Source organism: Tinamus guttatus, unplaced genomic scaffold (genome assembly GCF_059628265.1).
Source record: "Tinamus guttatus ecotype Peru unplaced genomic scaffold, ASM5962826v1 Tinamus_guttatus_pri_ptg000090l, whole genome shotgun sequence".
NCBI classification, from domain to species: Eukaryota; Metazoa; Chordata; class Aves; order Tinamiformes; family Tinamidae; genus Tinamus; species Tinamus guttatus.
The window spans coordinates 2,986,798-3,043,246 of record NW_028288624.1 but is presented as its reverse complement, the minus strand read 5'-3'; the positions used below and the strand labels follow the sequence as shown (position 1 = coordinate 3,043,246).

Here is a 56,449-nt window from a genome sequence, read left to right as displayed (position 1 = left end):
ATGAAAATCTCATTTGCTCCAAATCTGTCAGCTCTGTCCTTTAGCACTTAAGGTTACCACATCCTATTCACAAACACCCTAATTATTACAGAACCTGACTACCCATAACTATACCTAAAATCAAACTAAACTTTTTATCTCTGAAGAATACTCTGTGGCCAAATATCAGCCAAACTGTCCCTAACCAGCAAAGCCAAGAGAAGCATGCCTGAAAACCAGGTTAGCTGATACCCCAGCCTGTGTTCACAGACATTTAGGCCAATTGAGAGCTGTGACAGGCAGCGCAGCTGGCATGGTTCTAGTTTCTTTGAATCACACCCATTCTTCTCGTGTTTGTTGACAGGAACTTTCTGCCTTCCCCCTTCACCACTTCCACAGCAAAGTACAGCAACAGCTGCTCCATTCAGTACAGCCAGCAGCAACATGTAACTAATACACCAGTCTGACTCCAGAGGACAGCTTCATCTACCACGCTTCCGAGAAGTGGTGATAGTTATTTTTCTTTTAACCCTTTGTAAAATTCCAACCCTGTGGAGGCCATAGATAGCAGCTGAATGTCAGCACCAAGTCACTCTAACAGTACTTAGAGTTGTCCTACCTTCTCCAGGTGTGTCCTCACAGCACGGAATACTGGTTCTGCTGATGGCAATGCCCACTGCTTATATATGGTATATATGTTACCTCTTCCTGTGTGTGCATTTGTGTGTGTACATATATCTTGTCTACGTAATCCAGAGAGCTAGTCCTCACCTATCAAATACTGTGATAGAAGAAGGTGGGGAAAAAATAGATGTTGTGCAACAGGAGAAAATTTCTGGAAAGCTCAATGAAAACTGTCCCACAGAAGGCATGAAAGAACAGGTCAGCCCATCAAACAAACCAAATTTGACTCACCCAGTGGAAGGCAGCTTCCTTGTTTTGTTAGCCATTACGTTATTCAAGGCACATAAAAAGGCCAGCTCTCTATATGTCACTGGCAAGGCAGAATGCGTGGATGCAGTTTGACTGTGTCTTGATCCATTTTAACCAAACTTCTGCTTTCAGCTAAGAAAGAAATCACAAAACAAACACTGTCAAACCCCTCTCCAAACATCCACATACAATCAGAGCATGTGGGAGCACAGCCTCTTTGCCTTGTCAATCAGTAAACTTAAAATTTCTAAAAATGCATATATATGCTTGATGGAAGTACATTTCCTATCATTGAGACATCCAAGAGTTATAGGAAAAACCTCCAATCTTTTGCACTGTAAGGATCGATGAAGTCTCAGGTGATTTTTCTTTCTGGCACAATTACAGACATCACGTGGGATCATATGCCCCACGTGTGCAATACAACATTCTTTCTTTGATTTATAAATTTAATATGCAAGCTCTCTGGATGTAAAGACACTTCTCACTCACTGTATATACATTATCCAACCCATTCCGGGTACACTTCTGGGTACCAGCACCTCGTTCTACCCCAAGTAACAAAAGGACATGAGCAATATGGAGCACCAGGGACAAGGACAGTGTATGAGAACCAAGTTTCCCGAGAACAAAGATAAGGGAAACATTGGGAAATATTTCAGAGGAATACAAAGGAGCAAAGGGAGGCAGGACAGCAAAACAGCAGCTTTCCAAATTGTAAAGGCAAAGCAACAAGTGAGGGAAGGGACAGACTATCCTGGAAACAATTCTATTCCCAGGCCTCATGGCAGCGGAAGATGGTTGAGAAGTTTGATCTAATGAAGTAAGCGAAGCTCTCCTTCCTTTATTTATCAAATTAGTGTATTTGGTTTGATTCTGGGGGCCTGCTTCACCTTCCTCTCCCCCTGTCCCCAATGCAGAAACCCTGATATTCCCTGTTGGACCCATCAGTACCTGAACTTTTGACACTTGGTGCCTATTTGAGTTTCTTATTTTCCAATGAACAAGCAGTAACCATCATTTACCAGCAGGAAATTAGTTTCCTAAGCTATATTGTTTCCCCAAACTTCTTGAAAGTGTCAGATTTCTATGGTACTGATTGAGTCACCACATCTTTTCAGAACTCAGTGATCTGTTCATGTCCCCATTCTCTGATGACCTTGTAGGCAGAAAACCTCTCCAATTTAAGGCAGAGAGATAAGCAAACACATGTGTCACAGTCATTTGATTTCGCACAAAACCAGTTTCAGTTATTACAATGTTGTGTTCCACCTCCAAAATTCACGTTTCGTTTTTAACACAAATACTGTGTGACTTGAGTGCAGCCTCTTCTCTAGCAAAATCTCTCTCTCAGACTGATCGCCCAGCAAAGTGACTGTCCGCAATCTCACTAAGAATAAGGACAGGGCTCAGAAATATGGAGCTGAAAGTTTAATCTGCCATAACTTGAGCAAAGAAGACAAACTTCAGAATAAAGGACTAGAGCAGACCTACCTCCTCCTATCAGTATCAGAAACATGTATGTTATGGTCACAGCAATACATTCATTTCTGGGCAGGGCATTCAAGAAATAGCTTTTCTCTTTGAACTACTCAGAAACTTTCAACAAAAACAGCCCTCTTCCAGCATTGACTTTTCACAAAAAATCACTGTTTGGAAAATGTTTCTTTGCTTTAGTTCTTTTGCTGCTTACAAAATAGACCACTTTCAGAAATATTTAAAATTTTAAAGGAATTTTTTTCCTGATGCCTGCACTGTGGGACCAATCTCACCAACAGAAAACTATTTGTCAAAACATCTTCGATGAAGAAATGAAAAGGAACAAATAATAAAAACAGATTTAAACTTTAATTCAAAGTTTGCAAACATATATTTATATTCTAAACTTCTTTTCTTAATTTTACTTTTTTGTGTGTGTATGTGGCCGGCTATATATTTCCATGGTAGGTAGAGTCCCCGAAGAAGTCAGTCTTCCAGAAAAAAAAAGGATTGAGAAACAGATTGAAAAAAGAGATAAGGGCGTGTAATATTTGGAAGTTGACTACGGAAGATCCACAAAAATTACAAGAATCGGTTGCAATTGCCACAGAAATAAAGAAATTAAAAAAAGAAAGGACTCTCTTCAGAAACTGAGAGGGTTTTTTTTTGGCCATTTGGCCATTATCAAGCATAAATATTTATGACTAGTACAAGTTAATTGCTCATACCTATCACTGTCATGTATACGTAGGACAACCATATCACTGCCTACTTGAATCAGTTAGTTCCCATAATCTGCACAGCAGAAATCTTTGTCACTCTTCTCTCCCATTCATTGCATTCAGGAAGAGCATCAAGGTGTTCTAGGGAGATTTATAATCAAAGACTTCCTGGCCTGACCTTTATTCTGCTCTGAGAAAAAGAATATCACAGGAAAACACTGAGGAGCAATAGAGTCCATATATAGTTGTAGAAATAACCAGAACAGCATCTAAGAACACAAACCTTAAGTGGCAGAACTATCTGGAAGATGAAAGTCATTTTTTTTCTTACAAAATGAGGAATTCTTGTGAAACTTGTTGACTTCCACTGGGCCTTTCATTTTCAGAAATTTTCACTGGAAACAATTCATCAAATTTTTCACATCAGAATCTCAGTCTATTTTAAAAGATTTAAAAACATTCATTTCACTTTCAAAATAGTTTTAGATACTGGCAGCAAAACAGAGAAGCTTGACCTTCAGAAAATATCAACCGCTTACTATTTTATTTCAGAAAAAAATAAGAAAAAAAGAAAAAAAAATGGTCCCTGGAGTGATCAGTATGACCTCATGGGTCAGGCTCACAGAAAAGCTGTCTGTGTAAACGCATCACACCACAGCATGAGAACCACCTGGAAAATACAATAGTCAAATGCATCGAAAGAGACCCTAAAAGCACGCACAATTTTTTTAGCATTCCTAGGTCTGTCCTTGGGATGGAGACAGCTAGAAAACAGATGTATGTTTAGTGATAACAACCTTATTACCCTTGATCACTCAAATGTAATGATCAATTCCTGCTTGTGTGCCCTATTCCGGACACACAGCGTCAAATGCATTGTGCTGTTTCCCTGTCAAAAATCAACTGCATTTGATGCAAATGTACATGTTTGTGCCAAGCAGCCTGACTTATTCCCATCCTGAAGTAGAGTTGGACACAAGAGGCTGGGAAAGGGCAAAGTCTATGACATGACAGGCCCTTTTCCAAAGCTTTCTCTTGCCACATTTCTTGGACTTGGTGAAGAAACTCAAGTTTAAAAAAAAAAAAAAAAAAAAAAAGCTATGTAGAGATATTTCAGGAAAAGTCCCCACTCACAGCGCCTTGTCCCAACAGCTCAGACATACTTAGGGCTGCCTGGCTGTGTTGCATTAGAGCTGATGGCCAACCTTGAAGATGTATTGAGCCATGGAGCAAGGCTGGAAAATCTGTGCAATGGGAGCAGGTTTCAGTCCCAGTGCTGTAGCATTCACTCTTCAGCTGTCCAGTCACCCTCATCACTGCAAAAATAAAATAGTGAAGCCAGCCATTAATTTGTCTATCTTGTTTGCTTAAAGGATGAACTCTTCTGTGCATGAACCTCCTCTCCCATGTGCTTTCTGTGAGCCCAGCACGACTTAGGAGAAGCCATGAACTGGGGCAGTAAGAGTTATTTAGGGGCATTCGGCGCTGTTAAAAATCACCTCTGGGCAGATCTCTTCACACAGACATGCATACGCTCTTGTGCACAGCAAAGGCCCCTGTTCCTAGAAGCACTGCTGCTTTCTGCCTTTGAAAACCCTCGTGGGAGAGCAGCCATTCACAGCATTCCTATTCTTGGGAGCCTAGCAAGTGTGGCAGTCCTGGCCCCTGGGAGGGAACAAACTCCTAAAAATCAGCACTTCGTCCGACCAGCCCGCACATGGGCCGCCACGACGTCGGGAAACACCCGTTAAAGCTGCACACCCGTTAAAGCTGCACACGCTTATTTAAACAAGGCCAGTATTTATCCCAAAGCGAGGCGAAAAGCGCGAACAAAATGGCGGCGGGCGCCTCGAGCCGCGTGGGGATGTAGCGCCCCCTCACGGCGGCCGCCCGCTCCGCCTCAACATGGCGCCGCCCAGCGCGGCTTCAGCCGTCGCGGAGAACGGGCGGCGCCTGCCAGGAGCCGCCGGCTTCCGGCGCCGGCCCCTTTCCTGCAGGGCCGCCCTTAAACACCGCCCGCGGCGGTCGCAGGGCGCTGCCGCTGCCCGCCCCTCCACGGCATGAGCACGCCGGGAGCCGTGCAGCAGCAGCAGCAGCGGCGGGAGGCAGCAGCGGCGGCCCCGTGCTCGCGAGCAGCCGAGGCGCGCTCTGCGTGAGCTACCCAACGGCCGCTTTCGGCGGCGGGAGCCGCAGCCCCGCGAGGGCCGTTGTGCTGCCCGGCCAGGGGCCATGCGCGGGTAGCCCGAGCCGCCACCATGTTCAGCTGGCTGGGCACCGACGACCGGCGCCGCAAGGACCCCGAGGTCTTCCAGACGGTGAGCGAGGGTCTCAAGAAGCTCTACAAGACCAAGCTGCTGCCGCTGGAGGAGCACTACAAGTTCCACGAGTTCCACTCGCCCGCCCTCGAGGATGCCGACTTCGACAACAAGCCCATGGTGCTGCTCGTGGGCCAGTACTCCACGGGCAAGACCACCTTCATCAGGTACGGCCCTGGGAGTCCCTGCATCCCCTGCCGCCTCCCGCCCGGCTGCCAGGGAGCCCTCGGCCAAGCCCCGGCCTCCCCCGGTGGGGGCCGCGCGGCCACAGGGCACCAACGTGGCGCGGAGGCGCCTGGGCGCCATCCCCTGCGCGAGCTCAAAGGGCGGGAGGCGCCTGAGGCCTCGCGTGGGCCCTGCCCCACGCCCGTGGGGCGGCCCGGGCAGCGTTGGCTGTGCGGCCGTCTCTGTCTCGCGCCCTCCGTGCGCCGAGGCGGCGCGGCTTGACAAGCGCGTGTGCCCAGGGGTGTGTGTGTGTGCGCGCAAGACCTGCCCTTCTGCGGGGCTCTTAGGTCATTTTAACCGTGTCCTGCCCCGCTGAGAGGCAGGGAGCAGCGAGTCGCGCCCCCTTGTACAGCTAGCGCCGTGCCTCTTGCAGGGTTGGTGTGGAGCTGTCAGAGAAAGGGTTAAACTCTCTCTTTTTTTTTTTTTTCCTTTTTTTCCCCTCTAGCTGGGCTCAGTCACAGGGATCTTGGTGCAGACACGCTGCTTGTTCAGCCTGCAGCAGCCTTTCTCTTGGGATCACGGCTGAAGCTGCACTGTCTGCATTTCCTATGTGATTCATAAGCTTGGTGTTAAACTCCCGCCTAACTCTGGCGTGGCTCTGTCGAAATCCATGGAATTACCCAGATGCAAGCCCAGATGCGGCCGTTGTCCTTTGTTGTGCGGGTGTTTCTTGGTGGTGGAGGGGGCTGGGAGAGGTCAATCAAACTGGCTGTGCCTCTCCAGGAGTCACCTTGAGGAATGCAGGTATTTTTATGTGCCATGCTATTGTACTGTTTAGTGCCCTAACCAGGAGCCCCCAGCAGAAAGCATTTCCGCTACCTTGTCAGCCACGAGTGTGGCAAACAACATTTAACACTCCCAGGAGCGGGTCAGGTAGATGGTGAAGGGGCATACTGTGACCCTCAAACGCTTCTTTTTAAAGAAGTGTGCGGTTGGAAGGGGAGGATGGGCCTACTCCTCTGAAAATGAAAGAGTTTGACGGAGGCAGCTTATTTGTCTGCTTCCACCCCAAATCTGTGTTCTGTGACTTGGTACCAAACCTGTTTGAAATGCTTTTTCTTACCTCTGGGATAGCAGCATCTCAGTGTTAAAGCAACCCTGAGGCTGTGTGCTCTATAAGTAGAGCATCCCTTCCACATGCTCCTTTCTGGACTGCCAACATCAGCTTTCACCTGCAGTTTCACCTCTGTACAGATGTTGGCTGAGTCTTCCTGCCTTGGCCCCATCTGTTCAGTGAGGTCCTCTTTTATGGCACGCAAAGCTCCTGCAGCAAGAAGTCAGGCTGCCTAAAACACATCCCAGGCAAAAAGCAAAGGCGAGCCTTTGCTCGTGTGGAAGGCAGCAGCCTCGAGCTGAGGCGCTCTTCAACCAGCAAACTTCAGTCTTCTGCCAGTCCGTTGGTGTGCAGGGCTGGCGTGAGTCAACCCAGGATTAGCGTTAAGCAGAAGGGGCCAGGAGCTCTTTCCTCACAGGATTGCAAAATGCAGCATGAGAAGGTCTTCCAGAAAGGGAGAGGTTTCTCTGTATAAAGCACTAAATGAGAAAGTGAAAGCTGGGGAGTGCAGAAGTGTATGTAGGTCTCCTGCAGTGGGAGAAGTACAAGGGTATAGAACTGCAGTGTAATCCTGAGCACACAGAGGCAGGAGGTGCCAAAGGTGTCCCTTGTGATGGGCATCCAGCTTGAGCTGCAGGCCCTGGTCGATCAAGAGCCAGGATAAGGAGAAGATTAGCATCCAGAGTTAGTGTGGGAAGGCGAGTGGAAGCTAAAACCAAGAGCAGGGAGGAGTTAAAGAAAAGGGGTGGGGGGAGATGGGAGGGGAAGCAACCATTATGTCTTTGTATTGGAATGAAACAAGAAATGGCTTGAGGACATCTCTTCCACAATCCTGTCAGCACAGGGGACAACTGATTTTATTCCCAAATATCCATCCCACTTCACTCACCATTCTGCTGGTGATGGGATGTGAAAAGGGGATGTGGCACTAAACACTCAGCTGGCGTGAGCTCAGTGCCAGTTCATCCCTAGGTCCCAGAGCACCAATGTAAAGAACGTGACCTTAGTCACCTACCCTAGAGCTGGGTCTGACTCCCAGACCCCCTTCCCTTGCTCCCAGGGAATCTGAACTGAAATGAGGTGGGGGAGGGGGTTGGGCAGGAAGCAAGACTCGGGAAATAAATAGTTAGAGCCTTAGAGCCTCTCTGGAGAAAGTAGGCAAGCTGCAACCTCTTGCAGTGAGACTGCTCTCTCAGGGGGTAATGAGGGAAGCAAGACAGTTAAGGTCAGCTGTGAGAAACATTTCTAGAGGCCGAGGAAAGTGAGTTGGGCAGGCTGAAGTGACAGTAAAGCATAGGTTTCTTTTCTGTGCAGCTGGTCAGTTCTCTCTCCTACTTTCAGAAACCCAAAGGGCTGAGCCCTGTTTTACTGTGTGAAAGATGTAGATTCGCAAACTGCAGCTTCCCCATTCCTACTGCATCTGCTCTCCTCGCTTACCACTCTATCCCCAGCATCAACCTGGGGCAGACCCCAGTCCTGCACAGGGGCCTTAGAGGCCTGGTTGGAGGGGGCAATGGTGCTTTTACCTGGGATGCTGAGCCCTGCGGGTACTCTCCAGAGCAGCAGGCTGCCTACCTTCTGTAATGTTACTGCTGTTGATCCTTCCTGTAGGAGGATGGAAAGGCAGGACACAACGCTACTCTCCTAATTAACTTAGGTTCTGTGGTCTTCTCTAAAAATAATCTTGGCTTCTGTCCAGCCATCCTGTTAATAAAATAAACAAGCCAGATAGAGACCTAGTAACTGGCAAACTGGCTTGCTTTTTTTTTCTCTCCATGCAGCCACCCTTTCCTCTTGCAGCTAATCATTTACATGTCCTGGCCCCTCCGCACTCTTTGTCACACTCTACACCGAGCAGTTCTGGTCTGACCTCCCCAGTGGCCCTGAACCTTTCATCTCTGCCTCTGGCTACTTCCTCCTGCTCCTCCCCACCGCCCTCCTTCCCTTTTCCCATCCTCTCCACCCTGCTGCATCACCTCTCCTGCGCACGGCATCCTGCACGGCTCCTGCATGACTCACCGCCAACAGAAGCGGGCTCCCTCCCCCACATCCTGCGGCATTCCTGCCTGGAGAGCCTGGAATCTCATCCTGGCAGGGGCAGGCTGGACTCTGTTCCCTGTTCGGACTCTGCTCCCAGCCTAAACTCCTTGGAAAAAAGGATGCCGTAGGCTGGCCCCAGTGCTGCTTTCCTGCATTCTCCTGGGAGCTGGAAGTGCTCTGGCTGGGGCCAACGTCACACTGCTCCCAGCTTAATGCCTACTGCAGGCATTTAGTTACTGGCGGTAGGTGGGTGTTTGCCTCTCTGCTGGCAGCCTCTGCAGTGTGGCTGGAGGTGACAGGGATTGCTGGTGGGGGTCATTCCTCACCGCCGTGTAGTGTTCAGCTTGCAGGGAGGCATCCCACACTGGTGCAGGAAGTGCCCTACAGCTGCTGGTCACTGTTACAAGCACCTTCCACAAGCCCTGAGTTTGCAGTTTCTTCCCAGAAATCACCCCAAACTGTAACAACTGCTTGTTCTTGACTGTTTCTCTGTTAGCAGAGGCAGCCTGCATCAGTGCCCAGCCTAAGTGCCTTCCTGCCATCAGACAAGTGTCAATAGGTCCCCTTGTATTTGTCCTGGGCACAAGGGGATCCTTGTGCTTCAGCCACCCTGCTGTACAGGGCACCCAGGGAAGTTCCACTTGAAGATTCCTCCTGCCTGGTAGTGTAGCAGCTATTTTTTTTTTCCTCAGATTTCTTACCACTTGTTGCAGATAAGGTCAATTAGCACCATCTTAAAGCTTCCTCTGTGGAACAGTACTGGAGTTGCTGTTTCACTTTTTAAGTCTTACATAAAGATAAACACAGAAACACTTTGAAACAGTAGGTGAGTGGAGCTCTGATAAAATCCTTTTGAACAGCCTGGCTGGAGGAGTGTTGTTATTTTATAGCAGGCTTTTGCTTAGGCTTTCTTAGAAATCTCATCTATAAATGACAAGCAAAACCCACAGGCTTTTGTTCTCTTGCCCAAGAGCTATCATGTTGCTTGTGGGTTTTTGTTACGATAAGGCTGAGACCTAGTGAGCAAAGTGCTCAAAAGTACCTCGCTTATCTGTTGCATTTGATAATGATTGTCATTACCTGTTCCTTTTTTTCTATAATACCTGCAAGAAGGAAGACCTAAAGATTTAACTGCATATGTTTCATAAATGGTCATCTTTGGGCATTTTGAGTCAGACCTAAAGGAATGTACAAACCAAAGAGCAGAGAAAAGCTTCCATTACAGACATGTCCATCTGGGGGCTAAGGCCTAAGATGAGTTTCCAGATTCTGTCCAAGCGGATGGCAACCCAGCAAATGGTTGTTTCAGTGCAGAGACTGTTGCAGGAAGGGAAGCGGGAGTGATCACGTGATGGGCTACAGATCCTCAGTGGGAGGAGAGCAGCTCATTCTGTTCCCAGCATCTTCAGGCTGCTGTAGCTACCAGGAAGGTGTATTGGGATCACCGGCCTGGGAGGTGGCACACACAAGCATTTGCTTAGCAGAACCAGCCTGAGGCTGTGACCCAAATCTGCAGGAAAGTTTGAGGAATCCCTGCATAGCCTTTAGGTGGATAGGACATATCCACCCATGAGAGGGCGGTTTCTTTTCTTTCCTGGGTTGTTTTACACTGTTGGGAGCAGTTAAACAGCTTCTGTTTTATCCCATCCCCGACTTGTTCCCATTAAGAGAAGTTGGTACGTGCAAGAGTTGGAAATTACTTTGGCTGAAAGTTGCATGAAAATACATAAGATTATCTGTGATGGACCAGGGGAAAGCAGCTCTCAGGGGAATCCTGGAAGTCCTTGCTGGAGTTATTCTTGCCACAGCTGCATTTGTCATTAATGACTACTCAGCCAGTTGCCTTGTGTTGTATATCCTGGCCTTGTAGCTGCTCATTTTGCATTAGATCATGTTATTACTTGGAGCATGGCTTGGCCTTGCCCACTGGAAAGTGAAGAGGCATTTACAGGCACAGTGTCAGTAAACCCTCCTGCTGTTTCTTTTGTTTTTCTTAAGACACTGAATTGTCTGTTAAAATTGTAAAGGTGGAAACTCCAAATATCAGAAGCTTTCCTGTGTATACCCTTACACGGGGAATTATCCTTCCTGATAAGACTTACCTGAGGGAGCCAGTACTGATTGCTAAGCACACTGATCTAAAAATCATGAAAAATCCCTTGCCCTTCCTTCTCCTTTTCCCATATCCACTGTGTGTATTTGTAACGTCAATGTAATTCTGTATTTCCTACTTCATGACAACAAGCAGGTTAAAGGAAGGAAAGTACCAGCTATCAATAAGCAACAATCCAATATTGAATCAACCTCTCCATAGCCTGGCAGTCACATGCCCCTCACGTAGCAATCCAGAGCTCATCTCTAGTCTAGATAGTCCAACGTCATCCCACACCAGGGCTGGACCATTCTAGTTCCCTTTCAGAAGCCACGTCTGGCAGGATGAGTCAGGATGTGCTTCTAGTGCCCTCCTTAGAGTCCCACAGCCCTATGGGCAATGATCTGTCCTTGAAATTTAGCACTGTCCCTTCAGAGAGGCTGCCAAAGGCTTAGAAAACAAGAAGGAATTCTGTGCTTACTGTGCCATTTAGCTTGATAACAAATATTGGGATATACTCTGCCACCCACATGCTTAATTCTCAATCTGCTTGAGCAGTTTGTATTGAAAGCCTCTAACTGCATTGGAGAAGCACCAGGAAGGGACACTTAAGACTTTGAGGTGCTGGCATTTGAGCGGCTGATTCGGCCTGGGGGCTAAGCTTATTAGCTGGATGAGTCTGCTGAAATGAGTGGCAGTGAAGCAATTAATATTGGCACCAAAGGCCACAAAGGTTTCAAGATTAACTCCTTGATTGCAGTGAACTGCTGCAATGCTAAGTCTGTTCAAAAGGTCTTAGGGATTAAAATATACAAAATGATGAAACAGGATAAGAATCTTTTCCCAGTAGTTATAATCTTCTCAGTTTCTTAATCCACCAAAATGAGATGGCTTTAAACATCGAGATACCAAGTAGAAAAACTACCATAAGATTTATCAAATGATTCAGTGGCAATGATAAAAATACTCTTTTAAGGAAGCACACTCTTGAGCTTCTTGATTGCACCTGGATCCTTCAGTATTTTGGGACTTACACAGCTCACATCTCATGCCCGCACCCTTGTTTTTTTTTTATTCCCTGCAGGTACCTGCTAGAGCAGGATTTTCCAGGGATGAGGATTGGACCAGAGCCTACAACTGACTCCTTCATTGCAGTTATGCAAGGAGATGTGGAAGGAATTGTTCCTGGAAATGCGTTGGTGGTGGATCCCAAGAAACCGTTCAGGAAACTCAACGCCTTTGGCAATGCCTTTTTGAACAGGTCAGTGCTCAGAAACTTAGTTGCTTTGGAGCATGAAGCTAGAACCTAAGAGGCAGTGTAGCTAGCAATTTGAAGGAACAAGCATTATGCTCTTTTCCTTTACCCCACATGCATGTGGCTGGTACAAAGCCATTCCAGCACTGCTGGGTGCACATCTGTCAGGCACTGCAGGCTACACTAACAGAGTGAGCCAATCCATAACTTTTCTTGCACAAACAAAATAAGGACAAAGCACACAGGCCTGTCAGACTCATCCTCTAGACATCTAGGGTTGAAACATCTTCATGACCCCTTACACATTACTTCACTCCTTTTAAATTCCTAGCTCCTCCTTCTCCGTAGTCAATTCAGCTCCTCAAAGCTATATAGACTAATCAGATGTAGCCACTGAAGACAGTAAAGAACTGACTTGATTTACATTTGTTTTCTTGCATTTTAATATTGCTTGGATGCTCCTTGTAGCAAACTCGGCCCCTCTCCCTTCTCCATAAATAACGTTGGATACAAACTGATTACAGCTCTAACATCTTTCCCGTAAGGAGCTGTATGGCAGGGCATTCCGATAGCAGCCCCATGACTTCAAGAGCACAACCTCTTCACTCCCTAGACCTATTCCAGCCATACTGATTTTTGGATTTAGGCCCTACAGGAAGCCAGCAGCACACACCCATATCCTAGATGAGCCCAAACTGCAATACAACAGACAGAGGGGAAAAAACTGTCTGACTGTGCCTGCTGTTGCCATCCTTGCTAACACAGCATGTGGGAGACTTTGCAGCACAGCAGCTGCTCAACTAAACAGCCAGGAAACCTGGGCTTTGACTCCCTTTCTAACTTCCTGGTTTCAGAGTGTCCATCCAGGAAGTGCAGCATCTCCTACCCACGCTGCCCACAGGAGTGCTGGTTTGGGCTGGGGCAAGACAAGGAAAGGAAGGAGCATGCAGAGAGGCCTGGGGAGAAGCCTGATGGGAGGAGAGGCAGTTAGCTGGGGTCATAACTATGAAAAGAGTTTCAGAGTGCTTTAGGGTGACCCTGGAAGCAATAGCTGTCTGCACTGGAAGCTCATCATTCAAATGCAGCAAGGGTAATCCTAGAGCAGACAGACCTTGAGATGTTTTCAACATTTGCATCCAGCCAACGGTCAGGTTGCCTCACAGGCCATGCTCTACTCTAGGGGAAGGTGATGATTTAGACTCTGGAAATAACATGCCCCCTGCCTGGAGCAGAGAGATGGAAAATCAAGAAAACCTCATTCAGAGCAGTTCTGCTGATAGTCAGGGACAGCCACAGCTGGCAGATACTTTGGCACACAAGAGATTATATGATTTGAGGAATAACAAAGCAAAATACGGAGGACAAGAAGTAGACACCTGAGTTGGAGTGGCCAATACATGTTAAACACAATTTGTTCCTAGCAGAGGCAGGCATCTTTGTGCTGTTGCTAGGTGTCCATTAGCTTAGCTCACCATATCATGCTGTGCCTTGGTACTGCTTTCTCCTCCTGTGAGGTAGGAGCCAGGCGTGTGCCTGTGAGGACAGGAGGACAGAGAGGCAGAGCAGTGATTCAGCAGCAGAAGGGTAGTCCTGCTCGCAATGCAGCAAGGGAGTAGCCAGGACAGCTAACTACTAACCCCTTTTTACAGCTGACAGATGAAGAGGAGTAATAATTTTTCAACTGGCAGAAGAAGACATACTGAGGTCAGCAGCATAAGCATTACAGTGCTTGAGATGCAGATGGTAGTGCCCAGCCGATTAGGAAATTAAGCACATGCAAGAACTGACTCTCAGAGGGCCAGAAATTCAATTGCAAGTCAGAGTACTGCCACGGAACCAGATCCAGCAACCCCCATTTACTCCTGTTAATGGGCCGGATTTATTGGCAAGAGAGTCCGGAGATGTCTCTGCCTTGGGACTGAAGGGGAAATCGTGGGTCTGCAGTGCCAGGCTCAAGGCCCATTTCTTGTCTTCCCTCTCTGTGTCACAGATGCTTCTTGGGTACTGAGAGAAGGACTTTTTTTTCCACTCCAGATCTGCTGCCTCTACTCCAACTCTGGAGGGATCCCAGCAGAGAAATTACAGGTTGCACCTTGTATCAGGAGGACTTGTTTGCATCAAAGATCTGGAGCAAAGCCAGGAATTTCAGCCATTACTCTTGTATCATGTTGTCTTGGTTGATGTTTGCAAGATTCCTCCTACCTACAAAGTCTTCCTATCTTGGGAGGCTAGGGTGGAGTCTCTTCTGCCTCTGTGTTGTCAACAGCAGGAGAGATTGTGGATAACAGATTCCTCCATCACCCACCTGCTCTGCCTGGCACTGAAAGTCTAATTTGGCACCATGTTCTTCCCGTATGGTCCAGAACAGAATTAGGTCATGCTCCCTGAGGAACTGCAGTTCTGCTGGGACAGCAGGAAGGCAGCAACCTTAGAGACCTAGTCAACAGAGCCAGAAAGCATTTACTCCCACTGCCTTCTGACCTTGTATCGGAATCTTGGGAATACTTTCTCTAGGATGGGGTAGAAAATCCCCTTGCCCAGACCACTTAGTATTAGACACAAGGACTCCGCAGGAAAATGGAGCGCTAACCCAGTCTGGTAGGAGCAGGAGTAATGTGACCTACTGAGCTTTTGTTCTCTGCTGATAGGCCTGGTAGCCACAGGGAAACCAGCCAGACACCGTCTTCCCTGTGAGGTGTCACACACTCTGAAATGCTCTGATTGCTACCTGCTAAGCTGCACATAGGGGAGAGAAAGGCAGAAGATCTGGACTGAAATAGCTGATAGCTTAGGAGAGAAGACACTCGCTAACCCATGAGGATTCATTCCTGTCAAAATCATCCCAGAGTCCTACAGCTAGAAGAGTTGGGGTGAGATGTAGCATAGCCTGGAAGAGTTTATAGCTGCAGGGACTTTGTGAGCTCCAACTGTGGCACTGCAGGGCACTGCCTGCCTTGACTGCATCCAGCAGCCTCTGTGCCAAGCCTGCTCCTTTCTGCGATTCTGCTGCCTCCCACAGGAGCACATGTTTTTATGCCTGGATATCGCACCACATGATTAAAATATCTTTCATATATATATATATATTTATATATATATATATATATTTACACACACAGAAATAAAACTGCCCAAAATACCTCCACAGAAAGACTAACCATGCAGTGCTACGTAAGCCACGTAACCAGATATGCTTCCACTGTCCTGTGAATGTTACCAGCAACTGAAATAGATGAGCTGCAGCTAGCTAAGCAGCAGTTACATGGAATGGAGCTGCAGAGGGGGAGGAGTGAGGTACGAATTGAATGCAAGTCAACAGTGTCAGACCATTGTGAAAAGAAAGCAAACATCTCACGGAGATAAACAAACAGGACTGTCATAGGTAAGAGACAATGAGCAATCCACCCACTCTGCTCAGCACTGACAAGGTCACAGCTGGAGTGCCACATCAGGCTGAGGCATCATGCCTGAAGAAATATATGGAGCAGTTTGAGGGTATCCAAAGGAAAGCTGCAGAAGTCTCCAGGGATTTAGGGAACACAAACTAAAAAGGGAGCTTGAGAGAAGTGAAAGGGAAAAAAGTTGTTTCCTTTAGAGGAAAGACCTCACTATGACAGTACTTGACATACGCACCCATTGCTACAACAGGGAAAAAATGGAGCTCTTTTCCATATTTACTGTTTTCAAGAATAAAAAGAGTTGTTGCAGGGAGATGTAGATGACATGTTACCTGTAAGAACTGTAAGAACAGTTAAGTAAGTGATAGATTAGACTCCCAAGGTGCCAGTTCTTCATTGTTAGAGGTCTGAAGAATGCTCTAGACAAACAGCAGTTTGATCCTGCCTTGAGGCAGAGGAATGGACTAGAAAGCCTCTTGAGATCTCATGCTGCCCAGGCTTTAGGATTTCCATGATGTCAGAATAGCCCACTTTGTTGAAATAATGATTTTAAAAAAATGTGTACAACATTGACTTTTTTAATTAAAAAAAAAGACATGTAATTATGGTTCATTTGACTTCAGGACCCTGCAGGGGAACGCTTACATTAAGAAAAAAAATAAAAACACTTCTTGCTAAAAATCTAAACAACAAATGGAAACACTTGGATTATTCCACATTGTTTTTCATTAATAATTCCCATTTTAGGGCTAGTGAGGTCATTACCTTTGATAGGTCTTGTAAGATCAGTGATACAGAAGAACCAAAGTAAAGCTTGTAGAGCTTGTATCTTAGCTTTTTTCATGTCTTTAATCAAGAGTACTCCAAGCTCAAACTAGAGACCTAGTTATAAGTGAGATCAAAATCTCAACTGTCTCATACTGCCTGTTATGTTCAGCAATTTGTAAATCCTTTTTGCTTTTATTTTAAATGCATATATTTTTATGCAGGTTCGTTTGTGCCCAGTTACCTAATCCTGTACTAGAAAGCATCAGTGTCATTGATACACCAGGAATCCTTTCTGGAGAAAAGCAGAGAATTAGCAGAGGTAAGTCCTGGATTCAATCCCATTTCCAGTGATGGGGTTGGAAACTAAATGGACCACGTGAGAGTTTCCCCTCAAGCTATACACATTGACAACAAACACTAGTGGGGGCCTCTAAGAACTACAGCGCAATGTTACCAATGTCTCTTTGGACTTGCTTTGCAATGTGCTGTAGAGGGCTTCAAATGTTCGCAGAGAAAGTAGCTAACAGGAACAGCAGTGCCTGGATTAGAATAGGTCCTATATTCCCCAGTGAAATAGATTTGGATCAGAAAAATCAAACTCTATATGCTTTGTAAGAACCTTGGCCTAGTGATGAATACAGGCGGTGGCAATCAGCCTGTTTTCCTACGACTTGACCCAAGACATTGTACAGGCTTCCTAAATCTGCTGCAGGATTGGGCTGGGTCTAAGAAGCACTGCCACCCAGGTGGAAAATGTGGAAATCCAGAGAACAATAGACAGGTCTCATGAATAGTACAAACTCTCTCACTGAATATGCATTTGGATTCAATAGACTGGGGAGAATAATTCAAAAGAGTGGAAGGTAATGAGTAGGTCTACAGTTTTGGAGCCCTTTATGCTAATCCTGTCTCCACTTGCCTTCTGCAGTATTGGGGAAAAATTGTTCAGAACAAACATTTCAGGCGTGGCTGTGATACATCCTTCAATTAATACAAGGGCATCAACTCAAATGAGTGTCTCAGGCTGGACTCCAAAAGAAGGCAACAGTCTTGATGTTTTGCCCTAACATTTCTAGTCATTTTCTTCCTATGTAAGGTGGTGGCAGCAGCAGAGCTCTCCTTTGGCAGACGTGCATCATTTAATTCAATGAAAGCAGTATTCAAGTGCCAAGAGTTGTTATCATATTTTAATGACAGGCATAGATTCATGTTTGCAATATACAATTAATTCTCAGCAGCACAGGCCCAACCTGAAATGCTATGGCCTTTCCCAATGTTATAACTCACCCTTGTATTGAAAAGACTCTTGGAAAATTTTAACTGAGTAACCACCTTGCACAGAGACAAATCCTGTTCATTTTACCAAAATCTTCAGGACAGGATCTCAGCTAAAAGCTGAGTAAAGCTATAAGGGACAATCAGTAAAGCTATAAGGGACAATTACAGTTAATTGAAAGCCACAGATTCAAACTAAACTGTTCCAACATCAGTCTTTGCGCTGCTAAGGGATCATGAATTCTTTCCAGGCAGTCTACAAAAGCTAACCAAAATGTTGAGACCTTCATCAGAAGGCCTAAAACAAGCTGCACAAGCATCCCTACCTCCTGCAAAGCATCCTTAAGAGTCTGGAGTGAAACAAAAATTGAAATTAAATGGTGTAAAGCTTTTTTTCAGTCAAAAAATAATACCAAGAGTCATTATTTTCTTGTGGAACTGTTGTTGTGATGAAATTTTGCTTAGAAGAAAACTATGTTGTTGTTTAAGTGTATAAATGAGTCAAAATTGACTCTTTTCAAGCCTGAAAGAAGTTTCCCTATTCCTCCTCCAAAATCTCCCCACAATTCAAATCCTGCCTCACATTACAAGAGAGAAAAATCAAATTTCCAAATATTTCCAGTACTAAAAATATCCTCTTGCAAAATGCACTGTCCCTTCCTTCTCCTCCTTTTGCAAAGTTTCTCCATCGGCCTCCCAGGGGGCCATGGTGCCCATTCCTACGGGACACTCGTAAATGCCAGCAGTGCCAGTGCGTGCCCACGGGCAGCTGTGCACTGTTGAGCAAGTCTCTGGTACACTTTGGCCCGAGCCTGTTAACACCTCCCCAGACATTTGGGCATAGCTGAAGGAATGCCACAGGCTGGGAAATGTTCCCTGGGAGCAGAGGTGGCCAAAGGGGGCCCCGTTTCTCTAAGCACTTGCATTCTGACCCTATTTTGGGGACTGTAGGCCTGTCTTGGCACTCGAGGCTGATGCTTCGCAGACCATTCTGCTGCCCCGAGTGCTGTGAGGTAGAGGCACGCTGGCCCTGCGGAGGGCGGCCTATTAGGTCACTTTTGACAGGAAAAGAGAATTGGAGCTGGCGATAGCTACTCCTGCTCATCCTGCAGCCTAAGGAGCTTTCTGTTACAGTGCCAAGCAGCCAAGGGGCCATTGCATAGCTGAGTGACCCGATCACTGCAGTTAGAATCACACCGGAGGTGAGACCTCATGGCATCCCTGTGTATATCCAGCATAGCCTGAAGCTGTCACATGGGCCAGGTCAAATGGCTTTTCAAAAGCCCCCAGGAGCAGCTCCTCTTCTGGTTCAGATCAGCACAGTTTTGTTGAAGCTGGCAGAGCTGCAGTGATTTCTGTCTGCAGGGGATCTAGCCCAGGGAACTGCAAGTCAGGGGAGAGCCGAGGTGCTTTTGTTTAGGAAGGGCTGCTGCCAGGCATTGGCTTCAGCTTATCTCCAGGAAGCTGGTGTTTGAAGGGGAGCAGGAGCGGAGGAAAGGGAAAAAGTGGGATGGCTGGCTCTTTTTCCACCAAGCTTGCAAGTCAGCTGCCCCCATTAGTAAGCTGGTTTTGGAGACATATAGAGAAATGATGCGGTTTCGAGGCAGAGAACAAGGCAATGCCAAGAAGTGCTGACGCCACAAAACACTCCCGTCGCTCCATACCTTGTCAGCCGGCTCAGATTTCCCTTGGGAATGAAACAAGCCCTGAGGGAATCTTACAGAAGTTTGCCAGGACACACTTTGAAGTTTCTTTACAGCTCAGAGTAGGGGGTGAATGGAGATTTTTCCCCATTCCACGAACTCTTCATAACCCCATTATTCACTGCTAACAGTTTTTAAGACTCTCAGACAGAGGTACCTACAGCACAAGGTCAGGGAAGGGAGTGGGCAGCAGAGCAGCTTCTTTTTGTCATAAATTTGAAGGGGAAATTACCAATACAGAAGAGGTGGCAGGCCTTCCTCACCTTCCCATCCCATGTGAACCAACGGCATTTCTAATGGGAACACCAGAAGTCTAATGGGCTCCTTTCCCATGAAGGCAGCAGGAGCGCTAGCTGATCTGTACAGTGCCAGCTGGGCAGGATACTGTGGAGCTAAAGCACAGTCGCCCTTCAGGGCTCACTTCGAATCCCAGGACCATAGTGGTTCCTGCTACTGCATCCATGTTTCAGGGAATCTGACTTCCCAGGAATAGCTCAAGGGCCAAGAGCGGGTTTTGAGGCTTCTCACCGGTCTCAGCTCAGTTCTGATTTACATTCACTGCCTCGTAGCTGTTGGTCAGCCCAGAGTGACAGAGAACACAGTCTCTTCCCTGAGGGGATGGCAGCATGCAGAAGCACCAGTGTTCCTGCGTTAGCACTCATGGCAAGCAGCCTAGTACAGCCAGCAGCAGAGCAGCAAGGCCAAGTATTCCTCCAAGGAATGCCCGCTATTCCCTGAGAAACAGCACTGCGTACTGGCCCTCCTCCAGGGACCTCGACATGAACATAACAGTCCCCTTCTCCCCAAAGAGCAGTGCGTGGAGCTTCCCCAGGAGCGGACAGGCAGGTTGAGGCTCGCAGCAGGCGGTGACTGTGCAGTTTGTCACAGCTGACACCCACATGCCCTGGGTGCGCAGCGGGATCCCTGGCCTGGACACAGCTGCTGCTGCACTCAGCAATTGCTACAGGGAAAGAGCTTAGCCAAGGAGCTGCCTGCAGCCATCTGTCCTGCTGCACTCCCATGGCCTGGTGTGCTCCTTCGCCATGGGCACCTGCGGTGTCAGGGGTGGAAGCTATGGAGTCCTAGCACACAAGGAGGGACACCAGGGCACAAAGCATCCTGCCCTTCACTGCATCTGTGCTTCCTTGCCTAGAGAACAGCTATTGCTCCTCAAGGCCTTTTCCACATACTGAGGTGCAGATCTGGGTCCACATACAGAGAACTAGTCATTTGATTGCCCTCTTACTCCAGTTCCTTCTCCTTTCTTATATTGTGCCCAGCTGAGTATAGGGTGAGAGCAGGTTGCATAGATGCCTGTAGGAGGGGAGGCATTTGTGTCAAAGCAGCACAGTTCGGCTTCCTGACCATTTGAGAGCAATGCAGATGGTATCCATTTGCAAAGCACTGTTCTCGTGTCACATAATGAGCCCTCAGCATCCTGCTGGGAGAGAAGACAGGAAAGGGAGGTCTGCCCTAGAATAAATGAGGAGGGACAGAGTGTGGGACCTCAGGTCAGGTCATGCAGCACAGCAGGGCTGGGACAGGAGGTAGGACTCGGTCCTAATTCATCACACACTGTGCCCAGCTCAGGAGCAGCTCACGGAGGGCTGAGCCTGACAGACGCTGCTATCAGCTTCCTGCTGTGCTAAGCAGATAGATAGTGCCAGGGCCAAGCTGTATTTGACCCTTGTTTTATGGTAGTACTTGAACACATCCTGACCGCATACTTTATCTTCATCCTGTGTATTTTGTGACCTCCTTTTTTCGCCTTTTAGCAAGGATGAGGTCCCAGTCTGCTAAGGACTGGCAGCAGTGTTCCCCATTAGCTTTCTTTCCAGTAAACTCCATTACAGCTTTCTTCCAGCCTTCCACACATTTCCATTCTGCTTGCTGCAATGCAGCCCAGGCTTCCCATAGCCAAGGAAAAATTCCTGCTAGCCATGCTCTTTCTGCTGGAAAGGAAAAATTCAGTGACCGGCAGCTTCAGCACCAGGAATATTTAGTCACTAGCCAGTCTGCCAGGAAAACAAGCAAATACTAACAGTTAATCCTGGGAAACTCTCACCCTGACAGTGTCTCAAGCAGCCATGCTTGGAAGAAAAAGGCACCCAGAGAAATATTGTTTCTCCACTTCATGAAGAGCTGTGTAGGGTACAGTGGCAACGAGAAAATATTTTTTCCAAGAGTTTTGTCACGTGTGCTAGCAACAGCCTAATTGGAAGCATCTAAGTGGCAGGCATTTCAAATATTTGCCATAATGTTCCCCACTGATAGCACTTGTTTATATTTTGCATTTCACTCAGCCTGGGAGGATGAAAGTGTACTGGTTAGTTTTGGCTTCCCAGTTTACCTCTGTTACTACAGTGCATAAACCACTCTGCCAGTTTGCCCAGTTTTATCAAACCCACAAACGTGCACTGTCTCTGCAGGCTCACTGCAGCAAAGACCAAGTTCCGCCAGCCATGGACTGTGCTTTATTCAGCAGCAAAATAAAAATGAGCAGAAAACCTGCACAATTCTGCCTCTTCTTATTCTTAAAATATTTAAGTACATCAGCCTGGCTGAAACCCTCCTGACCTGCACAGCAGAATGCAAAACCTGAAGATTATATTTTACCGTCTCATGATTCTTTAAACCTGTCTCATGACTATTTCTGAATACCATGCCATGGTTTTGTTTGGGTGGTGGTGGAGAAGGGGCAGTCCCCATGATTTGGGCTAGAAATACAGCTTTCAGCAGTTTCAGGTTCTCAGAACTGGAAGAGAAAACACTGAAAGAAAAAGCTGTGTTTTTCAGGGTTTTTTTTTTTCCTCTTTTGTCTTTTTTTTTTACTCTATTAGCATACAGCAAGCCCTTGATTTTTGTTACTAAACTAGTCTGACTTCAGAACTGCTGATTTTGTTAATTTTATTGTCCACTGTGCACTCAGAAATTTCCTAGGTTTCTCCTTCATCAGGGAGAGGCAGTCACGTCCATCAGCAGCTAATCAATGTGCATTATTTCTGTGCATCATAGATTTTTCAGTGTCCTGAGTAATAACAGGGTAAGTCTATGTTTTGTAGTTACAGGTAGCAGAGATCAGTTACTGAAGACTTTTAGTCCAGATAGCCATTTCAGGTTAGGTTTTCAAACATGACCTCTCCCCAGATTCCAAGTATGTTTTCTGGAAGAACAGTGTTTGCTTTTGGACACGAAAATAAAAAGCCTCTTTGAAAATCTGGCTGTGCATCAGTGCTGCTGTGCACTAACTGCTCTGGAAAACTCAGCATTTATTTAGATACTCTGTGAGATTTCAAAATCCGACCATGAACTGTTCTGAGGATTGGGCAAAGTATCCAAAAAACGCTCAGCCTATTTATCACAAATGACAAAGATGCAAATGGGAAGAGAAGAGGGGACAGGCTCCGCTGTGCCTGCTCAGAAGCTAAGCAGGTTGTTGTAAGGAAACTGCTGCTGACAGCACTCTGGTCAGCTTAATGCCATCGGATTCAAACAAGTCCCGGGAGGATTCTCCTGGTTTCTACCAACATGAACCAAGAGCCCCTTCAGGGCACCCAGCCCTTCCCAATCCTGAGAACATTCAGCAGATTGCTTGCATAGTGCTGAGTCCCCTTACCTCTGCTCTGGAAACCTTTAAGTCTCCAAGATAAATGTAACATTTTCAATAGATCTTTGCAAGGGTGGAAATGTCATTCTTCATGTGCTCCTAGGGTGTGAATCACCAGCTCCAGGACAGGTTATTTCCTTAAGCACGGGGAAAGGCAAAAGCAATCAGCAAGCTGAGACCTGCTCTAGAAGTTATGGTGGCAGCATTGGCACGAGTGTCTACATCCTGCAGTGTTTCTGCCTACCTCCCAGTACACCTATAGTTACATATTACAAGAATCTCTGTTTCCTTAGAAGGCTGCCACTTCCAGAAGGGAGTGCATCAGCTTTTTACAAGAATGTTTTAGGAGGAGTTGCAGTGAGGTATTCCCAGTACTTATCTCCACTTTTCAGCTTCCCTTCTGCCCTCTTCCTGCTGATCCCCCCAGCTCCTTACCCTGCAAGAAGCTTGTCCCTCCTCTAGCTGTTGTCTCTCCCATGCTCTTCCCCTGATTCCTCCTCCCCACCTCCCCTCCCCAGGCCTCCCCTTGATCTCTTCCTCCTCACAGCCACCCACTTCCGTGCCATCCCTTCCCGTGTTTCACAGCAGCCACCTTCAGCCAGCCTGTCTTTCTTGCAGCCATCTGTCATGCTCAGGTGACACCGACACCCCCTGGCAGGGACTGCCGGCGCCTCTTGCCGTCGCAGTCTTCCTGCCCAGACTTCAGAGTGCTTTCATGCAGGACATCACTGTAGCCAGCAAGACACTGCCTCCAACCCATATTTTTCAATTTAAAATCCTCAGACCAACTTATTAACTTTCAAGGAATAGGAACTCATTCATTTCTAAGATCTAGTCCTTCTAAGCACTCAGTGTTTGCTATTCCAGCCAACCCATTTTTCTCCAGTTGCTGCCCTCAGGAATCTGGCCCTAACACATATGACGGCCTTGAGCAACTTACTGAAACCTGCAGTTACTGGACAGGCTCAAAAGGGTACAGCACAACAAAACTGCCCTCTTGAGGGCTGTGATCCAGGGGCTCTTCAATCTCTGGATAACACCAACTTTAGAAGGGTGGTAAGAAGGGAGACAAATTGCAAAGAGGAACAGCACAGTTGAAAGGAGTAGTGGCAGCAAGCTATGAGAGATCTGATTTTTTGTTTGTTTGTTTTTAATCCTCTCAGCAATTCTTGACATTACTATTCCCATCCATCCCACCTGAACTCCATCACAGAGTCCACAAGCCAACAGATCCAGAGTGTGTTTCCTACCAGATAAAAAAAGAAAGTGTAGCTACATGGTGAGAAGCGTTGAACCCATGCATACACCCACTGTGCTGGTTTAAACTGGCTCGGAAGGGTGTTACAGCCGGGTGGATCTGATGCTGGGTCAGATATCACCTGTCTTCCCACAGTCAGCATAAAGACAGTGTCGTGCCTGGGCTGGGCTCACAGCACTGCAGTTGCACAATGCTGCCTGGTGTGGGCTAAGGGCAAGCTGGCAGCTATTCTGCTAGTGCACGGACAAGTAGTCACTAATCCTGCCTTACAGAGCCCAGGCAGCACGGTGCCTGCAAGATCATCTCTCTATGGACTGAATCTACTCGTAGTCTCACTGACTTGTCAACTGTGTGTTAAATCTTTTCATGTCTCCTGAAAAAGACAGACATAGGATAGAAGTAGTTAGCGTGTTCTCCTTGTCTGTTTTTTGTACTGTTTTGTACTGCTGTACAGTTGGGATTCATTTTCTATTCACGTTCTTCTGTTCAGAAGTTGTAGAGAAGCTGCATCAGTGATATTAGAGCATGTTTAACTATGTATCTTATTGTTGGACAGAGATGCAAGTGCAACCACAAGGAGCCAGGGATTGTTGAACAGAGAATTCTCCACTTCGCATTTCTCTCTAAACATCCCTGTGATGATGATTGATTTTATGCAGTTTTGGCATACGGATGGCTTCCCAAACACCCTGTAATTTCATGATAAACTGTGCTATGCTATAGATAATATCACCCATCACCAAATCGCTGCCAAATCAAAGATAGTACTTGACTGTTTTTGCAAGAGGACTTAGCAACACTCTACAACACTTTAAAATAGGGCGTAAAAAAAACATAGCACATTTGCACTTGAATGAATAAGGGGCTGTTCCACACAGAAAATTCCTAATTTGACCATAGGTCAAGATCAGTTCTTCGTCTAATTTCTCGCTAAAATAAAATGCCAGAAGAAAGTTAGGTCCCAAGCATCTATCAAATAATTTTAAAAGTATCATGAAGACTTAACTTGTTTTTAGTCACAAAACCTTCTGTGTTTCCAGGTGTTGAACACCTGCAGCTCTGGCTGAAGCCAGACAAAAATGTCTCAGCCTCTGCACTTTTGAGAAGTCCTCCAGAACGCAGAGCTCACTCAATGTTAAAATAGGGAAGTAAGATCTTCTCATTAGATGTCTTTATTAACAGCTTGCCCTTGGAGTTTCCCACTCTGTACGTCACGCCGGTATCCGTAGCGGAGCAGCTGAGTAACAGTCCACTTCTTTAGGTGCTAAAAGCAGAACTAAAGAGTTGGTCCTATTAGTCTCCCATGCAGTAAAGAATTATTTTCTAGGCAGTGGCTCTTTGGAAAAGCAGCCTCACAGGGACCTGTCAGTGACACCTGGCAAATGGTGGCAAACACAGGCCTGATCCACCTGCCCTGTCTTTTCCACACATTATGGTAAGCCCTAAGTAAAAATATAACAACATAATTTCCCTTTTTTCCCTTCTGAAGTATTCTGTCAGTTAAAAACAAAATACGTACACACACACTGATTTTCTTGACTCCATCGAGGAGAATGGAGATTATGAGCAACACTTGCAGAGGTGCTTGCCAAAATAGATGTTTCTTGCTTAGCTGGGCACCCGTACGAGGGGTCTCACACATTCCTTTAAGTGCCGAGCTAGTGGGACATAGAAGGGGAGCACCTGAATTGGGCTTTTGTCCCACCAAGGGCCACAAGTTGGTCCTTCGTCCCATGGTGGTGGGACTGCTCTCAAACATGAGCAAGTGTTAATCCCTGGGGCTTTATTCTCTTTTTTTAATGGAGATATGCAGGACAGCTGTCAGGAGAGTATCTCTGAACAAGCAAAGAAGCTAGGAAAGACAGGCTGCTAATCAATCCAGACAGCTAGTGAAGTCCACAGGGACAGTCATGACTCAGTGCATGTTACCATAGCAGCTGGGAACATACATAGCACTGAGCAGATATTAATTCCCTTTTCCTGTTGGGCAGGGCAGCATTTCTGTCCATGAATAGCAGAGAGGCTCAGAGGCCAGATAGCCTCTGAAGAGCTACTGCAGATGTGGACCTAAACCACTGAAATCAGAGCAGAGACCCTAGATGGTTTTGGACAAAGCTTGAGATTCAGACAGACCAAAGAGCTGACCTCAGCCTCCACACCTAACACCAAAGCCTTTTCTCCCCACCTCCAAAATGAATCCAAATGAATTCCAAATGAATCCCCACTTTTACTAAACTGCTGAAAGTTGTACAGAGGGTCAGATGCAGCCCATACTAACACAACGGGGAGCCCCTTACTCCTACTGCAAGAGGAGAACTACCCATATATGATGTACGACAAGCCATCCCTGTAGCACTACTAGGTGCCCTAGAGAGTATGACTAGTTTTCCCCTTGATTCCCCCACAAAGGGAAAGGCTGGGAGAAGTAACTGCAGCGTAAGTCAAGCACATGTCAGCTTAACAAGAACGCACGCCAGTCAGTGAAACTCGACAGGATTCAATGCACAAACATCTCCAAACAAAGTCACCCTGATTCATTGCTTCCATGGCTCAGTGCAGGAGGAGCAGACTATCCCTCTGGGCTAGATCACTTGCAGGGCACCCCAGGCAGAACTGAACAGTAGGTGAGGATGTGCACACAGTTCTTAGCAAAGTTTTTGCAAGGCTTTGCCCCTTAATTCAAGAGTTGAGCAAAGAGCCAGGACCGATCACTTGCTGCTGCCAGAGGAGGCGCTGCTGTTTTGAGTAAGCAGGAGGCTCCTGGTGGCAGAAACATCCATCACACCCACTTATTCCTAGACATACTGTGGAAAAAGGACGAGCTGTCCACGTCCCAGAGTGCCTTCTCACACAAACAAAGCCTGCTGCTAGCGGCTTTATTGTCTAATACTGTCACTCTTTGCTATTATTAAAGGAGCAAATTAAGTGACCTAAGTGAAATACTGTAGCCAGTTACGATGTTCTGCATTTGTACTGAAATTCTCAACAGCACACAGTTAATATCAGTTTATCCAGGTGAAAAGAAAGGTTCACACAGGAATTGCTCCTGACTTCAGAGCCACGATTTCACCCTGATTTGGTTGAAGTCATAGGGGAGAAAAGACTAATGGAGCAGAGGAGAAAAATAAATAAGTAAAAATTGCTCAGCAGCCCTCCTGTCTTCAGCTGTGATCTATAGATCTATAGACTGGCATGCATTGCTTACCCTCAAATTATTACATAAGAGACACACACGGACACCCAAAAAACCCACACACCACTAATTCTTTTAAATTTATTCATGAAATCCAAGATCTCAACCAAGAAAAGAAAAATACACATTAAAGGCTTTGAATCTAAATAGCAAATATCTGTGCTGATCTTTCTTACCCAGCAGGAAAGAAACTGAGTTGCCAGTAAAGGCCTTTCTTACCAGAACACTTTTCCCAGCAGAATACTGCACTTTGGTGATAACCCAACTGCTGCACAGCATAAGAGAGGACATCAGGGCAGCAGGGGAACACAAGTCTCTCAGTAGGGTTTTAAAGAAGGTGAAGAAATATCACAGAGCTAGGAGAGAAAGTCATTTTTGTCACTGCTGTTTTTAAACACACACCCTGTTTATTATGCCTTGTATTTCCTAGAGATTGTCCTGTGTTAGTTGTGAGGGAGGCAAAATTTGAACCCAGACTTTTTAGTTGGAGTCCATCTCTGGAATTCAAGGCAGTGCTGCCTGCTGGCAGCAAGTACTTCCACAGGGTGCCTGCAAGTTGCTTTGCTCTGTGCACAGGCAGCAGGTATGGCAGGGTGATTACTCAGGCAGGGCAGGTTATTTGCATTCTGGTTTTGAGTAGGATGGAATCAAGTTAGTCTCACACATCTAGACCAGACCTAGTAGACCTAAGCAGTAGAGACAGGCATCTCAGCGCACTGCGGGTGCAGATACTGTAATTACCCTGCTCTCCACAGCCCTTGTAGGCTGTGCTGATGGCCACTATCTCAGAAGCTTGACTTGCCAGGCTTGTTGCCACATGCAACGCTACAGCAGTAGCTGTCTGAACACAGCAGTTTCTCCATGGCATACATTTGTGAAGCACAAATGATGTCAAGACTTCTATGGATGACCTTTTAACCCAGAGAATAAGAATCATTGTTAACTGCAGATTTTCAGCACTTCAGATTGAAGGAGAATGCCTCACGGCCACCGAAAGCAGGGCCAGGAATTTTGTTTCCCATTTCCTCTGTCAAGCTCACAAGGGTGCTAACTCACCCGGGTGCTAACTCACCCTTGGATGGTTCAGGTATGGCAGAGAGCCTTCTCCACTGCATGTGTGCACATCTCTGCTCTTCCTCCACCCCTCGCAGGTTATGACTTCGCAGCTGTGCTGGAGTGGTTTGCAGAGCGGGTCGATCGCATCATCCTCCTTTTTGATGCACACAAGCTGGACATCTCAGACGAATTTTCCGAGGTCATCAAGGCCCTGAAGAACCACGAGGACAAGATGAGAGTTGTCCTCAACAAAGCAGACCAGATAGAGACTCAGCAGCTCATGCGGGTGTACGGTGCCCTCATGTGGTCCCTGGGAAAGATTGTCAACACTCCCGAGGTCATCAGGGTCTACATCGGCTCCTTCTGGTCCCATCCGCTGCTCATCCCCGACAACCGCAAGCTGTTTGAGGCGGAAGAGCAGGACCTGTTCAGGGATATTCAGAGCCTGCCCCGCAACGCAGCGCTGAGGAAGCTGAATGATCTCATCAAGCGAGCACGGCTGGCCAAGGTAAGTGCTGCACCGTGAAGGCAATGAGAATTCACATTGCTGGTCTTTTGTTTTAAACTGTCTTAGCAAAGAGAGAAGCCTGACTTAGACTGATGCAGAGGACTTGGAGACTCACAAGAATGGCAAATAAGCCTGCAACGAGCATGAGAAAATGGCTCCTAAGGGCATTGCCAGAAATTCCATCTCCATGAATGTTTAAGCTGAGCTGAATGTAGCAGTTCAAGAATACAGGGCACGTCCCCATTTCAGTTGATGTAGAGTAATCAAGAGCATCGTGTGACTTACGGAGTCATTCACAGTAAAACATTTAACAAGATCTAGAGAGCTCCAAAGAAGTGGCTGTGTGCTAACCGTTGTGTCAAGGCTGTCCTAGGACTTCCCTGTAAAGCTGTGCCTGGTGTATGAGGGTAGGAATTCCCCCGGGCTGTAACCATGAGCACTGCTCTCTGCGTGCCCAGGGCTCTCACGCCACCCTCGTGTGTCTCAGCGCAGCCAGGGAACACAGCTGAGCAGCTCTTAGCACTGCAGTGACAGCCAGTCCATGTGGGCAGGCTGAGGAGCTGGCCCTGCTCTTCAGAGTGAGACCAGGCTGGGGGCTGATCCCAAGCACAGGTGCTCTCCACTGGGAAGAACACACTGACATTCTACTTGTATCTTGTTGTCTTCTATGTCATTTAATGCCCTACAGGTCCATGCCTACATCATCAGTTCCCTAAAGAAGGAAATGCCCTCAGTATTTGGAAAAGACAATAAAAAGAAAGAGCTTGTTAACAACTTGGGAGAGATTTATGCCCGGATTGAACGGGAGCATCAGATCTCACCAGGAGACTTTCCTAATCTGAGGAAGATGCAGGTAAGCAGCAGCATCCCATCCAGAGTACCAAGCAAATGCAAATAAATACCACAGAGTGCTGTAGAAAAGGTGGTAGAAGCCACATAGACCTTGACTCTCGTTGCCCACATGCAAGGCCTATTTTAATATCAAAGTAGCCAGTTCCAAAATGAGCCCTAAACTATGTGTATTTGGGCATTCGTATTTTTTGCACATGCAATGCTCCAGCTGCCCTCATTTCTCAAGTCTTTGCCTAGATCACTCTTTACAGCAGATTGATTCCAGATTCCAGTCTCAGATTTCTCAAGACTAAGAATACTGCTAAGCTGTATTAAAAAGGATAGATTTCTTGCAAATCCTATATATATGCCTCCCCAAACATTCTATCTTTTCATCCTTTACTTCACCATTTGTTTCTAAAAAGACTCAGAGAAAAGGGAGACTGAATACTAAAACCCCCCTTATCTACTTTAAGGAGAGAAGCAGGTTGTGTCCTGCAAAGCTGAGACTGACCCAGTGTTCATAAAAGTCAGACTCCAAAGCACCTTGGAACAGGGCCTTGTATTGTGTACATGAACAATGCTGGACATGGGTACATGGCTGTCTGGCTTCAGTCCAAGCAGACACCTGTTCCCAGTTCCTGAGCTGTTAAAAGTTGTTTCTAGGTCTGTATGGAAAATACAGCATCACCTCATTTAAAAGAAAAAAATAAGAACACATTTTCCTCAAGTTCTTGAGAATGAGATCTACAGAGTGTACCCAATGGAAGATCATAAACACGTGTTTTAACAACTAGTGAATAAGGGTCAAAAGTAAATAAATGTATATACAGATAAATATAACACTGCAGTAGAACTGAATAGGTTGTATTTAATGGGTAGAGGATGAAGGATAAAGCTGTAGGACATTTGCAATTCTCAATAATTCATCTGCATGCCCTGCTCAGAGCAGTTGTATTTACCTGAAACTTGGAGAAAGCACCATGCTGTAAAGTTGTGCTGTCTGTTACATCTGAAAGATACACTGCATGATGACTGGGGTTTTACTGCCAGTCTTTTGCCAGAATGGTGTTTCCTTCCCCAGAGTACTGAGGAGGAAGAAATGCAGAGCAGTGGCTGGAGGACATAGCAAAAGCTACAGTGACCACCCAGAGATGCAGTAACACTTTTACCTTGAGCAATTTGGTCCTTGAGAAGAATTCTTTTTAATAAGACTTGAAAAGAAAGGTTCTTCTCTTTGCTTACAGACATTACTGAGGCCTTTGAGTAAACCTCTTGTCCTCTCTGTACCTGTCCTGCACTGTGCAGTGCCACGTTGCTCACCCTTTGCTCTGTTGTCCTACTTCAAGGATCAGTTGCAGGCCCAGGATTTTAGCAAGTTCCAGCCCCTGAAGAGCAAGCTACTGGAGACCGTGGAAGACATGCTGGCCAACGACATCGCCCAGCTCATGGTGCTCGTGCGCCAGGAGGAGTCGCAGCGGCCCACGCAGATGGTGAAAGGAGGAGCCTTTGAGGGCACCCTGCACGGCCCGTTCGGCCACGGCTACGGCGAAGGCGCTGGCGAAGGGATCGATGACGCCGAGTGGGTGGTGGCCCGGGACAAGCCCATGTACGATGAGATTTTCTACACGCTCTCACCCGTTGATGGTAAAATAACTGGTGCCAATGCAAAGAAGGAGATGGTAAGGTCTAAGCTCCCCAACACTGTGCTGGGCAAGATCTGGAAACTGGCTGACATCGACAAAGATGGCATGCTGGATGATGAGGAGTTTGCCTTGGCCAATCATCTCATTAAAGTCAAGCTGGAGGGTCATGAGCTGCCAAATGAGCTCCCTTCCCATCTCCTCCCTCCATCCAAGAGGAAAATAACAGAGTGAAAGAAAGGTTGCAGGGGAGAAGGAAGGGATGGGGAGAAAGATCTAGAGAAACATGTTTACTTAAATTATACCTTTAGATGTGAGATCACCTTTGGATTTATATCTATTTTACTGTATGAAGAAAAAGGCAAAACAAAAGTCCAGTCCTTCATGATAATATGCAATTAACTCTTCCTGTGTAATTTCCCTGCTTTCTAATGTTTCGTCTATAAATACAAAGAATGTTGTAGAAGAAGCTGACAAGTGGAAGTAGAAGAAAGATTGAAGTAGGCTGCATCTTTTGAGAGCACTAATAGAAATCTGCTAACTGCCAGTATCACTCCTGAGCTTTGGCTGCACCTTGTGTCATTTAATTGGTCACAAACCCCAGGAGGCTTCCAAGATCCTTGGTAGTAAAGGGGAAAAAAAACACAGAAGGGTCACCAAGCTGTTATCCAAACTACAAAGCACCTCCTAATTCATGATGAGCCTATACCAGATACAAAACCCCAAGTTAAAGGTAAATGCAGAGTCCTACAATTTTTAAATCTTAGTTTTACAAGTGGTTCCATGTCCTTAAAAACAGAAGAAATCTGAAATGGCTTGGCCTGAGTAGGGCAGCTGGAATTCCTCGTGAGCTAGAAAGGGACAGACCTTAGGAGCTGTCAAGCACTTCTACCTGCTGTCCCTTCCTTGGGGGAGATTTGTTCTCATGGCGCAGCCAAGAGAACAACCACCCCAAGGGAAGTGGCAGGAGGACAGGTGCTGGAGGCAGAGATTGGAAGGGAGGATCACCCAGGACTCACCAGTCCGAGGCTCACCAACCATTTCACGAGAGGAGAGCGTTTTCTCCTTCAAAAGCCTTTGAGCAATGGTGGTGTTCATCATTCCTGCGAAGTGATACATTTCCTTTCATTGTGTGCAGTGAAAGCTCCTAGGTCCCATTCTTACTGTAGAGAAGCTCCACGTTGTCATGTGGATTGCTCACCACGCGAGCCGAGAACACAGAGGGGCAGCAGGCAGAGCTTGCTACACTGCCTGCAACCCTCCAAACACAGCCTGGGTATTGACACCTTTGTCTACCCCATCCTCCCCACACGGTAACACTTAATCCCCTCCAGAGCCTCCACCCTGAGCCTAGAGACATTACACTCTGTCATGCTCTATGAAATTTCTGTTTTCTTAGGACTTGATTTTGGTAGCAATCCCTCAATTTGCCATTTTATTTCCCCATGCACACATGCTCACACACACACACACACACACACAGAGTCTTCTGGTTTTTGGTTGTTGCTTTAGAGCAGCATGTTGTTCCAATTCCTGTTGTCACTTTATATAAGCTGAGCTCCTACTGTGATGAAAAACCAAGACAAGTATAACTTATTTTATATCTCTGTGTTCATATTATATAGAGAAATATATTCTGTGTATGTAGGATGTGCTTATTGCAGTACATTTATCACTTGTCTTAAGAATTAATGCATTAACCTTTTTTGTACCCTGGTCCTAAAACATTATTAAAAAAGAAAGGCCAGATCTGTCTATTTCTTTACATAGCAAAAAGAAATAAGGCTGAATTTCAAAAGAAAGAAAAGGAATTCCAAAAAAGAAAAAAAGCTCATTTCTGTGTGCATCCACCTAACTCCAGATTGAGGGAGGAGGTCAAGACCGAAGGGAACATCTTGAAACAGCCCCTAATGACCTTTCTGTGTCCATGCAAAGTTTGACTTTCTGGTGGCTGCTCCTAAAGTGTGTTGCTTGTGCCAAGTATTTGGCCTCAATGTGAACCAGTTTTCTTGAAGAACAGAAGGCTGCAGGCACTCCTGGTGGAGGTGGCAGAAGATAAGGCCGATTAGTCTTTATGATACACAGACAAGGTGTTCAGGCAGTTCAGAAATTCACAGAGTAGCTCTCAAAGCACAAAGACTTGCAGCAATGGCTTTAGCACACTAGTTTGTAGAGCAAACCTGTTACAAGAAGGTGTTAAAACTTAGTCTGTTATTAAAACTTTAGTTTTCATGGGGTTGACTGTGACCATGGGCAACATGTCAAGAGCCTCAGCAATCTCATTAAACAGAAGTGATATTTGTGTCACTTAAAGCAGCATTCACACCACAACTAAGGCATATTGGCACTAGAGCACATGCCACAGGTCCCATCTGCTCTGTGCCTTGGGGAAGACTCCTCTGTGTCTGTGACAGCCACTATGCAGTATTTCAGCAGCATTCACACACAAGTGCCAACAGCACAAAGAGCTCCACCAAGAGGTCAAGTACACAGACCACAGCACAGCAGTGCAGGGGTTGCTTTCAACACTTGCTGCAAAGCCCCTTTGCTCCGTCGGAATACAACTGCACGGTCTCAATGGAGGAGAAAACTAACAAACAGGAGCATTTTAGCAACAAAAATAGTTAATTATTTAAATAGTTACTTAATTACTTTAATACAATATTAAAGATTGTATTATGATTCAGCAACAGAGCAGAGGAGGCAAAGCACCCTCTTGCACAGAGGAAGCATGATAATAACTTGTAAGGTTGTTTGCAAAAGATGATCCAATATTTGGAGAATGAGAGAAAAACCTCCTTACTGTGAGGGTAACAGAGCAATGGAGTGGTTGCCCAGAGAGGCTGTGGAGTCTCTTTCCTTGGAGATACTCAAAAGCTGTCTGGACACAGTCCTTGGAAACATCCTGAGGGAGACCTTCCTTGAGCAAGGGCTTGGACTAGATGATCTCCAGAGATCCCTTGCAACCTCAGCCCTTCTGTGGTACGTTTATACAGCACATTTGACTCTTACTCATTAAACTATTTCCTAAAGAGATATGAAGCACCCTGAGTTTCTCTAAGCAGAGCACATGCATTCCTACCTACAAACAGATCCCACACCCCTCCTTTTTTGTCAGTTATGACTATTTGGATAACTCCAGCCACCTTCATTGTTTCCTGCATCTATTACAAGGTTATGGTTTGCTAAATCCACTAGCACTCCAGGCTATTTGCACAGCCCTTTTGCCTGCGCGAGCCCTCCTTATCAGTTCCCAGAGCCATGCTTCCAAAGACAGCTATATCTGTGTCTGATGGGAATGGCTCTTTCCAAGAGATGTCCCCCAGGAAATTATACAGCAGAACCTATTTATTTGCAGCAGGGGGAAGAGGTTATTCACATCTCCTATACTGCTATTGGTCTCTGCCCTGATCCTGCCATGCCTTTCAGACAGGGTCAGAGGAACAAAAAGCTTCCTTTCCAAGTGGCAGCCACTGCCCTCGGTCTTCTCCATTTTTGTCCCATTCTGGAGAAGATAAAACACACACATAGACGGCAAAACATGGGAACCTCATTCTCATCACACAGTAGAGCACTGAAAGCAGTCTGGAGCAACAGTGCCATACAGCCATTTGAGGGAAATGATAGCAATTACACTGAATAAATTCCCCAAATAAAAATTCAAGAGGCAAGATATAGCTCAGCAAAAGGCAACTGCTCCTGTGAGCTGATATTTAGCCAACTTGCTGGAGTTCAGCTGGATTTTTAATCAAACAAGAAAGCTGAGAATCAGTTTTTCCACCATCTCGAGTTCTGATGTAAACTGTATATAACAATGAAGTTCAGATTCAGGTCTGGAAAACTGCTCCTTTAATTTACTCTTATTACTCCTTAAGGATTTATTCATGTAACAGCCTTTGGTTGGGGAACAGATTTATGGGTGGTTTGACCTTATACGTCAGGTGACAATGTTTCTACAGGGGAACTGGGGACAAGCTTCTCCAGAATTCATCTAGGAACATGCTACACCTCTTGCAGTATTTATAGCTTTCTCCTCTGCTGCTGTTTATTCCATTGTTTCTCTTAGTACAGGGGCAACTGTGGGAAGAGGAATTGGGTGACTCCACGTCAGGCTTTGACAAGTCAAAGAACACAATACACTGTGGTTAAATTCTGGCTCGGGTCCATCAAAGTGTGACAGGGCATGTTTGGAAACACTCAAGAGAACAGCATTGAATTATTCTAGCAAAGAAGCTAAAGCAGCATCTGGTGTTTTTTTGGTCTTTCCCTTTCCTTCCTTTTGCTTACGAGCCTTTCCCTCCTCTTCCTGGTCAGGGCAAGGGGGAGAGAAAACAAGGCTTCATCTTGGAACTTGTCATACTGAGAAGTTCAAGGCTAGTGCAGGCAATTCAGTCACCTGCTGCTTCCCCATTCCTCCAGGCAGGAGCTGTTACTTCATGGGCAATGAACATACCTCAGAACAGTTGCATTCAGCCTGCAGGGAGTAATTCCCCAGTAAGCAAGTAGAGCTCCGGTTCGCCAGGGTATCTCAGCTCCACCAGTTCCTCAGCGGGTCAGGAGCACAGCAAACACTGCACAGGTTGCTAGGGCTTCACATGGGCTCTTTTCCAACTAGTTACACATCGTGTATACAAGCGTCAGCAAGGGCGCCATTAAGGTCTTCTAAAGACATGAACATAGGAGATATTTATAGGCTTTGGACTGTGTTGTCTTTCTTGCCATCTCTGCCGTGCAGGCGAGCAAAGGGCAAATGCATGGAATTCACAAGATTATTGCAAACAAGTGCTAACTGAAAGCTTTCTCTAAACAGTTTTAGCCCACCACCCAATCTACTGAACTGGCAATTATCAGCAAGAGGAGAACCACAAAAGTTCCTTCTAAGGAAATTCTAGCTCCCACGAGAGGAGGAAGTACAGCTCCCACGAGAAGCTGCCTGGCCAGTTTCTTACCACCCTCGGCTGCTACTTCTCAGGCAGCAGTTCAGCAGCTCTATTTCTAAAATGAGCAGAAAGGAATCAAATTAGAAGCTAACCACCCACCTGCCTACCACATATTTAAGCCATTCACAGTAAGGACAGGGAAACTATTTGGATCCAACCATCTTTGAAGTTCCCATGTCACACAGCACTGGTGACTTTTTAATTTATATGACTAGACTTCCAAGTGGCAGATGACAGGTATGTTAAATTCTCAAGAGCATGGTTGCCTCCTCCCAATTAGGATGAAAGGATTCACTCCTTCAGCAAGGAGTTCCTTCATATGCAATTAAAAGGTTTTATTCCTGTAAATACCAGAAATGTTAAGTAGCTTAAACATCCATTATAGCTAATTAGCACCCATCAACCCAGTGTTACCATAGAGCAACTCTGACAAATCAGTTAGTTAACTTGCACCATTTGCCACAAGGAAAATTAATTTTCTAACCAATATCATGGCTTATGATGACTTATCCTGCCAAAGGAATAAAAGGAGACTGATGACCTATCTGCCAAGAAATCACAGCTCAAGAATTAAACCATAAGAAGAAATGGTCTCGTGTTTCTAATGGCTATCAGCAGTCACATCTGATAGCATAGCACACCTTATAATTTCTCTTTCCAAGCCAGGATATATTATTTCTTCTTCAAGAACCTTCCAAAAAATAAGTATAGACAGAGGGAGAGCAGTACTAAAGAGGGAAGGAGGAAAGGCAATGATCTAGTTTTGCAGAACCAGAGTCAAGCTGTAGAGCTTTGTAAGTTGCCTGCAGGTGATGAGTGAGCCAGTGACTGCAGGAGACCGAGAAAGATCTTCTGCATCCCAGAGGTCTCACACACACAGGACTGGACAAAAGTGATTATAGGACCAAAGTTATACAACCAGTGATGTCAATGACAATTCTCACAGGCAGCCAATAATAAAAAAATAAATGTATGGGTTAAAGACTCTTAATACATGAGGAGCCACTTTTTCCTCCATTTCAACGCTGTTTCAGCCTGAGGCTGGTGACAGGCAGTACCTGCTATAACCAGAAGCTACTTCTCAACAGTTACACTTTTTCCCCTTGCCTGCTCCAGTCATCATACATAGCAATGCTTTGCAACAGTAGTAGTTGATTGCCTTATATACATCCAGATCCTGAGTAAGCAGGCTGCAGCCCATGGAGCACTGATGGTCTCCGAGGCCACAACAGGCAGCCTACAGCTGCCTGGGCATCCACGTGGCCCTTTGGGTATTTCTTCAGTAAGGACCTTGCAGGACTGGTGACGGATGAGCCATGAGGTTTGGCAGAAATGTGTTTTCTAAAGCTCTGCTGACTAAGTTGCTGTGGACTTTTGCCTGCAGTGTTCTCCCAGCTTTGAAAGCTATGCAGAGTATGTGCCTGAGACTAGAGGATGTTCTGGAGAGGGCACGTTGTCATAGCCGATGCGCAGAGCAGAATATAAGAGTGCCACTACAAAGCAGCCAAGTCAGGGTATGAATATCTTTCCTGTCCCTATACATGCTCTAAACAGCTCAAACCCCAGAAGCACCGTGGTTCAGCCTTTCAGTACAGACCCAGGGTTTCTTATCTCTTTTGAGAACCATTAAGGAGTAACTATGAGCTTTATTTGCCTTTTTCCTCCTTCCATACAGATCTCTTTGCAAGTCATTCTGTCCCCCTTCCCTTCCATTAGGGGTAGGAGGAAATACAGCTCTCCATCCATGCTGTGTGCCAGGAGGAAACAGGGATGCTTATGCCAGCACTCCCATCCCAAAGACCATCTGAGATCAGCAAAAGCGAGTCCCTAGTTGCTGCAGGAGGGACTATGGGACAAGGAGGAAGTCTGGCAGGACCCATGGGAACACAGCCAAGTGGTTTCTTCTTCACATTCCAGTCCGCGTAGGAAGTGCCGAAGGCAGGAAAGGAGCTGAAGAAGCCTGGAGGGGGGACTAGGGGAGGGGACAGGAGGAAATAATGGAGAGTTGGCTGAGGAACCATCTTTTTTGCCGTCAGGCCATCCCAGAGCACTGTCTTCCTGGGCAGCAGGAAACCCAGAGGCCGCCTCTTACCTCCTCCTCAGAGGGGGACAAGCCCTGTGGAACAGGAGATGATAAACTGCTAATGTGACAGCAAGGATGCGTTGCCCTTTCCGTCTGTCTCTATCCTAACCCTGCAGATCACATAAGGTCACAGATATTTCTAATGATCCACTTCCTATAGCTGGCCTTGCTCACTGCATAAGGACGACTTTGCTGTTGCCCTGAAGGAGGCTACAGAAGAACTAAGAGCTGACACATTCTTCTGTCAAAATTGGGTCTTTGCAAGCAAAAGTGAAAAAAGAGGAAAGAAGAAAAAAGAGGGAAAAAAAAAAAAAAAGATCACTGCTTGCACTCCCAAGGCACACAACAGCTGTAATAATCTTTCCTCTTTCAGAAGTGTATTTATCCACCCAGCTCCTCCCTGCAGACGCGAATATCAGTGCTCTGATATACAGGCAAAAGCTGCCAAAGTCAGGACAACACAGAGCCTGCAGGCTGGGCAGGCTCTGCCCTGGAGACCTGCAGAGGCAGGAGGATGGCTTCACAGCTGGCCTCACATCCTCTCCAGGGCCACACTTGCTCGCAGGCCATCTTTCCATGACCCAAGAGAAGGCAGCCTTTCGGGGAGCTCCCACCCCACACAGGGGCAGTCAATTAAGCAGACAGCAGACCTGCAGTCAATGAACAATGATGGCTATTTGGGTAGACTCCAATATCACCACCAGACACAGTCTCCCCTTAGGTGTGTGGGAGATAGGGCTGAGAGGGGGCAGGGAGGCAGGTCAGGAGGTGCCAAGGCTGCTCCGGGATGGTCCCGTCATGCAGGAGCCAGCGGCAGCCAAGCAGACACTTCAGAGACACAGGCTGCTGCTCTCCCGCACAGTCATCTCTGGTGCTCCAATACCCAACATATTAAACCCTTCAGATCATTTTCATTCAGTTGTTTTCCAGAAGAAAAAGAAAAAGCTCTTGTCACTTGCCTGGGGGAGATGATATAAGGGACAAGAGGAAGATACGCCTTTACAGCCCCAGCAAAAACCTATTTATTTTCCAAATAATTCCAAGTGGGAACACTGCATGTATTTGAAGGAGAGGATCTATTTACTGATGTTTAGACACATTTCTTAAAATTCCCTTTGAAAAGGCTGATGTGTATTAAAAGAAAACAAAAATGGGTGAGCATACAAATGGAGTCATGGTGCTGCACCATTATAAAAGAAATTACTTGAACAAAGACTTTGAGTGAATAAATGGCCCAATTTTCCCCTCAAAGAGAAAGGTATGCTCACCTCTTCACACAGAACTCACGATTTAAGACCATCATTTTAAAGCAGCCTGCAAAAGAGTCTTTATATCTGTACTCGAGCATCTCCTTTACTTGAGGGCGATCCAATTTGGAAGCCTGTAGGCACAGCCAGATTCAAGCTGCAGAGTCTGCATTGAAAGACCACACTTAACGTTACCCATTATGAATGGAGAGCGTGGAGGGCTCCCACTCCTCTAGCATTCACTCCACTCCCAACCAGAGGAGGACCAAGCAATGCAGCCAAAGCTAGGAGCACCCAGCTCTTAAAACCCCGGGTGAGGCTAACACACACTGCTGTGCATGCCCATACTCAAGCCCACAGTGCAAGAGCCCACAGAAACACTCTGGGCATCGCTCATTGAACACTCGCTCACTGACCTGTCAGGTGCCTCTTCCCCACTCCTCTACACAGCCCCACTACACTGAAGACAGTGGCTATCCAAGTAGCGGCTGCTATGTCAGTAATAAGAATAGTGACTCGGGAGAAGAGAGTGTGTAGAATGGGTGAACTTCAAAGTTACTGCCTCAAGAGATGAGACACAAATAAGAATTTTAGATTTAGTTCTTTCTCCCCCTTTTTTTTTTTCTGTCCCACAGTTCAAATTTCCAGAAATTTTCTGTTATATTTAATTAAAATGGATCTATTAGCACAAAATAAAAGATGAACAAGCACTTTAGACAGAGGTCAACACTGGGGATGCAATCCCCCTCACTAGGGCTTTCGCCTTCCTTCCGCACATTGCGTGCGCCCCGCACGCCGTGTGGGACACCCAGCATCTCTGCTGCAGGGACAGCTGTAGCCCCACACGACTGCAGGGCTGACAGCCGTGCGCAGAGCACTCGACACTCACCCAGAAAACCCCAGCAAATACTGGGCAAAGAGCCAGTGCTGTTCAACACAACTACATGACAAATTTGAATTGTAAGTTCCAAATCTAAATATGTAAAGCACACACACAGAGTTTGCAGATATATTTAACTACATCACATACCACAGTTTTTTTTAATAGCCAAAGATACTTTAGAGGAAACTTACTTTTCTTCCCCCCCACAAAAAATGTTATCTGCGCATAAACAAGTTATCAGTCAGAAATAAGCATGACAAAGTTGAGGTGTCAAAATACAGCAAACCCAACACCTTCGTGTTGCAGATATTTAGGGTCCGGCAGCCAGAAGATATCGTGCTGTACAGAAAGATAGGGCCCCTAGTAGCCAATAGCGTTTAGTTTATGATGTAAGCAGACGGATGTGACGTTGTAAGCCTTAGCTATATAACACCTTGTTACCCATCAATAAACGCCATTTGCCGTCCACCACATTGGTGTTAGCGAGCTGATGGCCCGAGCGGCCTGGGGGTGGTCGCCGTGCTGTTCCTGAACGAGGTCGCCGCGCCGTTTGAACGGCAACACCTTTGACATATTTTTAGATATAATTTATATTTTATATATATAACTATTGTTTTTTCCGCATAGATACACATGCATTCACTTGGAATATAAATGCATAATGGAGGGGAAGAATTTGCAATTTACCCTTCCAAGAAATTACACATAACTCCACATCCTTTAATTACTTCTGCTGAATAATGAAGTCAGTGAAGAGTAAGCCTGTGCATTTTTCGAAGACATAGTTTGTTGTTTCCTGATCCGAATACAGAACGAAAACAGGATCATTACTTACCATGGAAGACAATGAAAAATCTTATCATTGTAAATATATGTAGTAAGATAATACAAATCCTGTTCCCTGGTATTTCCCCTCCACCCTCCACTCCTACCCCTGCCCATCCCAGCTTTAAGGCCTCTCCCCTGGTTGCATGGAAGATTTGACGCCCATCTTAAGCCCATAAATTACTCACAAACAGCTACTGAAAGTAGCAATGACCGCGCAGTAACACTTCCACAAAGCAATAGAGCTTCCTGTCAAGCTGATAAGAGTTTCCTGTTTTGAGTTTGGGGTTTTTTTTAATAATAATTGACTCTCTTAAACATCTCAAAAGAGGAAGTACCATCAAGCTTTTTATTTTCTTCCCCAAAATATTTTGTGTTGCAAAATAGTCTGTTCTGTTTTGCTGAATCTGAAGCAAGAACCAAGTCCAAAAAACAGAACATGCCAGCTCAGTTCAAGAAGCAGGCAAAAGAAATACATTGGAGTCCATCCCTGCACAGCAATGATGGATTCACTTCTGCAAGCACCTTTTGCACCTATCCTGATCTCTGTTGTCCCACATTTTTTTACACTACCTCTAGCATCGCTCATTAATCGATTCCAGTGTAGGCAGAGAGCTGGAAGCTCTAGGAGACACCAGTCTCTGTTCACCTCTAATTATGGGGACAGCATGACCTCCGCTACGTCCAGGTGCGTGCAAAGGTTTGAGGAGAGCCACCAGATGGTTGGCTATTTTCAGTGACTACTGACCTGGCCTACATTCAAATGAGTGACTTCAGATATGGATTTCTGTTTGAATCTCCAAAGTCACCAGGACTTCTGCTGCTCTGGTTGCCTTGGGTTTTTCCACAGCCTGAGGATGCCAGCAGTCTGTATCAGGACCCCTTTCCTTCCCAATACTATGTGAACCACCTAGACCAGCCAGTCTTAGTGACTGCGGAGAGACAGCAGATCAGCTACCAAGCCTCAGGCACTTGAAACATGATCCATTCTCAGATAGATCTCTTAGGACAAGAGGAAATGGCCTCAAGTTGCCCCAGGAGAGGTTCTGGTTACAGGTTAGGGAAAATTTATACATCTTAAAAAGTGAGGAAGCTTTGGAACAGACTGCCCAGGGAAGTGGTGGAGTCAGCATCCCTAGCAGTGTTCAAGAAGCATTTAGATGAGGCACTTACTTAGGGACATGGTTTAGCAGATATGGTGTTGAAGGGCTTATGGGTGAACTTGATGATCCTAAAGCTCTTTTCCAACCATAATGATTCTGTGCAATCCAGTTTCCATGTCCCCTCTAAGTACCTTCATCTCAGCAGCCCTCTCCTTAGTGCTACTGCTACAGCCAGTCTCACTGCTCCACATCCCACAGTCCTCACAAGTGGCCTAGGATAGAAGTAGAGCTAGGTGTACAGTAGAAGTTTGGATAACCTTAGAGGCACTTTCAAATGGAAAAAAACAACAATAGAATATAGAGAAAGCAAGAGTTGCCAGTACATTCCCCTCTTATGCACAAGAGAAATAACTTCAAAGTACAAAGCAGCCTACACCCCAGAGAGGGAAGATAGTCTTGCAATAGCGCTTTTTCAAAACCCCTGTGGACAGAGCTCTGCACTACTTCCCCTTTAGACCAAGTTTCACCTCTTCATCTTACAGCAAGGCACAAAAAGCATTTTCACAATGCAGTAGAAAACTCAGCTTTCTTTTGGAGACCTTTCAAAGATTCATTTTTCACTACCCATGAGTCACATGCAGTTACTCATACACAGGCTTGCCCCAACAATTTGATCTCTTGCCCATATTAGCAAGAAAGGCCAACAGCAAGCTATCCTACCACACACAGGGATAGGTGAAGCAAGCATTAAATTGCAGAACATGATGCTGAGAGGAGCCAAGCCCAAATAGAAACCACCATAGACTTACAACCCTGCCAGCTGCCCATAAAAGCGAACCATCAAAAACAGCCACACAGCAAACACACCTACCAGCCAAGAACCAAACCAACAACTCAGGCTACCCATTTCAGCCCTGCAATTTCAAGTGCATCCAAAAATAACATCAAATGCTTTCACATCCCTGGATAGCAGCCCCACTCTCCCTTCACCAGCTTCCCTACCTGTTCCTCCAGAAACCCCCTGCAGCTCATCCCTGGGTGCTCCAGGTCCCACGAGCAGCCACCCTACAGCCAAAGGAAAAGTCTAACATCACTGCTCTACTCTCCAGCTTTTCAAACCTGTTTGTAATTCGTGCTAACAAAGCAGGGAGTGGGACACTAGCTCAGGTAAAAGAAATGTGACTCTAGTAGCGCTTCACCATTGCAGTGGTGAGCACTGATGCAGAGTGTTAACCATCTGCTAGCAAGAACAGATGCTGCATGCCTGCAACTCACACCGCCTGCTCCCTCTCCTCCTTGATTTGCACTGCCCCTTCCCAGCTTGGATCCTTTCAAGGGAGCAGGTTTTTCAGGGCATGTTTCACAGCCAAAGCTTTAAGAGCAAAGCTTGGCTGAGCTAACACGGAAAGTTTCTTGGTCATCAAGCTCGCCTGAGCTTTTCTATTCTCTCTCTTAGCACTATCAAAGAAGGGAGCTATTTTGTAAGGCATTTGCAAGGCCAGCCAGGGCAGAACTGGCAACGCAGCCTGGGACCCCTGGCTGAGAAGAGGGTGGGCTCTGTGGCAGCTCCTGAACCTCAAAACATAGTTTATCATCTCCAAATTCCTTGCAAATTCCTCTCTCTGCCTGTTGGAGACTTGGGGCCTTTTCTGCGCTGTGCCTCAGTAACGAGCCGCGTTCTTGTGCTGCTCCTACCTGAGCCCGACAGCCCACGTCCCCGGTCGCCTCCGGGTGCAGCGAGCCGCGCGTGTTGGTTAACGTGCTGGTGACAAGGTCCGTTCCCCCGAATGGTCCCTGGCAGCTGCTACCCGACCCAACATTCCTGCATCCCCCCCGCAGCTGGGACACCGCTCCTGTTGCAATCATCTCCCTCCCATGCTCAAAAACCATCCTGCTTTCCACAGTCACCACAAAGGGACATTTCCTGGGTGGGAGGTAGAGTATAAATAAAAATGTATATGCATACACACACAAAGAAACAGGACAGGGTTGCTCGTGGTGCCTTGAGAGAAGACAGTGAGGAGAAAAGTGCTGGAATGGGGCAAAGACCCCAGGAGCTACAAGCAATGGCAGGATCCCTCTTGGAGCATATCACAGCTCCCTTAGTCAGGAGGGCACCCACAGGCAGCCACTGGGGGAGAAGCTTGAAGCTTAGTTTTAGCTCAGAGCTCCTGTGTGTATCTCTCCCTTTTATTTTTAATCTGAACTTGGTGTAAAAATAGAATTTCCTGCCACCCGATAAGGGATTCCTGTTTTTGCGGCAGGCCGCCTTCTTGGGAAGCTGGTGGCTACAGGGCTATTGATGGACTCTTCAAAGAAGGGCAGCACAGAGGGGATGGGATGAGCAGAGCGCAGTATTCACATTGTTCCCACTTGCCTTAGGGGAAAAAAGATAAAGGGCCTTGTGCTCCCCCAAATAAACCACTTCCAAACTTAGAATTTCCGGAATTCTGTTTTGGAAAATCTCTCTGTTTGCCTGGATATTTTTAGTAGTGAAGTTTGGGTTTGCATCCTTCCCAGGTAGGTGTTTGTGTAAAGCAGAGACCTTCTCGGGCTCTGAGGAGGTGTATCCTGCCTTTGAGCTCAGTCGTTAGCAAGGAGATAAACACCCGTGCAGGGAACAGTCCTTCTTCCCACCCTTTCCGCTACCCGCGCCACCGCTCCCCCACTCCCTAGTGACCCCGTAGGTTGGGAGCGCAGCCACAGCCATGCCCACACTTGGCACAGGCTGCCCTTGGGCCCGATTTTGGGGCATATAACCTGCATGCAAAGCCTGAGCGTGGCGTTATTGACATTATCATGCCCCATAAACACATTGGAGCTGCCCACAAATCCCAAGCCCTGCCACGATCTGCGGTGCCTCCAAGCAAAGTGTTTGCAGCACCTGTGTTCTCTGCAACAGGGGCTGAGCTGGCCTTTGGAGCCAGCACCATACTTTGGAGCCAAGGATGAATCCCAGAGCCAGGCATTTTGCTTCCAAGCCATATCTGAAATGTGATGCAATATCCAGCCCTGGAAAGATGCTGCTGAAATTGAGCTGCGCTGCCCTCACAACCTGACTGGGCATTTGGCTGGAGGAAACTTCCCATCTGCTGTATCTCAAAACCCCTTTGGTAACTCTGGTGTGTTCAGCATCCAGTGATATATACAGCTGAGACTGCTGCCTGCCTTTAGCACTGTGCACGGGACACGTCTGCTCAGCTGAGCCTGCCACTAGTGCTGGGGAGCCTTAGAGCCCCGCACGGCTGAGGGACCCATAAACTGAGGTGAGTTATAAACCAGAGAAGCCTCCACAGTTCAGCTGCCCTCAGAAACATTTGCATTTTAGGCTCTGCCTGACGGGGCTAGACATTTTCCACCCATGCCGGAGATATTTGCCCTTTTTTCGTGCATTGCCAAAAAAGAACAACTGGTCATAGATGGCTAATTGGACATGTAAAGCCCAGGGAAGGTGGCTCCAGGGCACAGCACATACTGCTGCTCTGAGAAACACCATGGAAAACACCCAAGCCTTGGCCGAGTCTGCAGAAAACCACAGCTTGCAGCCTGACACAGTGTCGTATTTTTGAGATGTTCCTAGAGGAACCAGGACACACAGTAAAAATGGGGCCGTTCTGGGGTTTAGGTATTACCCACCAACCCCCCAAATAAATTCAAAACCAGATGAAAAAAGTTTCTTTTTCACATTTTCCTTTACCTGAAAGAGCATCTTCTGAAGGAACACATTTATTTGGCTTCCTTTCATGAGAAGATGCATGCAAAAAATCCTGGGGCCAAAGAAGGGAATGCAATCTGAGCCTGGCTCTGGCCCCTGCAAATAACACTGAACTCTGTGTGCAGGAAACAGAAGGTCGTGGTGATGAGACGAGCTGCACAGTGCCCGTTTCAAGCCCACAAGCCGAGGCCTTTCGCAGAGCCTCCTGCAGAGCGATAGGGCTTAGCTGTGCGAACGGGGCCAAAGCTCACCTGCCTGCACCTGCTGTGAGAGCATCCCTAGAAGAAACATGGGAAAAGGCTCTGTCACCCAGCACCTTTTTTTCTCTCTGCATCGTTTCTTCTTGCCTCTGTCTTTCTGCTGCTGCGGAATAAATCTCAGAGTGCTAAAAGGAGATATGCCAGAAGAACCATAAAGAGAAATTCACACATTTCCCTGTCTTGGAGAGAAACTTCTCTCAAGCCTTAGAAACCTGTTCCCTGTGATAAGTATGTAAAAGTGACTGACATTTTTACCCCAAAAAGGAAAAGTTTTTTTTTTTCTTTTAAAAATAGAGCTTGATTCTCTCATGTGAAGCCAGCAGGAATGTGAACGCTCAGTGCTTGCGACCGAGCGCAGCTCCCACCACAGTTGCACGCCAAGGTAGGGTTTCCTCTGCTCCTCCTCAGGCTGGGTTAAATCGGAACGGGGCATTTGCAGTGACTCAGCCTCTCCCAGCGAAAAGACCCAGAAAGGAAATATGTGCTGGAAGGAACACGGTGTCCCTTCTGGATAAGCGCATTGTAAAAACAAAACAAAACAAAAATGTCACTTTATGTCAACCTAAAGAAAAACTACTGGGGCTGCTAGTCCCCAAGTTAAGGAGAAGGCAGAGGGGATGCGCACATGAGAGCTGCCTTTTGTCTGCTATTGCTGGGAAAATACAAGGCTTCAAAATAGCCTGTGGCAAAACAGGAAGGATCCTGCAATCCGGTGAAGTTTTGTGATGATGCAAACTAGTCACTTCTCTATGAAATGGCCAAGCAAGAGCAAACTCCCAAGACCCAAAGGTCTGAGTTTGCTATATCGACATCCCACACAGCAGCCAGGCTCGTGGCCCCTGACCCTGCAGTGCTCTGAAGTGCGTGCATGAGTGAGCCTGCCTCACGAAAACCATTTGTTCTGGCACAAAACCTAAGGTGTTGCACTGAATCGAGCCCAAGAGAACAGAGATGCTGGAGTAGCAACAAGTTGCCGTTGTATTGCTTTTATTAATCAGTTGGAAATTGGAATGCAACCCTTATAAAAACAGGTTAACAACTTTCTCTAGCGGTGGTAATTGCATCCAGCCCAGTCTCGGTGTGATGCAGCCAGGCACGCGGCCACTCCTGCTCCGCAGTGAAACAAGGCAGAGCTACGCCTGCCCACGCGTAAATTCTGGGGATTTATAGCCCGAGTATTTATAGACATAGCTGGCATTGACAAATCTCCCGGGACGTCGAAAAGGCATCTGCAGGGAAGGAGAAAAGGAGTGTAAATGGGCTGGATTAGCACAGGACTGACAGCCAAGGAGATAAAAAAGCCTCAGTGGGACCTGGGAGCCCATAGACAGGACGGCAGGGGCATTTCAGGGCTTGACACCTGACAAAATGTGGAGGCTGAGCAGGCTTGAGGCAACAGGGGCCTTTCCTCCTGGCCTTTTCTCCAGGTGTGTTAATCTAGCATCTCTCTGCCCTCTGTTTTTATCCCTTTCTTGCCCTGCTAGGTAAGAATTTAATGGCCTGCTTTTGAATTCACTACCCAGTGTAGGTGGGTCATCAGACCATTACTTTTAACGGCTGCAGTATTTTACACCCTGCATTAGAAAGCATGGCTGCAACCCTTCAGGTTTGCTTTTTCAGACTGAGATTACCTTGAAAATCTGCTACTTGTTTAATCATGAGCATCTGCGAGAGGATGGTGTTTTACTTGCTCCTACTATTATGCTTCTCTAGTGATTTTGTGATTTCCAGGCCTCTCCACTCATAATATTGTGTTTTTGTTTGACCGACATGTAATGCTAGAGGGGATAAGAAGCAGCTGCCCATGCCTACAGCTTGTCTGAAGAGATTTAATACTCCGAGCACTTCCAAGCCTGCAAGAAAGCAACATGCTCTCCATGAGTAACACTCACAGCTGTTTGAAGATTAAAACTTGTATTATTTACATCTGAAAAAAAAATCAATAGAATTTAACACAAACCAGCCGTCCTGGACCAGGTGGAAAGCCCCAGGTGCCATGTCTGACAGTCAGCCAAGCAGATACCCAGGAAGGAGCCCTGGACTAGGACAAGTGCGTCCTGACACCCACCCGCGGTTGGGGAGCCCCTAGGAAGCTGTGGCCTGAGGACTCCTCCGGGCAGAGGTGGTATCTTGACATTTAAAAATCTTGGCTGTTTTTTTGTCCCATAAATTTATCTGTTCGCTTTCTGAATCCATGTAAATCTTCTCCTTTGAACAGACCCAGGTCTGGGAGGAATTTGTCATTTCCATGGTGCCTGAGGGCTGCCGTGCCTGGAGAAACCACCATGTCCCACCAAAAGTGAGTCTCCTGGAAGGCAGCTGCCATTTTATGTTGCACTAGCATGCAACATAGGGAAGAGTGGGGTGTAAATGAGCACTCCTGGGTGGTTCGATCTTCAGAATAGTCAAAAGAGAACACAAGGACTGTTCTCACTTTGTTCTGAGCAGTCCGTCCATTCTGGAGGGCCTGTGGAGACAAGGGATCACCTATAAGAGCAATCTTGTCTCGAGCAAGCACAGCACAGAGGCCGGCAATGATACCCTGGGAAATACGAGGGAAATACAAGGCCCTGCTGAGCAGAAAGCCTTGTATGAGAGGGTGAGGTGAAGCATCCAAAAGGGGGTATGAAGGCAAAAGCAGATGGAGATGCGGAAATTTATGGTCCATATAAGAGCAACAGGGAAGATTGTGGCAAGAATGAGGGGATGAAGGGAGGAGGTTATGTGCCATTTTCAACAGCAAGGCTATCCAAAGCAATGTTCTTCACAGAGCCACGGAGGTGGCCAGAAGCCCAGCAGTGAGGCATCTCTGCCTGTGAACGAAGACATCTAGCTGAGACCTGCAGGTAAACAGCAGTGACTGACGTCCATGTGGCCCTCTTGGCCTCCACCTCCCCAGGTGGGGTCAACTGAAGTAGAGAGCAAGAGGAGGGAGATCCCTGTAATTCATAACTGATGTGGAGACCCTCAGTGTGGAGGAGCACAGGATGTTTTTGTGGATGTTTTGTGAAAATATCCACAGACAAATATTGTGAAAATATCCACAGACCCAATTTACAGGCAATTGGGCAAGATTTACTATAAAACTTAAAAATAAAAATGAAAAGGGGGGCAGTAGAGGCAGTAATTTTCTGCTGCATTTGCTAGCTTTAAATGAGGGAGGAAAGTCATTTCCCCTCTTCCTCCCCAATCCAAAAATGTTGAAAAAGAACAATAAAAAGTTTCTCTTTTCTTCATTTTTTGATCAAAAATATCCCTGAGGAAATTAAAAAACAACAAAAAAGGGCTATTCCTGACCAGAGCTAGGCACCAACATAAAGCATGTTGGATCCGGCTGAAATTATAGCCTGCTGCAGCCCTACAAGTTCCTGGTGCGCTATCAAAGCACTTGCAACGGTGACCCCCAGTGGACGGGCCCTCGGGAGCCACTGAAGTTCCTCGGCTGCAGCCCCACAATACCAGCCTTCGCCGCCTCCTCCTCGCCAAGCAAATTCCTTTCCCCTGATTCACCTCAGCCCCAGTGCTGCCCAGGGCCTTCAGGTCACACATTCCCTCACCTAACCTTTCCCTGCCTGGAAAATGTCTCGGGCTCTCCACAGATGAATAACTTTTAAAAGTAAAAAAATAAAAAATAAAATAGAGAGCATGGTTCGGGTTTGTTTTAACCTTGCTGCTGCACAACCAAGGGCAAAGCATTTCAGGTATGCATTTTGTTTGCATATGCGTGCCAGCACCCAGGGCAGAGGGGAATTTGGCGCTTTTGGCTTGCAGAGAGCCGTTTATCACCTTTTATCAGTGCCCCGGTGGCAGGGAGCGGGCAGGCAGCGCTGGCACCACAGGGAACGCATCATCTCTCTAGGCAGCCTCTCTAGGCTTCAGACAGGTCTGTCCTCCTTGCAGCGTCACATCCGAGGCAAAGTAGATGTGTCATTTTCCCTTCACAGGACGCCGCGCAGCCTTATCCAAATATAAACAGCCTGAGAGTATTTAGCAGGTTATTGTCTGGTTAAAAAAAGCAAAACAAACAGACCTGAAATCCTTTTTCCCCTGCCATTTCTGGTGCAGTCAGAGGGGTGGGCTCAGGCTCTCCACAAGCGCCATGCACCAGCTCCCAGCCCTCAGACAGAAAAGCAGCAAATTCCCCAGGGCAAAGCCACAAGCACATTCCTTTCCCTCCAAAACTCTGAGGCAAGGTGGCAAGGTAGTGCCTTCACGCAGTAAGGCAGCAGGTATCCACATGAGCCTCTTAGAGCGGGGTCCTGCCAGGGGAAGGGCAGCTGACAGCTGTGCCCAAAGCACACGTGCTGCTGAGGAACGTGATAGCCCAGCGGGAAGAAAACTTGCTTCATCTTACAAACAAATGAAGAAGAAAACCTGAAGATCTGGTTTTCCCCAGCCACCATGCAAGATGCCTGGTTTGCCTGTCTGCAAGAGCTTGTGATTTCCTCCAGGCCCATGCACTGGTGCAATGTGGTAGAAGTCACTCCGGGTAAAACAACACCAGGAGCAAAATGAAGAGGCGCAAGCCTGCCACAAGGTTCCTTGGCCAGGTCAGGGAGGTCTCTGACATGGCAGGAGACAGAGCAAGATGGGAATTTGTTTAGATAAATGTTTGGCATTAAAATCCCCTGCCCTGTTCGGGCCGTAGAACGAAGAAGCTGGGTGAGGAATCAACACTTTCCTCCTATGAGTGGACTGGGAAAATACCAGGCAATGCCAGCCTGTTTGGTGGCTACCTTTGCCCGCTTATAGTGCAATGAGGCAAAACCCATTCCATCCGGCACCACTAATTAGATGAGTCTGCCATTGATTACCCGCCATCTGCAGCACCTTGCCAAGCCCCAGTGCAACACCCTCAAACACGTGCCCTGGCGCCCTGGCTGGAAGCTGGGCGGCCCGCACGGTGAAGGTGACGGCGAAGCACCGTGGATGTTTACGGTTCTGCATTAAAAAAAAAAAAAAGCACGTTTACCCCAATGACTCTGCTCCGGGGAGTATTAAAAGCAGTACCTTAACTTGGCTGGCCACATAAACATCCTGCTGCCCCAGCGCAGCCCGATACTGTCTTCCTCCCAGGATGAGGAGCTGAATAATAAGTGACAATCACGGCTCCTGCTGGGAGGAAAACAGGAAGTGCCGGAACCCTGCAAGCACTGGGAGCAGCGCCCTACCTGCTCTGCGCCGCCGAGCGACGTGGGCTATCTGGCCATGGCAGAAGTGGGCAACATTTCTTTGTTTCCAGCCCAGCGATGCTGGCGGGTGAGCAACACCCCAAGACGGGCATGCTGAGGAGCAGGGCGAGCACCCTGCGCATCTCCCAGCCACCCATGGCCAGCAGGAGCGAGGCACAAGAAAGTCCCAAATCCTCCTCCCTTTCCTTTTCCAATGCCCAAAGTAGCCAAAAGTGGCCATTTTTGGCCAAAGCTCTTAAAGGACCACCATATCTGCAGAAAGGCCCCAGTTTACACAGCCCTGCAGTGCTAAATCTCTGTTGAGTCCCTGCACCATGCCAACTCCTGTTGGGAAGCTCCTGAGGGTCTCTGATGTGGATGGGGGAGCCTCATCCCTAGCTGTTCGCTGCAATGACGCCACCAAGCCTGGAGCAAGAAGCATCAAAGAAAACAGCATGGCCAGAGACTCCTCATGCTGCCTCCAGAGCTGCAGGTGAGAAACCAGCTCCACAAGTCGGCAGCTAACACCAAGAAACTCCCTTTTTCTCAGCTTGCACCGTATGTGGTTTATTCCCAAATACCCACGCTCCCCTAAACTTTTTTCTTTTTTCTGCTTTATTTTGAGGAACCCACCTCCACGTGGCACAGTTTGCTGCCGACCCACCAGTAGCCCCCTCACTCTGGCTTCTGGCCCAGCTACATGAGGTGTAGGAGATGCTTCTCACTGCAAGGGAGGCTCTGGGAACAGGAGAACATGCTAAGCCTTGGCTGCTCCCATGCCGCTGCTCAGCCTCCACACTGTTTACTGCTTCAAAGCAGCCAACATTTCAACTTCATATCTGGGTTTCCACACTGCAGTCTCCTAAACCAGAATGGTAGAAAAAGGAGCCTTCCCATCTGCTCTTCCCCTGTGGAGAATGTAAAAATATCCATCACTGAATTAGGCACTATTTGCCATCACTTGGCAAAGTTCACATTCCCACAAGGAGCTGACTTGCTTGGCCTTCCTCCGTGCACACGTGCCTTTGACAGTGGCCAGAGCACACACGAACAATGGCTGGGGCTCAGCATGCCGCTTTCTCCAGGTCATGGTCACACAAAACAATACTTTGCAAAATTTTGAAGTGTGGGAGGAACTCTAGAAGCCTCAAGGCAAGGATGTTTATCAACACGTAAGAATATCTCCAAAGGGTTTGTGTCCTATGAGGAAAAAGCCGAGTACAAGGCAATGCAGCTCAAGCCATTGCTGGTGCTAAATCTGGAATTCCTGCACATGATCATATCACCAATTTAAAGGAAAAGTGAAGAACTTTTCAAATGTCATGGCATGAAGAATTTTTGTAAGGACCTCCCCCAGTAAAGCTTCAAATGAAATTTCAGCTCCAAGAGTAGCCTACAGTGCTACCCTTCCACTACTGCATTAAAAAGTGGCCTGAAAGTGCACTTAGATGCCTGGTTCATCCTCACTTCTACCCATGCAGACACAGAGTTGCAGTGACAGGCTTGTTGGTCACTCTTGAGCCATCCATGAAAAAAACAAACATTTATCACTGAGTTTAACTTGTCTACAAGACATTTGGAAAAGCTTTTCAGGGAAGGAAGGCAGAAGCCATCCTGATAAAGCCTCACACTTTGCTGCAACGCATTTGGAAGGGTAGGCCACTTTTTATTTTTCCAGACAGAGAACATCTCTCTCCTTTTGCCTTATGACTGTGTGCTTGACAAGCCTGCTTAAAAACAAACCACTGAGGGTTGTGTTTCAGTGAACAGAGGCAAGTGCTGCTGCTTTGCCACTCCGTACACCAGCCGCCTGTGTGTGGTCTATTCTGAACTTAGCCCTGCAGGGCCGTCATACGATAAAATGCCATAAAAGAAGGCACAGTTCTTCAGGAGCTTCTCTCGGGTCACATCATCCCCACAAGGCGTGAAGGAGACTCCGGAGACGCACAGGCACTGTACCTGCAGCAGCGGGGACGAGCCGGGCCATGCAGTGTGCTGGGGCTATGCGGTGTGCTGAGGCAACACAGCAGCTGTTCCTTGAGGGCTGAGCACCCTCTGCTGGGAAAGGCCTGGCTTCACAGAACACTGAAGCACCCCAGGCTGGCCAGGAGACCTCTCCGTGGCCGGGGACATCAGGGGCCTCTGGCGCGAGCAGAGCGGCAGTGACCGCATGTTGGAAAGGGGAGGCCAATGGCCCCTGAGGCACTGCCCAAACGGTACTTTAAACCAGGCCCTGGGCATGCTTCTCCTTCAGCAAACATGGGAGGTTCCCTAATGCTGCCCCCAGCTCCCTGTGTCGTCAGACATGCGCTTCCTTCCCTGCCTGCTCCTGGTCACTGCCCTGGCCACCGCCGCCCTGCTGGGATGCTGGTGGCTCCTTGGAGCCTGCACAGGTAACATGGGGCCTCCAGTGCCAGGAGGTGACGCCGTCGTGAGGGTAGCACAGACCAAAACGCTGCCGTGGGACCAGGGATCGGCCCCACGACCAGGGAGGGGTGGAGGGCCAGGCAAGCAATATGAGCACCTAGTGCAGCTCTGACCTGAAAAATGCAGCCTCCTCAGTCCCATCAGTCCAGGGCCAAGCTGGCGTGGGAATTTTAACTATTGTCAGTGAGAGCTTGGGTGGCTTCAAATAGTGCCATGCACCACTGTTTTTCAGGCATTCTCTGGTTTTGTTTGCTTGTTTGTTTTCCTGATTATAAAAAGTGTTTCTCCTGCCCAGGAGAAGCCTGCCCAAGGCAGCGGCAAGCACATAAATTCCCTGGTGTCTGAAAAGATGCATGAAGCCAACTCTGCCCGCCAAATGACTGCATTACACACATGTGACAGACAGGGGAGTAAGCAAAAAAAATACAGCAAGGAAAACAGACAGTCCAGGAGGTTTTTGCAGAACATTGGCGATAACTTCTTGATGCAGGTGGTTGATGAGCCAACAAGGGGAGGGGCGCTGCTAGACCTGATACTAACAAATAGAGAGGTCTCGTGGGAAATGTGAGAGTTGGGGGCAGTCTTGGCCGCAGTGACCACGAGATGTTGGAATTCACCATCCTGCGAGGAGGAAGCTGGACAAAAAGTAGGATTGCAACTCTGCACTTTAAGAGAGCTAACTTTGACTTATTCAGAGAGCTCCTTGGAGGAATCCCTTGGCCAAGGGTCTTAGAAGGAAAGTGGGTCCAGGAGAGTTGGCTAATATTCAAGTACCACTTTCTCCAAGCTCACTATTGGTGCATTCCTATAAGAGGGAAGTGGAGCAAGGTGAGCAGGAGACTCGTGTGGATGGGCAAGGAGCTGTTGGGTAAACTTAATGAGAAAAAGAACACATACGTAATGTAGAAGGACCAGGCCACATGGGGAGAATATAGGAACATTGTCAGAGAATGCAGGGATGCAACGAGGAAGGCCAAGGCCCGTTTGGAATTAGAGTTAGCGAGAGATGTCAAAGACGACAGGAAGGGCTTCTATAAATGCATCATCAGCAAGAGGAAGAGTAGGGAAAATGTTAGGCCACTGCTAAATGGGGAGGGTGTCTTGGTGGTGGAGGATGCAGAAAACGCAGAGTTACTAAATGCCTTCTCCGCTTCAGTCTTTACTGCTAAGGCTAGTCCCCATGAACTACAGAGCCAAGGGACAAGACAGAGAACCAGTAGGGAAGAGGACTTTCCGCTGGTCAAGGAGCATTGGGTTAGGGATTATTTAGGCAAAATGGACACCCATAAATCTATGAGCCCAGGTGGGATGCACCCAAGGGTGCTGAGGGAACTGGCAGAGGTCATTGCTTAGCCATTCTCCATCATCTTTGAGAGGTCATGGAGATCAGGGGTGGTGCCTGAGGACTGGAAGAAACCAGCATCACGCCAGTCTTCAAAACGGGCAAGAGGGAGGACCTGGGCAACTACAGGTCGGTCAGCCTCACCTCCATCCCTGGAAAGGTGACTGAGCTGCTCATCCTAGGGACCATCTGTAGGTATGTCAAGGAAAAGAAGGTGATCAGGAGTGGTCAGCATGGATTCACCAAGGGAAAGTCGTGTTTGACAAACCTGATAGCCTTCTATGATGAGGTGACTGGCTGGATGGACGATGGGTGTTGTCTATGGATGTTGTCTATCTTGACTACAGCAAGGTTTTCGACACAGTCTCCCATAACATTCTCATAGGAAAGCACCGGAAGTGTGGACTGCACGAGTAGATAGTGAAGTTGATTGAGAACTGGCTGGATGGCAGAGCCCAAAAGGTGGTGATAAATGTGGCCGAATCTAGTTGGATGCATGTGGCCAGTGGTGTCCCGTAGGGGTTGGTACTGGACTCGGTGCTGTTCAACTTGTTCATCAATGACTTGGACGAGGGCACAGAGTGCACCCTGTGGAAGTTTTCAGATGACACCAAACTGGGTGGAGTGGCCAACAATCCAGAGGACTGTGCTGCTATTCAGAGAGACCTAGACAGGTCGGAGAACTGGGCAGAGAGGAACCTCATGAGGTTCAACAAGGGCAGGGTCCTGCATCTGGGGAGGAATAACCCCAGGCACCAGTACGGGCTGGGTGTTGATCTGCTGGAAAGCATCTCTGCGGAGAGGGATTTGGGAGTCCTGGTTGACAGCAAGTTAACCATGAGTCAGCAATGTGCACTTGTGGCCAAGAAGGCCAATGGGATCCTGGCTGCATCAGGAGTAGTGCCAGCAGGTGCAGGGAGGTGATCCTGCCCCTCTACTCAGATCTGGTGAGGTCACACTTGGAGTATTGGGTGAAGTTCTGGGCTCTCCGTTACAAGAGGGACATAGAGCTTCTAGAGAGGGTCCAGCATAGAGCCATAAATATGATTAAAGGACAGGAGCATCTATCTTATGAGGAAAGACTAAGCCACGTGGGCCTGTTTAGCCTAGAGAAGAGAA

At 47.2% G+C, this 56,449-nt stretch overlaps 1 protein-coding gene across 1 annotated transcript; it reads left to right on the top strand.

The window, feature by feature from the left end:
* Positions 1-5,257: 5,257 nt before the first annotated feature.
* Positions 5,258-33,145, top strand: EHD3 (EH domain containing 3). The gene is made up of 6 exons (XM_088520559.1): positions 5,258-5,595; positions 11,924-12,100; positions 16,482-16,579; positions 28,448-28,860; positions 29,549-29,713; positions 31,041-33,145. Exons 1-6 carry the CDS (start codon positions 5,369-5,371, stop codon positions 31,566-31,568), a joined length of 1,608 nt encoding a protein of 535 aa, XP_088376685.1. The 5' UTR covers positions 5,258-5,368; the 3' UTR covers positions 31,569-33,145.
* The last annotated feature ends 23,304 nt before the right edge of the window (positions 33,146-56,449 follow it).

Excerpts from the sequence above, each read along its gene's own strand:
- EHD3 (XM_088520559.1), top strand. The coding sequence starts at position 5,369 with ATGTTCAGCTGGCTGGGCACCGACGACCGGCGCCGCAAGGACCCCGAG. Across the intron at positions 16,580-28,447 it reads AAAGCAGAGAATTAGCAGAG|GTTATGACTTCGCAGCTGTG; the intron begins GTAAGTCCTGGA and ends CACCCCTCGCAG. Across the intron at positions 28,861-29,548 it reads AGCGAGCACGGCTGGCCAAG|GTCCATGCCTACATCATCAG; the intron begins GTAAGTGCTGCA and ends AATGCCCTACAG.